Genomic DNA, 71,655 nt, shown 5'->3' with positions numbered 1-71,655 from the left:
AAGTTGCAGCAGGGGAGGTTTAGAACAGACATTATGAAAAATTTCTTCACTGAAAGAGTGGTCAGGCATTAGAACAGGCTGCCCAGGGAAGTGGTGGAATCACCACTTCTGGAAGAGTTCAAAAGGCATGTGTATGTGGCACTTGGGGATGTGGTTTATTGGTGAACATGGTGGTGCTGGGTTAATGATTGGACTCGATCTTAGAGGTCTTTTCTAACCTTAGGGATTTTATTGATTTTAATGTAGATCTGTGTTTTACTTCTGTTAACCACCCTTGACTGCTTGGAGACCGTGCTGTTGTCTCTTTCAGAAGAAAAATCAGGTGTTCCTGTCTCTTCTCTCAGGAAGGCTTTAGAGGAGGGCATTGTTGTGACCTCAGGGTGTTGTGTGGTGCTGCTTGGGTTTGCATGGTCCAGTCTGCTCCTTTGCACTTCAAGTTGTCCCAATTTTAAGCTATTTAAATAATAATTATGACTATTCTTCTGCAAGGTCAAGTGCGAAGCAAGAATGTTGTACAGGCAACAGTAGTGCTGAGTGGTGCTTCATAGGTCAGGTGGACTCAAGTACCCAAAATTGGCCACTTGTAGCAAGGTACAGTTTGTTTTTTTTCTTGCACTGGATGAAGCAACACACAAGGTTCTGTCTCTAATCATCAGGTCAATTCCCACGAAAGAAAGTCTGATCAAACCCTTAATTCATCTTCAATTGATTAGGTAGCACTGACATGTTGAGAAAACACTTATAAAGACCACTTCAACCTTAATAAATTCCAGAGAAAAAAAGAACAGTTCTTAATTTTCCAGTTGGCTACATAGAATTTGTTAAAGCCATATTCTGTGAAAATTGGCTCACCCTAGAGAGCTTCAGGTCTATCATGTTGTGCCTTAACAAAGGGCCTCAGTAAAGCAGCAGATGAGTATCAAAGACTTGAATAGCTGAGTGTGGTAGGTGGTTTAAAAATTACTTATTAAAGGAATTGTTATTGCCCTTGTGAGTGATCCAGGTCCTTTAGAGCTTTCAGTGCTCCCCAGAAAGGAGACCTTGGTATCAGCAGCAGGAAATAATAATTGATTCAGGCAGGAGGGGTGTGTTCTGAATCAGAAAATTACTTTAACTCAGGTTTGTTCAGGGTCTTAAGAGAAATTCAGTCCTTTAGTTTTCCCTGTTGGCACCTAACCACCCAAAAATGCAATGGGGGTTGTGCAAAGGGCCTGGTCCTTGTCAAGGATGTGAGGACCCCCATATGTCTGAGTCTATTCACAACTTCCAAGGAGTTCGATCTGTCTGGGTTGGGACTGCTTGGGGCACAGTAGAAGGCACAGATGTACTTGTGGACACTCATTTACAAATAAAAGCCCTTTCCACTGACTTCAGGGAACAGTCTCATTCCTTAATGGAGCAATTACCTTTCCAGCAATGGGAAGGTGTGTTTCCTCAGTGTTTTCTCTTGTGGCTGTTTTGCTATAAATCTGCTTTACATTGCTATTGACTAAGCTGATACCCACTTAGAGGGGACTATTGCACAGCAAGGGTGTGTGGAAGGAGAGGGGGGAGCCCCATGTGTGGGGAGGATGTATCCACCTTCCAGCAATGCTCTTGATTCCAATGCTATACAGAGCTGTGGTATTTGTAGAGCAATCCTTTCAATATTTGTTAAAGCTATCTACAGTATTGGGTAGGGCTTCCTGTTCTGTTGGAATAGAGTTACTGAATGTATGCACAGAGATGTTTCCAATAGGATTATTTTATAAAGCAGAAAATAAACAAAACACTATTCAGCTTGAAAAATATACTGGGCTTTTTTTTTTCTTGACTTCCTACTGAATATAAAAATTAAAGCTCTTCTTAAAGAAAGAGAAGGTTGTTTTTTTTTTCCCTTGCAAGGCCAAGTTTGATCTCAGTGCCACTTTTTCACTGATTTCAAGGAGCACTGGGTTCTAATTTGCAACCACAAACTTTCTGCTACATGAGCTGAAGTAATTAAAATCTAAACAGGTTATTTCTGGCTGGGGTCTATGGACTTCTGATACTGTAACATCTTTTAATCAGCTGTACTTGAGCTTTGCTCCTCTTTAGGACTTGGGGGAATGGGAATTCAGTAAAGAGGAAAATGCAAAATCTTAAAAAAATAAATTAAAAGCTTGGTTTTGAGGGTAGATATTCTCTTCTCTTTCCCATATTCTTTGCCATCAGTGTTGCTCTTGGTGAAAGCGGGTGAATGAAGTCTGTGAGGAGTGGGGAGGATCCATCAGAGTGGATAAGGAAACTGAATCTGATTTACTTTCCAATTCACCTGTGATGACTTGAAAATGAATCCAAGTGAAAAAGTTAAGGTAAACCAAGTTAGTCTTGATCTAGTGGTTTAAAATCAATGATGAGGAGTGCAGGCAAGTACCTGAGGATATCTCTGTCTTAATGTCAAAGTGTCACTTCTGTCTTCCAAAGGTGTGTGGGAACACATGATGTGAGATGAGCTTTTTCCAGATCCTGGATTTTCATCTTTCCCTACCTTGAGCTTGTCCTCAAGGACAAGTTAGAAGCACTGGAGCATTTTGCCTAAACTGCAAGAATCACAATAATGAAAACTTCAGTTCAAATCACTGCATAACTCCAGGACTATTGGACTTTTTTTTTCATTAAGAGCAAGTAAATTTCTAGCTCTTGTGGAGAGAAACCTTGAGCTAAGTATAGCCTAAAGCATTTAAACAGACGGCAGATGAAAATAATGCAATGGTTGCAGCTTTTTTAATAATGACTTTTAGGGCTTAATTCATGACTTTAAAGCTCTTGGGGTTGGAAGTCTGAGGCCTCCTGAGGTCTGAGGCACATCAATAACAGTAATAGCCTCTCCATGGATTGATGAGCTCAGCTGAGAAATGAAGGAAACCAGCTGTGTTCAGTAATGATGGCAGATACATCACAACTTCTGAGGGGTGCCCTGTCTGCAGGTACCTGGGAAACTTGGACCTGAAGAGTTCAGCAAGGTGTCCCCACCTGATGTACAGGGACTGCAATTCTCAGTTGAGCCAGAGACTTCTGCATGTCCAGCATGTGCATGTCCTTAAGGAAAACAGGTATCAAGGATGGTTTCTAGGCTCTTTGTGGCGTCCCCCACTCCTGCCGTGGTCTTTTGTCCAAATGAAAACTCGAGGTGGTCTTGAGTTGTGCCTTTGACCCCCTCATCACAGCCATCACCTGGGGGCTAATACAGCTTTTGCATATCAAAGGGCTCTTCTGGAGATGCACAAAAGTCAAACCTCTGAACACAGATGATTAATGGTAGGGGTAGTAGCTGCAAATCCATGAATTTTGCTCTTAAAAAAGGTAGTAAGGCAATATATCCTGGCTGTCAGGGTAGTGGTAATTTGGGCAGGACTACTACTGCTAGACTGGAAAGCTGTTCCTTTCCAGCAAATAGCCATATGAGATTCCAACTCCCTCCTCATCTGAATGGAAGAAAAAAACCCAACCCACCCTGTTTAGCAGGCAAGTCAGCTCTCCTGCAGTCTGATAAATGCTCCAGGCTTGATAGTCTTGCTTCCCCCACAGCAGCACTAGTAGCCATTTGCCAGCTGCTTGCTCTGACCTACAGTCACCGGTGTCTGTCAACACTGTTTTTCAGAGGTGGCAGTGTGAGATCTACAACAATCAAGTAATCTGCAGCATTGCCTGAAGATCTATTAGGCAAACTGAGCGAGGCAAGAGCCGGAGCTGGAAATTGCCTTATGATTCTAGTCTTAACTGCAAGAGGTGTTTAAAAAGAAAAAAACAACAACAAAAAAAAGACTTCTAAGTCATAAAAACCCACATTCATAAACCAGGCTGCCTAGAAACAGCTTATATGAGAGCATCTATTTGTACTCATGTTGATTTGATTCAATTTAAAATATAGGAGGGAAACAGAGCTGTTGAGTGGGCTTTTATGTGCTTTGTGCATAGGAGCAGGACAACTGTGTGTACCTCTGTGGTTTCCCAGGTGAGATCTGTTTGGTGAGGGCTTGGCTGGATGCTGCATAAAGCAATGCTGTGGCTGGAGGGCTCTGGCCAGCTGCTGCTGTGGCTGGGTTGAGGCTCTACCAGGAACGGGAGGGAGTCTGGGGGCTTCGAAGCAGCAGGGGCTGTTGCATCCCAGTTAACAGGAATTCAAGGACCTGGATGAGTCTTGTGCAGCTCCTAGATGCTGCGTCTAATGGCTCTTGGCAGTGCTGGTCCTATACACAAGGGTGAGCTGGCCCATATGTGCAGCAGAGGTGTCTGTTTGGACCTCTGGGAGGTAACATCGGTACTAACATCTGCACTTTGTCCAGACAAAACTTTTGACTGGGTAAAGACCTGGCTGGGGAGAGAAGTTTGAGCTGTGCTGAGTGTGTAGGTTTTTTTTCACATCCCATAAATATTCTGCAGCAAATAGCTGTGGCTATAAAACAAAAATGTATATGATTTCGTTATCAGCAAAACACTCGTGCTGTCACTTGAATTCTCAATCAGAAACTTTGCCAAACCAGCAATTTTTTTCATTGTTTCAGCTGAGAAAGTTTCTTGGAAACAAAAATCATGCTCCAGAATTAACAAATGCTGATCTGAAAGTTCCCTTTCAAGGGGATGGTTTGCTGGGCAGGAATTCAAGTTCTCTTGTTTGTCTGAGGCAGCTTGTTCTCTTCTGGAGCACTGTGTGTACCCCTGTGCTGCTGTGAGGCAGCACCTGTGCCATTGGGGGTGGCTTCCACCAGGGTCTGGGACACAAACTGCCAACAGAAGTGGGATGGCAATACGTGTCTCAGTGTCCAGCTCTGCCAAGCAGCTGGTGCCCTCAGTGGTCTTGCTCTGGGCACAGCTGGCTGTTCATTCAGCATCTCCTGCAAGAAGGAGGCTCAGGTTCTCCTTTTCTTTGCCAGCAGCTTTGATACAGTCTAGGAAAGTGGATTTTTTTTCCACTTTCTTGCAATCTTTCTTTAGGTGGTGGTTGGGTCGAAAAGTCTCTAAGGACAGAGCAAGAAGGCAGCACAAACCTAATGTATGTTAGTGCAAAGAGTGCTGCTGCAATCCTGGTAGCCCATGTTTAGATTTAGTTTTTTTCCCAGCTATGTAGTGTGAAGAAGGCACTAGAAGCCCAGTGTGTTTTTGGAGCTCAGAAACTCTCTGAACCTTTTCTTTCTGAACCTCTGGATTCCTTGCACTGTCCTCATTAACACATCAGGCAGGGGTTGGCCAGCACAAAGTCAGTGGCCTCTTGGGTGCTGTGAGCTTAAGGCTGAAAAAGCTATTTTCTGTCTGAATATGGAGCTGGTGGCACAAGGCTGTCATAATAAGCCAGAGCTGCTGTGTGGAGAGAGGCATCTCCCAGCTGCTGCAAAACTAAGACAGGGGTTTGTGACTGCAAAGTCCCTGCTCTGAGTGCCTTGGCTGATCTCCTGGTTTTCCCTGGTCTCCCTGTGTTGTCCTTTCCATATGAGTTTGCAGGAAAATCTTGCTTGCTTCTCACTCCCAGATATGCTCAAGCTGCCCTGTTGGGATCCTGATATGCGAAACAAACCAGTGATGAACCTGAAGAGCTAATTTCCTACACCCTATTTAGTGCTGACACTTGAGGTCAGTGGCTGTCTTGTGTTAGATCCTTAATGAACTTAAGTTCATTTACCTCTGTCTTTAAGCCAGCCAGGAGTCTCTCTGTGCCTCTGTAATTAAAAGGTCTGCATCTCTAGCACACTTACTTTCCTTACTCGTTTTCTCAGCTTTCTTTGAGCCTTTTGCTCTGCGTGTCCCAAGGACCCTGGGTAAGACCAGTGGTCCCTGTAAAACACAACTGTCTGCTGTGCTGGGTCTTAGGCTGGCTGTCCCTCTCTTGTTCCCTGACTGTGGTCTTAATAATTAATTAGAAGTACCCTATTGAAATGCCAAACCTGCCTGCCCTGGAGTGGCCTTTTAACCCTTTCTGCTCCCTATCACCTGACAGCTCACCTGATGCTTGTGCAGCAGATACTCATGGTCAGCAAACCCCAAGCTGAACAGCCATCGCCATTCAATTCTTGGCTGATCAATCATAGAATATTCTAAGCTGGGAGGAACCCACAAGAGTCATCAAAGTCCAACTGGCCCTGCACAGGACCACCCCAAGAATCACTTCATGTGCCTGAGCGTGTTGTCCAAACACTTCTTGAACTCTGGCAGTCTTGGTGCTGTGCTGTGCTTTGTGAGTGTGCCAGCAGTTTCCTTGAGAGCAAGTGCAGATTTATTTTATTTGTGTTGTCCTCATTTTTCCTCTTTTCCGTTGTATTGCTTCTTAACCTGTAGCCTACAGCAGTAGGTTAAGAAAACAACTCAACTTGGTGGGATGCAGCAGAGCCTCTGGAAAACACACTGCATGGAGGTGGGAAGCTGATGTCTATTTTGTGGAGTAATCTGCATCTTGTGCTTTGGAGTGTGCTTGGCACTGGCTGTTTGTGTTAATTGGGCAGCACTGCTGGAGCCCTAAAAAGCCTCGAAGACACAAACCAGCCTCACAGCTTTCCACCGTTCCCGTGTTGTCTCCCTGAATTAAACAGCAGAAGCCTGTAGTGGTGATTTTACATGAGTTGTATTCCCATGTCCCATTGCAAAGCCTTTAACACTGCATGGCAAGTCACTGCACTGAATAAGGGCTGGTCCTTGGTGTGACAAAGAGGGTGTACTCCACCTCTCCAACCAGGCAAACTCACTAATGAAACGTATGGGTATGGAGGCCGGGGGACATGGTGGGGTTGGAAGGCTTCCTGGAGCTTCAACTGCTGCTTGGGATAACTTCTCCTGCTGTTACAGAGTCTTCCCTCCCTTAGGAAAGAACAGAAAAGCCAAAGTGACTATTAGTCTGTGTCTTGTTAGTGCTTCTCTGCCTTTTGCTGAGACTCTTCAGTGGCACTTTCTAGGACAATATTGCTCCATCTTAAGATCTGATCTAGCTGATATAGTCCAACCTTGATTCCTCCTTGTCCAGCTTTGACTCGGAAAAGCACCCTTTGGGTGCCCCACAATGGAAGATGAACCCTGGGCCTCTGCATGTGTAAGTTATTTTCCATCCTTTAATAGCTCTTTGGAACAGTAAAGTTGCTCAAGAAATGTCTTCATTAGTGTTGGCCTTTATCTGAAGGAAATACTAAATTACATCTCCCAACAGCAGATTTTAATTTTAAGACATACTGTATTTCAACCTATCAGGAGTGTTGTTTGGATATAAAACAAAAATTAATTCTGGTGAAACTTACTGAATAAGCATTAAATATTTTTGAGTTTATTAAATATATGATATAGGTTATTTTCAAGAAAGCCTTAATTTAAAAAGGAACTGCAAACTTTTAACCGCTTATCTACCAATCTCGGCCAATTACACTTTGTAGCCAGAATTAAAAAGCATTAAGTAAAATAACTGACCACACAAACAGGATGAACGTGCAGAAAAGGAAGAGCCTTGGCATATCCTTGCCTTAGATTTCAAAAAGCTTCTCATCTGATAAAATGGAGCTGGAGATACTCCTGGATTTTGACTCATCCAAAGCCTTTGAAGTCACTGGGGTTGGGGTGGGTTGTGAGAGCATCCATAATGTACTACCAGGGCCTGCCTCACTTGTCTGAAGCATTTGCACTGAAATTAGTGTTTGATCAAGGAAGAATTGTCTGTGTCAACACCAACCAGACCTTGTACCAGCCTGACAGCAATGCTAAACCAACGAGGCATTTTTCTGCTCTTGGGCTAAGCCTGTGGAATTGGTTCGACTTGAGGTCACTCAGTAATACCTTCTTCCAACTTAATTGCCAAGACTTCTGGAAAGATTCCCACATGCACTTCTCAAATCCATAAAACCCTTCCTGAAAACCCTCTGCCTAGTTTAAAGTACTGTGAAGCATTTTAAGGACAGACAAAAATCTTTTACTTTCAAATACTACAGGGGTTTAAATCCTCTTCCCACTCATTCCTTGGGCTGTATTTTCTGCAAAGCAATTATCAGCCTTTACTAATTTTTATCAGCATTATTAAATGCTTGTAGTCTTAAGTAGGTCTTACATTTACCTGATTAGTGATTACTCAATGTTTGAGCCCTCTCACAGTTTTGAACTCTGATCCTGTTGTACACTTGGAATATGTCTGTGTTTGATGGCAGCTTCATACCAGGGATGATGGTGCTGCAGAGGTGCCAGCACATCAGCAGAGCTATTTCAGAGTGCCAGGGAGACCCAGCCCTCCTGGGTGGTGTCACAGCTTCCTTCAAGACTCAGCATGGCTCTCCAGAGCCTGGGACAAGGCACACACAGTCAGGGTAGACAAGTGACCCCCTTCTGTTGAAAAGTGTGTGTGGCTCCTGCTCTCTGAACTGATTCTGTCACAAGTGTTTAGCCAGGCTTCTCATCAGCATGGTGTGCTGAGTCATAAAAATGTAATTCATCATATATTAGAAAGAATAAGCAATTACCCCTTGTCAATTAAGCCTTCAATCAGTGCGTATAAACAGCTGGTGATGCAGAACAGCCTTTACTTAAAATCAGAGAACCTTTTAGGAGAGTTTGCTCATTTCCATATATTTACCAAAATTTCTTCCTATAAAAATATCACATCTTTAAAAAAAAAAAATAAGTCTGTGGCTTAATCCTCTTGGTCTCCAGGGCAAACGATGTATTTTTAGGAGAAACTAATTAGCCAATATGTGGAAGGGGGGGATTTTAAAGCTGCTCTGAGAAGAGTGCTGTCACTTGAAATGCTCAGGAGGTGGTTGCTGGCTATAATGCCTCTCTAGATGTGTGTGGCTCCGATGGACAAGGCTGGCTCCTGATCCACAAGTGTCAAGCACTTGCCTGATGCACGGGAACTATCCCCAGGCAGATCCCAGAGGGAGCAGCATCAGTGCTGCATGTGGGGTGATGCTCCTTGGCAAGCACCACTACTAAGCCATTATAAGGCCAAGCATAACAGGCATGGCAGTTAATTTTGACTTTAATCTTATTAAATAGTTCATAACAATTAATTTCAATACTTAACTAGCTTAAATAGAATGAACAACTTGTGTACTTTTTATGTTAATTGGCAATATTTTGCTGCTGACTGCTCCTGTGCTCTTAGTCTTCCTAACTCTTTCCCTTGACCTTAATTGATGATCTCCAGGCTTTCTGCTGTGACACAACTGAAATGGGTTATTTCTTTCTTCTGGCTCTTACTGCCTTTGATTAGAGAATATTTACCAAATAGTGGGAGAATGACAGCTGAGTCACTGATGATGCCACCTCAGAGGGCTGAGTGGTCTGGAGAGGAGTATGTCAGTCAGGCACCCACAAATCCCTTGGGGACAATGTCTGCATTTTCCCTTGATTGGCAATGCACAATTTTAGTTGCAGACAACCAGAATTTCCAAACATTAATGCTTTGAACCACCTGAGGCTAAGTACAGTCTGCAATTCCAAACAGAGGGAGGAAAACTGCAGATTTTTTCCATGACTGATATGCTTCATCTACCAAAAGAAGTTGAATATTTTTTGCTTTTCTAAATTGTCCCTGTTTTAGGCCAAAATGGACTTTACTGAGGAGTGGAACAAATTATACCATTTTGAGGGTATGTGCAATGGATGGCTTGGGACATGATTGGCTTTTGGGAAGAGGCAAAAACGAGTGAACAGCTCTTGGAGACGATTTTGTGAAGAAAATACCCTCAACCCTCACCCCCAGCATGGCAGTAATTCTTCTCCACCAGCACAACTGAGCAAGGATCATTATTTTCCTCTTCAGGGACAATGGGTAGAAGAGCAGCAAAAACCCTGTGCACTGTCTCCTGTCTGATTAAATTTTGGTCAGAGAACTTCCTACTGTCCGCAGCCTCTCTGCCTATCACTTGCAAAATAACAGAGCACAGTGATTTGTCCAGTCTGCGTTCCTCTTAATAGAGTACATCATATTAAAGGATCTAATGAGTACTGGGAGCACTTCTACATAACTCATCAGTATGCTTATGGAGTACATTTTCCCTCACCTTTCTCCAGGGTATCCGTAAAAGTACGGATACACAGTCTGTGCTCATCATTAAACCAGAGGTAGTAAGTATTATTGCTTCTCATGGGATTGTGAAAGTATGGGCTGTGTAAACTCATTTGCACCAGCCAGAGGTTAGAGGTCTATTTCTAAACTTTGTCTTATCACTGGAGTTAATATATGGTGATAGGTGCTGATAGCAGAATGATTGATTGACTGAGGTTAATTTGTGTGCTGACTGAGCGATATGGTAGGAAGGGAAGACATCCATCACAGGAATGTGTTCTATATATATATATGTATTGGGATCAGCTGCTCAGCTTATCAGGAGGAATAGAAATTTGAAGCTATGTCAAACAAAACTAGAATTATTTGTGTCTCTGTCACTGCTGCTCCTTGCCTTGGCTGGGTCAGCTTGTACAGAGTGTGGGACTTGCATGGGTTGGGATGCGAAGGGTCTGTGCCCAAAGGGTTTCCTGGAGTGGGATTTGTCTCATCCAAAGTGTGCAGAGCTGCTCTGTGCTGCTTGTGGTATAGGGGCTCACAGGGTCTCACCTGATCTACCTTTGCCATGCTCCTGCATAGTCAGTCACTCTGCACTAGCAGCATGCAGGATGACTCTCCAACAGCCCCAGTCCAGCTTTCCTCTGCTGCCAGAAGAAGATTATGGGTGTGGAAGCAGTGACTCCTCTTGCTGCAACATGAGTGCTCCTCATCAGTCAAGTCTGTGCAGCACTTGGGCAAAAAAATACCAAAAAAAACTGACTGAGGCTCCAATGATGCTGATACTGAACAACAGGCTGCATTTTGCTTTGCTGTGCCATTCTGGTAGGGAAACTGGGCAAAGCCTCATAATCCTTGGAGCTGTGATGGCATGTCCCTGGCAGCTGGGAGATGCTGGTGGTGTCTTTTCCTTCTGCTCTTCCCTCCAAGAATTTCCAGGTCATGAACAGAAATTCTTAAAGCCACCTACTGTCTTGCAGAGAAAATTCATTACTCCTACCTGGCCTATGAGTGAGCCCTACAGGAGCAATTGATGCCATGATCCTCCATCCTGGGGTGTTGCTGGAGAGCTCGGCAGGACCAGTCGTTTGCTTGGGGCATCTCTGCAGCAAAGCTCACAGTGAGCTCAGCTCTCAGAGAGGGAACAGAACGGCTCCTGGGTGGGAGAAGCATGGACCACGCCAGCCAAAGCTGTTTGTTCTCCATGGGAAGCAATGTTAACAGAAATTGGAATTTACAAGACCCTGCTACACAGTTATTTAAGTGTATATTAGTCTCTTCCCTTCTCTGCCTCTTTTATGGGTTGGCGCAGTCCCTGCTCTGCTCGGCTCCAGAGGAACCAGATGACCACCACCATCTGTAATAACTCTAGCAGCAATAACAGGAGCTGCTGCAGTTTAGCAATTGTTAACTATGTTCTTTATTGAATTTTGTTATAGCTGTGCAATTAAGCTCAGCTTAGAACGTTACACCTAATGTGTTTATTAAGAAATCTAGTGAACCAAAACAAACATATCCATACCTGATCTGACAAACTTGTTTTCCACCAAAGTTAATTAAAGAGGAGGATTCCTCCTGACTTAAACATCTTCTTGCCTTGCACCTTAAAAACGGCTAATTTTGAGCTAATTGGATTGTTAACCATTCTCAACAGAGAGCAATTCTGACTGCAGGGGTTTCCCAAATGTGTGGGGACATAGTGGGCACCATGGAGGTTAAGCAGGACCAAGCCTGGTGCAGGGCAGGGGATATTTTGATGCATAGATTGGGCAGCGAGGGGGAGGCTGGTTCTCTGAAACCAGGAGCTGAGACTTCTGAAGAAATCCCTGGGGGATTTTGGCTTGGGTGAACTCAGTGCTAACCTGGAGGTTATTGTTTTCTTGTGAACTACTTTGCCTTCATCTTGGGGGAATTTTGCAGTCTGTGCAGGACCGTTCAATTTAGCAGGCAGGCTGGGTTTTGATGGCAATGACGCTTTCAGGTGGATGATATTGCAGGTACTGTGGGAAACTGTTGTGTCAAGGTGGAGCCAGTTTCACAGTGTTCAGCAAATTCTGCAAGCTCTTTAAAAGTTCATATCTTTAGAGAAGGAGGTTTGCAATATCTGTATTAAGGTACAGGGGAAGGCTTCCAGGCAAGTGTGTTCCTTCCTACTTTGTTTTTTATTATTTTTTTTTTTTTAACTACATCACTGTTTTAATAAAATATAAGGCTTCTAGGAAGAAGTACTGTGTCTCACTTATAGACCAGAGAATATTGATTTCCTTAAATCCTCCAAAGGGCAGATATACCCAAAAAGGTAGTGAGTGGAGGCAGGGTTGAACACCAGTACCTGAGCTGCACTGGCTTCCCCAGTGCTGTCGAATGGGCACAGGAGAAATGAGGACTGTCTCTCGAGGGGGCTCAACCAAAAGTAAAAGGGGGAAAACACCCTTAAGCAGCTTTTTTGGCACTGCTTTTGTGGTGGTTCCTGTGGGCCTGTGGTGGCTGAGCCCTGGGAGGTTGCCCAGGCTGTGTTGCCCTGTGGCTCAGCAGCACGAGCATCCTCTCCCTATGCCAGCACTGCAGCCTGTCCTCCCCCTGCATGGGGGCACGGGGGCCTGAGGGCAGCAAACCACTGATTGCAAGCAGGTTATAAAGAAAACTGGAGTTGTAATTGTGGGTGTTTTTTCAGTGATCCCATAAGCTTTCCCGTGGCTGTGTGCTCTCTGCAGAACTGTGAGGGTCCATCTGGACTGGGCACTGGAGAGGGCACCTGGGAGAGCAGGGAGCAGCTGTGCAAGCTGCCCGTGTGTCAGAAACAAAGCCCTCTTTTCTTTTCTTTTAAAGAGGGCTTTTGGTGAAAGCTATTGCAGTTTTTCCAGGTATTTCTTTATAGGGATGAACAGAAATAAAAAAATACTGATTACTAAGCTTACGTATTGTCTTTTCTCATGATTATAATTTCAATTAAATATCAACTCTTAGGACAAAGTGCTCATATTTTCCCCAAAAGCTCATAGCAGGACCAGAATAACTAAGAGAAATAGTAAGAGACTGGATTATAAACTGTACTAGTTTGCTTGTGTATTTTTGAAATCTTGTATTTAACCTTCCGCAAATATAATTTAATTGTCTTCTATAAATTTCTGGACATCTCCATGTATGGCTAATCTTCTCAGAGAGCTTCTGAGACAGTGACTCTAATGTTTGCAAGCAAACTTTGTTTTCAACAGACTAGTAAAGAGACACTGTCAACTCTGTCCATTTGTACAGCTTAATACTGCAATCTCTTTAAAAGCCACTATTGTGTCTGCTGCCTGTTAAGTCAGGGTGATTTTTTTTTTAATAGTGAGAAAACTGTTTACTTATGTTTGAATGTCATCTAAGATTAAAAACTTTATTCAATTACCTTCTGAATGATACCTCGGCATGATCTGATGACACACAACTAGCAATGCAAACTGATTTGATTTTGTCTTGACTGAGATATTCATCACAGGAGGTGAAAAAACAAAATATTCTTCAGCAGTAAATTAATATTCTTCTCTCTCTCATAAAAGATCAAATGCTTGTGGTATTCATATATTTTAAGCTTGTTAAGATTCAAATTGTTGATGGTCTTGTAAAGTTTTCTATTGCCCTCTGTGAGGAGTAGCTGTTTATTCATTATTTCTGTAATGAAAAGTGAGGTCTGGCTCATCAACATTGATTTCCGTTTCACAATGTCTGAACCTCTGGTTTCTGGGAGGGCAGAGCCGTGAGTCACTGCATGGCTGAGCCTCTTTAAAACAGTTAAACCTTAAATTACATCAGGACTGGACCTTCTTCTGTCTCCTATTAGAAAGCCAACTTTTAATTTTACATGCTGTTGCTCTTTGCAGGTGCTTCCCAGGCTGATTTAGCACCTCCTTGCCCCGCTCCCAACCTCCTCCCTGCTCTTTTCACTGTACCCAAAGGCTGCATGACTAGCCACAGAAAGTAAAATTAAACCAAATTATTTTCAGCATCCCTGACTGAGCAATGCCCTGGAAATCCTGGTTTGACTGTACAGGTCACATCTTGGCTGTATTGTTCCTGTTTGGTTCCTGCAGCAGTGTATGGAGATATTAAAGCACAAAACATTTTGGGAGGGTAGAAGACCCTGCTAAGGCTGCTTGTGCAGGACTCGTCCCTTCTGTAATATCTCTGATCGTTTGTGTGCTGCTGGCTGTTCCTGCAAATAGCTGCTGAACCTGAGATCAGGATGCTTTTGATTAGGGCATGCTGGGATGGAGACAGAATGTGCCTGCCTGATGTTTCCAAAATAGGAAACCTTCCTAGCACTGCCACATTATGGCCTTGAGATGGGAAAATTATGCATTGGCTTCTCAGGAATTTTCATATTGTTTTTTCTCTACAGCACTTGAGTCACTTCCATTTAATAACCTTACTTGGGGTGGGTTTGGGGGAAGTTTGTGCAATGCAATGCAGCTCGATTTGAATTTTATAGCAGTTTAGTACCACTTGGTGTGCGCAGCCTTTCCGGATTTTATTTCTTTAATAGCCATACAGACATTTTCATGCTGACAAAGTGTCTGCCACTTTGCCAATATGGGGAGAATTGCGCTTGCGGTCTTGGAGCTGAGGAGTCACTGTGCCTGGGGAAAACTCAGGGTGGGAATTTGCTTCTGCAAGGCAATGAGAAGGTGCCTTTGTGGAAAGGTCTCCCAAATGGCAACACAGCCAGCTGCAGTCCAGACCAATGTCATTCCTGTTTGGTATTGGACTTGTCTGGCATGGCCCAGGGAAGTTGTGCTTTGGGCTTTGCCACAATAGATTGGGTTTGATTGGTGCCGGGACTATATTGATTAATAGACATAAATAAACACTGAGTTTCCCTCACTGATGGCAGGAGAATGGTCCTGGTCCTCTCCTTTGCCAAGAGTGTATTTTTCTAAACTACACATCAGTGCTGCTGGTCCTCACGGGGCAGGTGATTTGCCACACATCCGTCTTTGGTGCCTCAGCAATATCCATACTGTAAAGTTGGTGATGGTTTATCTGGACCTCCTCTTTGCCACTACAGAGCAAACCTCACATTCTATATTTGCAATGATGTGACTGAGCTTGCAGAGGAGAGACAGAGGGTGGACTGAAACTATGTGAAGAAACAAAGCTGTGCTGCAGCTGTGGAGACAAATGGAAGAAACTGGATGGTTTAAAATGTAAAATTTCCACAGAACTTTCCTAAAACTAAGGACATACACCACTGTCCTTATCTACTTCAAAGGACAATAAATTGCTACATTCTCTAAAAAAAAAAAAAAGCTCATTCTGCATGTAGGTTTATTAAGTACCTGAGATGTGGGAATTGAATTTTACCAACCATAGAAACCCAGCAGTGGCTTAAATTTTTAAGGTTAGTCTAAGATAAAAGATGGGAGGGTGAGAACATAGCGTGGAAAAAATGTTTTGTTGGCAGTCTGTTCCAAGTGGGATACAGCTATCAGATAGGGAATGCTGAGCTGGGACTTGTGCGTATCACCAGGAAGGATGTGTTGGCTATTTGTTTTCAGCCAAACACAACCTGAGGGGAATTTTGGTTGGTGGGTTTTTTGGTTTTGGTTGTTTTGGGGGTTTCTTTTTGTGGTTTTCAGAGTTTTTTGGTGGGGTTTTCTTTTGTGGTTTTGGGAGGTTTTTGGTGTGGGTTTTTCTGTGGGTTTGGGAGGTTTTTTTGTGGGTTTTTTGTGGTTTGTTTTGTTTTGTGGGTTTTTTGGGGTTGTTGGTTTTGTTTGTTTGTTTGAGGGGCGAGGTTGTGTGTGTATGCGTGTGGTTTGGGGTTTTTTAAACAATATTACTGACCTCGAGGTGGTAGTTTTATAGCCATTGATGGAAAGGACATGTGCATGTCTGAATAATGGCTGTCATTCAAGCTTTCCAAAATGTGAGCAATGAAGAGGTGTGTTTATCCCTAGTGGGCACCTCATTCCTCTCTTTAATGTGATGTGAAGGTTTCTACATGGAAATTCCTGATTTGGTGTATTTTAGGACTCATTTTCTCTTGTTCATGGCTACCTTGTGTGTACTCTGAGATGGGCTGATCTCTGCCTTTCCATGGTGAGCTCTCATGTCAGACCACAGAGGTTCATTAATGCCTAAATGCAGGAGTGAATTTCGAGTTGGTTTTTTTTTTTTTCTTTTTAGTCCTACTTTATTAATTCAGTCCTGGAGGTCACTCTCTGCCCCCTGTGCAGCAAAGCCCAGCCTTATTGGAGCTGGTGTCTCCCACCCATGTTGCCATCAGAGTTTGCAGTTGTCCTGTCTGAGCCACGATAAAACCAACAGTGCCAGGGAAGGTTGTCCTTGAGCTCAGTCCCTGAGATCTGATCCTCCTTCAGGACTGATATCCCCTCTGGTCACCTCCTTGGTGAGTTCCTCACCTGCTATTAATTCTTGTAGTACCTCTTTTTTTTTTTCTGGTTCCAACAAGCAATTTCCCCTGCAGTTTTATTTCCAAGTTTCTTACAGATGTCCAAATAGATTAGACCAACCACATTTTTCCTGTTGAAAACCAGTTATCTTTCTAAAAAAAGATATTGGATTCAGTCTGGCATGAGGTTCTCTTTGTACACCCATGATACATTTTATACAGCTTTCCATTAAATACCATATCTTTTAATTATTGTTCCCCTCATAACTTGTTCAGGAAATCTTGCACACTATTGCAGTCAGATTAATGGGCTTCTCTTAAACATAGTTTTATATTTGCTGTTTCCTAGCACACACTGCCATTTATGCCTTGATAGATTTATTTTTTTTAATTATCATTATCCTAGGGAATTACGCAATTCTCCTAACTTGACTGCGTTAAGCTCTGGCTTTTACTTCCACTTCAGATGGGTGTGATTTTCCTTTCTATTAACTCATTCGTATTAGTCATCCTACTTGTGTCCCAGCACTCAAAATCCACTTTTTTGAGTGCAAATTGAAGTTAAGTATTCATTTAGTTTTGGAACCATACCAAGTTATATTTATTTTTTATTCCATTCCTGCCATGCAAGAGTTCCCCCTCACTCCCCTCAGTGATGCTGCATTGAAGAGACCTCAGTCTGAAATGGTGGCCTTATGTGAGAAGCAGGGCATGCAGTGACTCTTTCCTGGTATAATCCTCCAGTTCTTGGTGATTTGCTTTGAACCTGCCAGGAGGAGCCCTGTGCCTTTTTGCCATCTGTTTTATATGCTGAACAGCGTCTTGATGCTTGCTCTAGTTTGTTTGGGCAGCAGTGTTTCTATTACCCTGGGGCTGGCTCTGGATCCTGCCAAAGTCATCTAGATCCTGAACGCTCTTGCTCAGTGTTGTTGTATTGTCACACACATCCCTTGGTTGTTTCTCACCTGCCATACTCAATTCCATATTCAATTCTCTCAAAAAGCTGAAGTTTCGTTAACTCCATCACTGCCTTGAACACTCTGCTTGCAACATCCCTGGGGTGTTTCTTCACTTCCCCTCCCTGTGCTCAGGGATCTTAGCCCTACTTTGGGTGGGGAAAAGCAGCTCTCTGGGAATCCTCCTTGGAGTCACCTTGTTTGAGATGCGGGAAATTCCCAGGTCTGTTGTGACATTAGTATCACTCTACATCTGGCATTTATTTTCTTCCTTGTATTTTGATGCCCTGCATTATTATCCATGCAGGGCTCTAAGGCCTTTGCAAGCAGCCCCTCTGCCCACATCCATTGACCAGACCAAATGGATGAGTGACACAGTGTAGTAAAATATATTCTTTGGGTGAATAGTTCTCAACAGATTCCTTAGGCACCTGTACCATACACACATCATGCTTCCATACTCCTTCCTACAAACCATCCCTTCAATGATGAGGAGGGAAACACCAGATGGGAGTGATAAGTTCAGAAGAGTAAGAGAATGGAAGTGTCCCTGAGGAAGGCTGGTGAATAGGATGTGCTCAGGGAAGGGGGCCTGTGTCTGAGCTGGGGAGGAGGGAGAGATGACTTCAGCTGGGGAAAGGGAGAGAAAACAGAGTCCTCCTGCTGGTGCTTTCTGTAGGTTGCTGTCATGGGAGGTAAAGAAGAGCTTTAGAAAATCCCAGCACCCACTGGACTACTGAGAGCAGGACATTTTCTGATTGACCAGAGTTTCCCAGTCCTTATGCTTGGCCAGAAAACAAGTTTCTGTTAAATGAGGCGCTGGCACTGTGCCTCAGAGCAGAGCAAGAAATGCCTTGGGGTTTCACCAGGGAGAAGAGGAGGGAGAAAAAAGACATTCTTCCTGATCTGATATTCAGTGCAGCTTGTTCCGTGTTTCTTAACACCGCCTTAACACACTCTGAGAGATGCCATTCCCTCCACACTGCTGTTATTTGCTTTATAGTTATCATTTATTTCTATTTATGCTATCTAAACTGCTCCTGCCCTGGGCACAAGTACAAGACACATTTTAGAAAGGGAGGAGGATAATCTAAACCGTCTGAGCTTTTTCTGAGCAGGGACTGGCCTTGAGGTGACAGTGGAGGTTTGCTGGGTCAGGCCAGCCACGGAAGTGGGATGGATCCAGAGGCAGGAGCTGAACCCTGGGGCTGCAGCCACCCCCTGTGCTCTCCCCGGTCCTGATGGAAATGCAAAGACCTTCACGACCTCTCCTTGATATGACCCTTTTCTTCTGGGATTTGCTTCTGTATATGGATTCACAGCTCTTGCTCCCCATGAAGTGTGAGCCTCCAAAGGCTCTCTCCCTGGTGCCAGGGAGGAAATTTGCTGGTGAAGGGCAGGGATGCAACCTCTAACGATGCAATTATTGACCAAGGTGTCGGGCATTGCAAAAACTCTTCAGAGGCTTGACCCCACTGAGAAAGAGTCCAAAATTTCCTGTCAGATGCATCTGAACACACTGGGAAAGGGCTGGGGGCTGAGCCTGGGGAGAGAGTTTATCTCCAGGAAAGACCTTTTCCTGCATGAAGGAGAATCTGCTGTTGCTACATCTTTCTCTTTGAATGGTTTTAGCAGATGCTTTTCAGACCCAATCTAGACACAGGATTCTGTTTACTAGAAAAACTTATTTTTCTTAACAACAGTTTAAAAAAAATGGTCTTGACTAATGTAGTTTGCTGCTCACAATGGCAAGAGGTTAGTGTTATTTAAGACAAAAATTTCAATTTTGTGTAAGGCTGAAATCTGCCCTGAAAGCAATGTGTTTGCCATTTTTTTTCCTTTCATATTGGAAAACATGAGAATGCAGCCTGAAAAAGGCCAAGATCTCATTGTACTTCCAGGCTTTTTCTGTGATCAGAAGCAAGTCCTTTCAGCTTAGGCAGGGAACTGCTTTATATCTAAGCCCAATTTACGTCGAGGTGGTTGTACAGTGCCCCAAAACATGTTTTTGTTGGTACTTTCAAATAATTAATTGATGGGTTTGTTGATGTTATTTCATATGTTAAAATTTGTTAGGTTAAGGGAGAGCAACCAGTTTCACAGCAGTGTTAATTAGGAGAACAGGAAAGAAAATTGCAACACGTGTAAAGTCATGTTAGCAGCCTCCTGGGGATGGATCTGTTCTCAGTAACAGCAGTATGTGTGGGGCACTTGGAGCATTGAAGAGCCAAAATAACCACAACTGTCAGTCTTTCTGTGCTCAACAGAATGATAGTAAAATATATGATTGCAAAATGTTATCTTGGAACTGCTTTTTAGTTTGTTCACAACAGTTTGTCTGCATGAGGAGGGTTTTCCTATTATAGCTGGTGAGGCTATGATGAAAAGACACTTTTTATTTTAAGTAAATAAAAAAAAAGTGGCTCTAATCTAGCTCAGGGTTTTTTTTTGTTTTGTTTTGTTTTATTTTTTTGGTACAGGAAAAAATTCTAAATTCTCTGCTTGCTGGACCTGCTGAATTGAGGATTCTGGGGAAGTTGTGCACGAGGAGGGTGGGTATACAAATTGCCTTGAAGAGGTTCTTTGGGTAGAATAACATTAAAACAAGTCCCTAAGCAAAATATTACTTAAAAACATGCAAATAAAAAATGCAGAGGGTTGCAAACTGGCTGCTACCCTGTGATGTTAGTGGTAGGCTGGAATAGCACTGTGGGTTGTAATGCTTCCCGAAGATTCCCCTCTGTACCTACCTGCCTGGAAACATTGTTATCTTCTTACTGCTCTAAATGCAGGGATAATTCATCTGTGTGTTTTTCTTTCCTTTTTTTATTTTTTTTTTCCATCTCTCAAACTTCGCTAACCCTGCAAATTAAAAAGGGGCCCATGAGTAATTAGGCTTTTCTTTTTCCTTTGTTAAGCGAATAAGTGATGGTGACAGCTGAAAAATGCAAGTGGTTTTTCTATCCGAGTCTACAGACCTTGAAGGTCCCCAAGTGTAGGAGAAAATGTTCTGAGATACAGATTTTCTTGGATTCCCCATGGAATATTTTTCTCTGGCTTTTCAATTGTCTCTGTCTACACAGGTTATAAATCTAGTTCAGTAGAAGCAAGACAATTTTTAATGGAATTTTTTGTTAAAACTAATTAAACATCTGCCTCCCTCATCACCACAAACAGACAGAAGATTAACTATAAAATAATGGCCAACTTGGAATTTGAACAAGGAGTTTTGGAAGACTTAATAACTTGCATTCACCTTTTACTTTATCAGTTACTGTGTTTTCTGGCTGTTACAGGAAACTACTGGCAACTTAGGTGTCCTTGGTCATTTGCAAATGGTCTATAGAACAGACTTTACACTGGCAAGCATTCAAGGAATGGAAACTAATTGATTAAGACCACCAGCTCCAAGAGTGATTCCTAATTCCTTAATCATGTCTTCATCATCTGCAGTTTGCAGATGAATCTTGACTTCACGGATCACAGTTCTGTCAAAAATCACACCATCTGTTATGGAAATGCTGGGAGGCACTTGACAATTTTGGATCAGACACCTTTATTTCCTTCTGACATTTTGATGCAGGCAAGGCACCTAATTAGGTTTCGAGAGCAATCGCCATTCCTGTGGATAACATCTTCCCACAGGAGGTGTTCACAGGGCCCTCTGCCTCATGAGGCTCTTAGTATGGACAACAAGAAGCTGTTGGGTTTCACTGCACCTTCTTGGCTGTTCCTGCTGTTTGCTCCAAAACCCACATCTGTTACTTATCTTTGATGCTCTTGAGTCAAAACTTGATGTTGAGTCTTCAAAGCAGGCTGAGCTGGAAATGAGTAGCCTTCTCTGACAGATGGTCCAGATCCAACACTGACCCTGTCCATACGTCTTTTTGTCCCTGTCCTTGTCTGCTTTCACACTTCTCATGCCCACTTGCTCCTCGGGAAGGGATGGAATCTGAACTGGTCTACATTTGCTTGTTTTCCCAACTAGCACCATGCTTGTCCCTTCCCCTGCTTTGAGCCATCTGCAGAAGCTGTTCCTCCAGAACCTGGCACCTGGGGTTATGGTTTGTGGCTGGATGTGAAATGCTGACTGAGTAGTGTCATCAACAGGACCTCTGTCCTGACACTGCCAGACAAGGGAAGGGTAACTCCAGCCCCTGAGAAGTTCTTGGGCTCTTGCAGATAGTGGGAATGCCTTTGGAGCACAGTTAAGTTTCTTCAGCCAGACTCCGTTCACCTTTTTTGTTTTCAATTGTTCAAAATTTTCATTCCTTTTATTCTGTCCTGGTTTCAGTTGTGAAAGTCTTTCAAGTGATTTTGGCAAGAAGTCCATGCGTGCACTGGCTCGATATTCTCCCGTGTTTAACGTTTCGATGTAGCTTTTTTTATTTCCATTTCCTTCTTTCTTTTTCTCTTTTGGCATCTCAACCTTCATTTGTTAAAGAAAGAAACCTTTAAAACCAAATAATATTTCTTGTCTATAATGACATGAATAAATGAATATGAGCTCTATGATTAATGTGCCTTTATAGTGTATCATCCTAGAATGGGGGAAAAATGCTTTGTACTTGTTTTCCAGAGAGCATGCAGCGAGCTGGAGACAGCATCCAGTATTTGGGGAGAAGGTAACAGAAATAAAAGCCACGAGGATCCTGTGAATGCTGAAGGTTTTTATGAAAAAAGAAAAATAATTTAATGAGCCTTGGGTTTTTCCCTCTCATTTGACATAGCTGTCATCTTCCGAACTAAAATTGTGGTTCCGAGTCAGGGGTCTAAGTCCTGCTGCTTCAACACCATCATTGCCTGCTCCCACTGTGCTGGTGGATGGGTACCTGATGGCAGTGATGTCCACAGTCATTTTGGTAGAGAAGTGAGGCAGTGAATTAATGTGGAAATAATTTTCCCATCCCATTGGTACATCTGAGTGGCCCTGTAAGCACCAAGAGGATGCTCTGGGGATACGAGGAGTGTCTCCTCCCATGACAGTTCAACTGCCCCAAGTACTTAGGCTGGTGCTTGCCCTCCAAAGGACTGATGTTTGTTAGCAAGCAAAAACAAACCAGAAAGGGGCACTTTGACACTGACAGAAACCAATAATGTGGTGCCAAACCAGAGTAGATCCAAACCCTACAAAAACAAAGGCTGGAGCCAAGATCAATGTCTCTGACATTCAGCTGCTTTTAGCACAGAAATCACATAAGATATTCACTTAGTAGGAGGAAACAAGGTTAAAATGGTTAGCTGAGAGAATAATTAGGCAATCTCCACTTTTTTTTTTCTTTCTTGTTGGTATTAAACAAAAGCAAATTCAATTTTCTGGCTGTGCGGGCTATTTTCCACTGTTCATGCCTGAGTGAGGGTGTGGGATCGAATATCTCTGATTTGGAGAGTCTCACAGTGCCTGTGGCAGGCAGGAGGGAGCCTCAGCAGGGGTTGGAGCACTGAGGTGCTGCTGGAGGGTTCCACTGGGGCTGCCCTTGGGGCAGGAAGGAGGAGGCTGCCTTGGAGTGGCAGACCACGGGGTTGCTTTATCTTTAGCTGTTATTTGTCCATAGAGGATATTTCAGGCTGCTGGGGCGCTGGGGGACTGGACCTGCTCTTACACCAAACTCTCTTTTTGGAAGAGGACATGGAAGTGTAATTTCTTAATAAGTTTGTTCCTCTGTTGTATAAATGCCTCCCACTTTTCAGAGTTGCCTTCTGTACTGCAGAAGGCAGCTAAGTATGAACTATAGATGTGAGAACCAAAACCAGTGCAATTCACTGAGCTCTGTCTGTAGACCGTGAGCTTGAAACTGGGTGGATTTCCCCCTCCTCCCCCTATCAAATCTAAGCTATTATGACATTTCAGGAGGCTTTTAAATAAAGCATGGTGTGGCATATTTTACATCATACCATTCACTTGTTATCCTGAGGGATGGTGTAGCTTTTGTACTCATTTCCTCGGCGTTGTCTGTGATGGATATAACTGTCTTTGTCTTGGTGAGGTCTTTGAATCTAGCAAGCCTTTACATCTAATGCAATCTGAATAATCAACAGAAGCAGATAATGAAATGCCAGTGTTGAGAGGAAAATTCCCAAAGCTTAATGTCCCAGTGCAGAGCATGATGTACCAACAGCTTTGTAACCTGCTAATTTAATAACGGAGCCAACTGAGCCATACACATAAAGTGTATTCCAATGGGCTAGAAATCAACCTTTAACAGCCAGTCGACTTTGTCTCTCAAAGTCTGTGAGTTTAGGTTGGTGGGTTTTCTGTAAGATTTAAAGGTTTTGGGTTAATTAGGTGAAGGGGAGCTGGATGAAGCTGGTTTGCCTAGGAAAACTCAGGAGTTTTGATTGGGTGAGGTTTTTTGGGTTTTGATTGTTTGTTTTTAAGGGCTGTTTTACCCACTGCCCAGTAGCATAGATCAGGTTGGACCCCTGATAAACATCCTGTAGCCTTAAACATCAGCTTCTATGAGCATTCAGGAAGGCATATAGTAATATATGGCAAGAGGCACATCTCTGGTTTAATAAAATCCTGTTGTTTTGCCTAACAGCACTTCACATAACTGCAAGTTGAAGTTTACACTGTTACCCAGATCCTCAATTTTCTTTCTTTTTTTTTTTCCTTTTTTTTTTCATAAAAACCAATCTACAAAAAGAGCTGTTAAATATTTCCAGTTCCTTTGGCATAGACAGCATTAAAAACCAGCAGCTGGATAAATATTTTAGCACTTTCTGGGGAGAAAACAGACATGAAGAAAACACTAACAAGCAAGGACAGCCTTTCTGGGAATTTGGTGAAATCCAGGGCAAATTTTGTGTCAGTTACTTTACCAAAGGTCCCAGCAGTTCCCTTGCTCTATCTTTACCCTGCTACAAGTGGGTACCACGTAACAGGATTTGCATTTGCTATTTGCAGTCATGGAGCCAAATCCAACTTGATTTGAACATTTTTCTGGGTTCTCCACTTTTTGTAATTCTGCTGTTAACTCATATGTCACTTGTACAAGTGACCACAGATGAGGGATGGGAGAAAACTGCTTCTCTAAATTGGCTGGGGGCAGGTGAGTGAACAGATTTCACTATGTTTATGTGGGTTTCCTTAGTTCATTTGAGTTTCTAATATGTTTAAATTAATGCATGACAGCATTAGTTTAACATTGACTGCTGACCTGTGTAATAACCACTAGTACAGTCTCCAGTTGTTTTTCAGTATTTTCTTCTGCTCTGCTCTTCTATTGGCAACTAATCTCTTTTATGCTCCATATAAAAACATCCTTCTTCAAAATAACGTGTTTCCTTTGGAGGCATTTCAGACACATTTAAGAACAAACTTGCTCCAGTGACTTATTGCAAGCCCAGAGGAGTTCTCTAACGCCACAGCATCTTTTCTCTCTTTTTAGCAGCTGTTTTCTCATTTTTCCTCCCTATGAATGACAGCCTTTGTGAGACAGGCCCTCATGAGAGCTGTCATGTGATTAACCCTCCCACTGCTGTGGACAGCTTGTGCCCATCACATTTTTTAAGCTCTCCCACACCTTACGCTGCCTTTTCAGCCCCACACCAGCTCCTCTCACTCATGTTTTCCTACTTGCTCCCAGGCAACCTGGGTCACCTCCTCACATAGTTTAGGTCTGGATTTGGTCCATCAAATCCAGGGGATTGGTTGCTTTGAGCAGCTGAGGATTTGGTGCCAGGCCAACCACAAGATGTAAAACACTGGCTGTGCATAAGGGGCCTTTAACATTTGCTGTCTCCTGGGCTGTGTTCTGGCACGTGCTTCTGAAAGATGGGAATGCTTTGCAAAATTCTGGATACCAGTGCTAGATGCTGTAAATATCCCTTCCAGAAGAGCCTGGGAGACTGAAGAGCCATGTCTCTGTTTTTGGGAATGGGGCACAAGGTTCATAACTGCTATTAAACATCACCCCATAATTACCTGTTCAGGAGTCCAGGGTTTGCTGGAGAAATAATTGTTTTGGCTTTGTTAACAAACACTGCCAGCAGCATTCCTGTACACAAGAGGGCCCTGCTGGTGAAAGTGGTGATTTTTGGTTACTGGATGCCCATGTACTCTAAGCTGTGTCCTGCTGACACGAGGAGAGCATGAAAGACCACCTAATGAGACCAGGGGTGCTGCTGACTGCAGTAAAGGTGGGTCTGTTCTTCTGCTGCTCACATTAGCTGAAAATGGGTGAGATCACAATAAAGACAAGTTTAATCAGATTGAGAAAAGTGGTAATAACCTAGTTTTGGGCAGGTTCTGGGCTCTTTTATAGTTTTTTCTGCAGTTACTGCCTTATGAGAGAAAGGATGGGGGAGAGAAAAACAGATGTCCCAGATACAGCCAGCATTTCTGATAACTTGACTCCTAAAATAATCTTGCTTTATAGAAATTGATTTTGTTCTTTTTCTTTTACAAAGAACAACAGAGAGAGAGTTCTCATTTCCACAAATCCTCTCCAAAGGAACAGTACTATATAAATCAAATTCTGGTTCAGGAGGTTGATTTTTTTTTTTAATCTTTAATATTTAATTTAAGCCATCAGTTTGGACTGACACCTATTCCTCTTGAAATGGCATGGGGTTTTTATTTTCTATGAGAAACTGGTATTTTCTCTCTTAATAGACCCTTTATATCATGCTAGGGAAAGAGGAAGAAGCGACAATATTCCCCCAAGCAGTATCACACTCATGACACCTTGTTTTCTCTGCTATGGATTCAGATTAAAATAAGGTCCATCAAGTTTTTTCTTCTCCTAAAGCCCTGGCACGTTAGGAAGATTTACAGTCCATCAGAATAAAAGCAAGGGCTGGAGTGTGTGCAACTGCCTTTGATGCCATTTTTCGTAACTCTTGGTGACCATTGCATCAGTTGGAGCCATCACTGATTTGTGCCCCATTTGGGGCTTCTGAGTTGATGCTTGGAAAAGGGAGGGAGGATGTGGGCCCTGAGGTCCTGGGACCCCCCGTGCCCCTGCCACATAGCATCTTTCATGTTTCAGAGAGAAAGTCCCCAGAGCCAGAAGAGCTTTTGAGCAAATACTCTATTAATATTTTTTTCTGAAGGTTTTTTTATATAAAACAAAGTGTGTTTTAAGATCCAGCAGTAGGTGTTAAAGTGAATGTGTTTCTCTTCCAGGAGTTTGTTCAATGTGCAAATAAAATCAACCCTCACGCACAGAAAACATGGAAGGTTTCAATTTAAAATTCATTGGCTTTTCTAGAGAAGCATGTGGGGGGTTTTTTGCACGTGTAGTAATGTACTGAGGGAGATCCTCGTCTGCATAAAACATCAGAGAGCAAATCCCAATTATGGATTCATAGACTAGCAAAGAATATATGTTATTCTTGATTTGTCCTTGTGATAAGATTTATAAAGAACAGTGTTAGTCTATGTTAAAACGAATGGCTCCAACTGGTATTAATAAAACCAATAAACGTAATGGTAAAAGTGATAATATCAGCCCACAATATGATCTGAACACTATGAAGCAACACACAAATTGGTAGCTGATGTCCAGAGGAGAGGACTGCATTTCCTATTTGCACTTGAGGGATATATGAGCTCATTTGGGTCTGCAGGAGAGTCCTCATGCATGACTCAGAGAAAGAGCAATGAGAATTATGGTGCTATTGCCCCACTCATTGAAATACCCGTAAACACTAAAGCCTCTGCTTCTGAATTTGACTCATTCATTGCTAGACCTGTTGGCACTCTCCAGTGTGATATGCAAGGACTTGAAATGTGTGCCTCAAGAGCCCTCCGTCTAATTTCATTGCAGACTGCCACAAAATGTAAAAGCAAAGCCCCACATTAGTTGTGTGTCATCATATCAGCTCTGCTGTGATAATGTAAAAGTGCTCAAGAAGATGATGTATTTGCCCTGAGAAAAAGCCGCTTGGAGAAGATGCTAAAATGTATTACCTGACAGACAAGCACCATCCAACCAGTGAGTGTGAATGTGCTGCACTGAAAGCTTCACCCTGAGGAAATGCCTTCGTGTGGAGCTGTGACTCTGAGGTCACAGCCGTGGCTTCAGCAAGGTGCTACAGAGCTGGGCAAAGCCATCCCTGGTGTCGGTGCAGATCTCCTCTCTGATGCTGACAGCCATGAACTTTTGCCTCTTGTAAGGCTAAAGCAGGATAATTCAACTGAACACTATGATCAAAATGAAGTGATGAAATGATCAAAGTACTGATGAGTTGTGACATTGACTTTCTGTGCCTCAGTTTCTCTCATATTGGTATCCTGGTACACTATGATTAGGCATGGTATTTTCTGAGTCTGTTTATAATGCTACTGTGGTAAGTATAGATAAGGGTTACTTTCTGTGATTTAAAAACCTGCTCTGCTGCTAGCATAAGGACTGAGTCCAGAATTATGGTCTCTGATCCCCCATTAATGTTAAAAATCCCATCATTCTGAGCTCTTCTTTGTATGAATCCTTCTGCTGCCTTTGGGTGCCTACGCCTGTCAGCAGAGGCACAGGACAGCAATCAGCAGGTTAGTCCTGCAGTGACAGAAGGTCCCAGGTGTTTGTGTGGATGTCAACAGGTTTTGGATGCATTTGTCCCAGTCCTCTGCATGGCTGCCCAATGCTGGGGTACAGGGCAGGATGTTCCATGGCCCTCCTGGCCACTGGCCTGTGACCGGGAAAATGCAGCCGTGGTGAAAACCTCACCACTTAAAAGGCAGAAAGTAAGAAACTCTTGGAAACACTGCAGATGGTATGGGGTGAATGGAGGCTTGAAGACCTCTGTGATATCAGAAATACCAAACTAGCCTGTCTGGTGTCTGCTTGGTGTGAGAACCCAGACCTGTGAGGATGGCTTGGGAGCAGAGTACTATCATTCCACCAAAATATGCCATATAAACCTGCTCAGCAACTAGGCAAGGTTGTGGGGAAAGGGGGAAAGTTTATTCTCTGTGCCTATGTGGCTATTTCAAAAATTCACTTCTCTGAAGAAGTTTTTTTAGTCTAAATTTATTCTCCATCAATTTACATCTATTTGTTCTTGTGCCAATATTCTTCCTCAGCTTAAATAGCTCTTCTCTCTCCCCTGTGTTTACCCCCTTGATGTATTTATAGAAAATAATCACAGCCCCTCTCAGGCTTCATTTTGCAAAGCTAAATGAAGCAGCTTGTCCAGTATCCTCTTACAACACTGGCTCATCCCAGTTAGTTCTTGTTCTGAATTGGGCATTGCTGAGCACTGGAGACTGTGCAGGGCAGGGTATTCCCAGCAAGGTTGTGCTCATCCTTCCCAATGATGTTCATCTGTGCCCTGTAAATGTGCCAACACCCCTCTACAGTACAGAGCTACTCATCATTTCCCTTTGCTTGTCTCTGATCACAGTGTGTCAAATGCTCATAAACATCCCGTGGTAGACTAATGCTTTGCTTTTCCCCTTCCTCCCAATTGATGAGCTCCCAGGTGCTCACAGATATTCTTGCTGGTCCTTCAGTACAGAATCAATGTCTTTGTGTTTGACCCATCCCTTGGCCTCTCATTCTGTGCAGTATTCAGGTTTTCTCTAAGAATGTTTCCCAGCTTTCTGTCTAATGCCACTGAAGGCATTAGTGCCTTTCTGCTCTGTCCAGGGGTAATTAATGTAAAGCATAATGGAAATGCATCCCAATCATGGAGGAATTCCTCTAGTAACCTCCCCCAGCCTGCTCATCCTCCTTTGGAAATGGTATGTCAGCATCCTACTGGGTGGGTGGGGAAGTAGCTAGCGGTTGTGAATTAATCCAAATAATTTCCAGTGAACTTAATTTTCCGTGTCAGCTGTTTTGCTGAAGTCCTGATAGGTTATATGTGCTGCTTTAAAAAATGAGGATTTTTATCAGAGAAAGATAATGGTGTCTCTGAGTGTGATTTATCTTGGTGCATTTTCTCCTGCCACCATTTGCTTCCAGAGCCCTTTCCTTCAATACGTATTAAAAAGCCTTGCTTGTGAAATCACACTGAAGAACCCGTAGCTGTCCAGATTGCTTGTCTATACTTCTAAAAAAATTGGAATATCATATTTTCTTATTCTATCTGATTGCACGGATTTATTAAATAAATCCTTGCCTTGTAGCTATCTTACATCCAGATTTTCAAACCTGTGCAGGGAGGACGCTGGTTCTTTCTTTGATGAAATCTCTTGAAAACAAACCAACAAATGAATCCCAGTCACCATGCATTTAATAACAGATGCAGGCATACAAAACATACTTGGAGACTCTCATTTTTCAAGCTCTGTATAGGTAGCATGGCTTCAGGCTGCAGCACTGTCTCTCAGTCCATTTACACACCCTGCCACCTGCAAAGACTTGTTCAGATATACAAAGCATTTGGCAAAGAATGGCTGCAGAAAGATTTGCAATGAGCCCTGTTATCTCTAACAGGTTTGTCATTAAAGTGGAATATCCTGTACAGACACTCCAACTTCTATCATTCCTCAGAAATGGCAAGCTAAGGTGGTAGTAACTGAACTAGTATGATAGATGGCTGTGTTATAATTGAATTAGTTGGGAAGCATTGACCTTTTTGATGTATAATGTCTCTGAATGTGAACAACAAATACAAACTAATGCTTTTATGACTTTGCTGGGTGAGTTTAGCCATCAAATGACTCGTGATAAATAAGACATTGCACGCTCTAGTCAATGGAAAACATGTTTGCAGCTCCTGTGCTTGTATTTCTGTACTCTGTGAAATCAGCTCTGTTGGCACACGTTACTCAGGTGTGGCTTTTATATTATGAGCTGGACCCAAATGTGAATTCAAGTCCTCAGAGGACCTTATACTTGCTGGATAATGATAAGCCCAGCAGCTACTGCGTGGTGTTAATTGTTTGCTCCCTTACTGCGTGGCCAGATTAGCTGACAACGACCTGAGGAGATTTCTGCTGTTTCTGCAGCACCTCTCCTTGTCAAAATAGTTGTAGATCAATAGCTGTTACCTCCACAAGCCATAGTGAAAGTGAAGTTGGATGGGAAATGCAATTAGAAGAGAGGAAGCTATTTTCAAAGAATTCATGTGGTTTGTTCTTGAGTTTCTACACCCTGGTCCTTCTAGCTCCAGAGCAGAAAATGAAATTTTCCTGCTTTTTATTCAGTTTGGGTTTGATAGAAAAATCACTATTGCTCTAACCTGGGACATTTTATTAGTGTTTATCTGACCGTGATGAATTCACATATTGCTACTTGCCACTGGAGCCAAAATAAATGATCTCCAGTGGACAGGGTGCGTGGGGTACTGATGGATGTCTGATCTGCCTCTTCAAATCCAGCCCAGGTAAGGAAAGCTTGTCTTGAAAAACATCTGTTCACTTTCTCATGCAAAGTGAACTGATGGTCTCAGCCTACACACTGACACCTCCAAAGCAGCATGTCCTTGGTGCAGGAAGATTGCCCACTACCCCTTGTGCCTACGTGTAAGTGTAGGTAATTCCTGGTGGCTTTGGTTTTCTCCACCTTGCTCTCTGTTTTGTGCAGTTTTCCGGTACTTTCTTGCACTCAAGGATCTCCAAACCCATTTCCAGATCTGAGACTCACCCACAGCCTGAATAAGAGCCTGCAGCTATAGCAGCTTCTCACAGTTACTATTGATTTAGGTAAAAGCATAAATGTTGCATTCTTCCAGTTTGTGTGTCTGTCTCTCGCCTCAGGCTCTTTCTTTTCCTCTGTGGGATCAATTACCTTCTGATCCTTGGATGCAGAGTCTGGCATGCCCTGCTGGAGCACAGAAGTAGGGGCACTGCCATGACAATTTGGATCAAAAGAATCCCTCCAATGCAAGACCTTGTCACCAGGAGGGCAGCAGCAGACATTTTAGGGAGCACTGCAGAAATGCATAGTCATGGCTTAATTTTCATCTAAGAAAACAGCACATAGTACAGCCTCCAAAGTGAGGTCAGAGTAAGCCATTAAAGAGCAAAAACAGACCAACCAGTTTCCAGCAGAAATTAAACTTGTCTCATCACTGCTTTTGTACATCACTGCCCCCCTCTCTATCTTTGGATACCTCCCAAAACTCATCTATGCTTCTGATGCTTATCAGTCCAAGTCTAGATAGTATCAATGTCTATAAGAGACTTTAAAAACCTTTTTAGCTCTTGATCTTTGGTAATACTTGGTGGTAGTGAAGTTTACAGTACTGGTACTGAAAGAAAAAGGTCTCCTATACCGCTTTCTCTGCGTAAGTGTTGGATGCAATGCAGATGTTTTAAAATTTTGTCCTGCAAATTCAGGAGCAAGTTCTGGCTGGGTTTGATACAAGTGTTCAATTGTGGCAAAGGGAGAAACCATCTCAAAAAGCATCTCAAGGGCAGCTCAGATAGGGGTGAGAAGGAAAAGCGGTGTGAGCCCTGTTCTCTCCCTATGCATGTAGGTGGGCAGCAACAGCTGCATCTCCCAGCTTCAGCTGGGAGCTGAAAACAGGGTGCATGGCATCATTGCCTGTGAGGTGTAGCTTACAGGGCATGTACATCCTTTTGGTCCACAGAAGTTGTATATCCTCGACCTTGAAAACTACTGGTTCTTGGTATCTTCTTGCACTGAGCGATCCTGCTCAGCTCCAGCCCAGCTGTGAATAGATGCAGCTTCTCAGCATGAGGCACATGCTGCAGTGCTGTGTCTTCCCTGGGGTGCTGCTCCTTGGACTTGCCTCTGTACCTTCAGGCAAGACTTTCCTGAGTCCTCCTGGATTTGATGCACACAAGCAGGTCAGATATGGCAGATCTTGTGGGTTCTCCCTGGTACAGAGCAGAAGAGCAATCGCTTCTAGTATTCTATCTTTCCCAGGTGCTAAACAAATTATGTCAAAACTGCCATGTAAAATGTGGTTCTACATGGTCCCCATTGCTAAAGCAATTACAGAAGAGCTGGGCTGCATCATGTGCATAATCCCCCAGACATCACAGGGAAAGAGTAAGGACTTAGAATAACTCACACAGGGAGCAAACCTTGCAAACCTAATTAAATGCAATAGAGATATAGAAGGAAGAGAAATTCTTTTTCTATACGACCTGCCCATGGTCAATGGGAGAAAAGATTAAATGCTAGAAAGGTTTCAATCTATTTGTTGTGGTTAAAGAGCCTTGTACAGGATGTGTCACAAGCAGTTCACTGTCTTCATAATGTAATTTAAGTTACTGTGATCCATATGGGTCATTCATCTGCTGTTTTTCCCAGCATGGGGAAGCATGACTTTCTGGCTTATAAACACATCTTGTTATCATGCAATACCTCATGTGAATGATCAAGTGACACAGAGGGAATACAAGAGAGTGGGAATACATGAAGACACTGTTCCCTTACTCTCTAGTGGCAGTCAGATGGTGTCACACCGTCTGCTCTAGCCTTACCAGCTACTGGAGAAATCCCAGGACTGCTGAGATCAATAAGCTTTTTGCTGACAATTTCAAATGGAGGGAGTGATTTAACCCCAACCAGGCCCAAAGACACAACCTGATGTGTTCTGCTGCCTGGATTTTTGAATTGCAGCCAGTGAATTTAGCACCAGATTGAGGCACAAGGTGGCCTGGAGAAGCCAGCAAGGAGTGACTTATCCATAGAGACATTCTGAACTACTCTCCACTCTGGGAGCACAAAAACATACATCGCTTCAAACGATTTTAAAGCAGAAAAACTCAGCTCAGAGGGAAGGATAATAGGAGCAGTAAACAATTTAGAGATTTGAGATGAAAAATGTGAAAGAGCTCCTTTAGAGCTTCCATAAATCCCCTCCCACAGGCCTGGTATGTGGGAGGTCGGGAGAAGGTCCCCTCCCAGGGAAGCTGACCTTGGCCTCCACACAGCAGTTGCTGTTGCAAAAGTTCCTTTTTGACTCTTCACTTTGCATGGGCCCAGACAGAACATATTGCTCCATCCCTGAAAGCCTTGGAGCATCTGGTTAGTACATGATCCTTATTCCCACAGTGAAGATCCGGGAAATGGATATAAGTAAAAACAGGGCTGATGAAGCCAAGGTTAAGTGGAGGTGCATTCCTGCCCACCATCAGACATGAACAAGCTGGACTTCGGACTGTTACCACAATGAGGTACTGTTTCCTGGAGCAAAACTGACAGAGGAGGTGGGAAACTAGAGCTTAGAACAAGCAAGACAGAAACACTGAGAGAGAAAAAGGCAAAAAGGTGCAACATTTGATCAGCTGGAGAAGGAGTCAGAATTAAGCCTCTCCATCACAGCGATGGTTGCTTTCCTCCGACCCATCTGGCAGAAATGAGAACTTGTTCTTTCACTCAACAGTGATTTGCAAAGACTCTTCCTTCGTTTTCCAGACTGCAATGCTGAAATTAGGATGAATAGCTCCATCCCGTAGGACACTTCCAGGCATTTCTCTGCAAGACACACTGGATTGATGCTGTGGGGGATACAAACCTTAGAGGATTCTGGGCTGCAGATGTTGCAGCCAAGTGTCCAGAGCTGTTTAAAGGTGGGGGGATATTCTGCATTACATATGTTTCACTTGTAACCCAACAAGGGGATCAAGCACCAGACAAACCACCAAAGGCAATGATAGTTTCTTCATTCCTGCATTTTTTTCAGTGGAGACTGCAGGCTTTTCTGGAAGGTACTTTTTAATCAAATGTTAACTGCTGAGCTAAACACAGCGGTTATTGAATGAAATGCTATGGGCTACGTTATTCTGCAGACTGATGAGCTAATAGTCTCTGCTGGCCTTAAAATCTGGATGGACATTTTAAGGGGATTCTATAAAAAGGCCATCCCAATAAATAATTACTCAGGGCGGTAAAAGCTAAGGCATTTGTGAATTCCTTGGTGACCACAAGAAACTTGAAGAATGTTCAACATATTACCTAAGTGCCAGTGAGCACAATCGGACATTCATCGATACGGCTGGAAAGTCTCCTCTGGCTTCAGTGGACATTTGGTCAGGTCACAGTTGTGGAAATGTCATGAGGGCTAAAGCCAGCAGGGGGGCAGAGCTGTGCCACCCTCCATCCCAGAGCACCGCTGGATGGAAGATATCTTCCTTCGGATTTTAACTGTCATGGGAAGGTTATTTTGATTTTCCTTTAGAAAACCTTGATGGGCTTGGGGACTTGGGGATGAGCCAGTAACCAACAGAGAGACAGATTGCACAGAAAATTCACCTGAACGTGCAAGAAATCAGCACGTACTTTGCACAGCTTGGAAATACTTTCACCTCTCTGGAACTCGGTATGGAAGGTGACACCTTCCCAAGAGCTCACACAGAACAAATATGTCTCCAGCCCTGACCTGAGACCCTACACAGCCCATTGTTGAGCTGTGCTCGTGGAAGTCTTGCAAAGTAGCAGGTGCTTACCTGTCACGCTGCCGTCTCACTTCACCTGTGAGATCGAGAGGAAGCAGTGCCTGAACAGCCGGAGTGACGGCTGAGCGCAGAGAAACGTGAGCCCACTGGCTCCATCTGCCCAGCCTTCCAGCACTCTGCAAGAAGCTCACTCCCTCCTGGGGGCTGCAGTCAAAAAGCAGACCCTGATTACTTTTTTCCCCTCACTTTTGACCTAAAATCCCCCGCACCTGTGCTTTTGTGCGTGTTCAATCCAGAAAGGGAGCTTGTCTGTGCTGCTACCTGAGAAGTGTCTGAATCTTGCCCCTTTTGCTCATGGCTAGCAGAGCATTCACAAAGGCCCAAACTGAAAATGAAGGCTCATTTAGGAAAACATTGGTCATGAATATAAAGAATAAAATTGTCCTGGTTTTGAGTCAGTTGGCTAAACAAACTTAAATGTCATGTTTCTTCTCTCTGATGGATTAGCCTGTGGCCACTATAACCAACAGTGTTTTTCTACATGGTCTTAAAAGTGCATTTTACAAATGCTCAAAAATGCAGTATGGTGGTGGGGGGGTGTATTTCTCATAAGCATTTGTGCCAGCAAAAGCCAGTTGTTCCCACGCCCACTGGAAAGAAATTCAATATAGCAAAGGGAAACTCATTAAAAAATTTAGACCAATATTCAGAAAAATATTTTATCTTATCCATCCCACTCCACAGTTACTTTTCGTTTTGTTTGTAAATACTTTTGGGGAAAAAATATCACTTCTGCCTAGAACTGCTGTCAAGTGTACTGCTTTGAAGAATTTGGCATATTCTCCAGTCAGCACATCTGGTATGGGTGGATGCTCTTCAACAGACTGATTTTTTTTTTTATGGTTGTTGTTATATTTCAAGTGATCCTGTGCCAAAACCCGTTTAGCTGAACAAGAAGTTTGCCCATTATCAATCACTCACTGATAACTGCTGCCAACTCAAAGATGCATCTTTCCAGGCACAGCCTATGTGCACACTGGCTGCAGGAACCAGCTTCAGCAATATTGAGACCCTACTGAGATTTCAGAGGAAGTGCAAATAAGGAGTACTTGATAAAAATAGCAACCTGCAGGCTCTGTACTGCTAAATGCTATTTAACTACGCAGAAAGTTTTGGTGTTTGTCTTTAAGCTGGGAGAGAATCTAATGTTTCACCCAGGCTGTGACAGAGGGGAAGAAAGCAGCGCCCTGGCTTGTCCAGCTGTTCTCTCAGAGGCTGCCTTGCTCCTCCAAATCCTGGTTAAACACTTCAGGGAGCACAACAGACTCAGAGAGTCTTGTCTGTTTGGAGTGTAACTACCTGTACTCCCAGCACGGGCTTTGCTTTGAGCTTTAGATTTTCTCTTTCTCTTAAAAGCAAACCCAGAAGAGACTTGCTATTGGCACCTTCAAAATGTAAACCAGTTTCTGTTCTACAAGTGATATTGATGGAGAATTAGTTTTACTAAATTTTAATATCATTAGAACTGCTACCAGCTGTTTAAGAAATGTCTGTGCCAAAGAAGGTGCTAGGTATGGTTATGTCCCAGTTAAAATGAAATTTATTTTCTTTTACCTCTTAGCAAAAAAGATTCACCAGGAAATGGTTGGGGGTTCCTGAGGGCAGCTAAAACACCAAGTTAGCTGAAAGGTTTTTTGGTATGTTGAGCTCTTGCTTTTCTAACGGCAGAAATTTACCCAGAGGTTTCGATAGGGAAGGTGAAGAACAGACTTGGTGCATAAAGACTTTTCAGTGCTTTAAAAGGAGCCCTTGGAGCAGTCCCTTTGCTGTCAATGGGACAAGCAGTTTAGTTTAAGTTATGAACACTCACAAAAGTCTTTGTAAGGTAGAGTGTGTAGCAGCTGTGTGGTGCTGCAGCCACATGGTGTGAGATAAGGCACAGTGAGAGCCCTCGGCTCAGGCTTGCTGAGGTTTGTGCCCGTTTGTTGGATTGCTCTAGAGGGGTTGCAACAGAAAGAAAATTTTGCAAGAGACTTTGGATAAGACACGAGTGGAAAAAACCTGCCCTCCGTGGGGAGTTATCCACATGGAGAGTGAACGAGAAAGTTTCAGAGAAATACCTGGAGAGTGTTGCAGTGATGAAAATCAGATTTTCTTTCCTAGACCTTACCCTGAATATTAGCTTCTCCTTCAGAATCTACCAACTTCAGCATTTTGAGCCCTGTCGAGTTACTCCTGTGCACAAACAAACAGCACTGTTGCTGCTGTGAGAGGGGACAGTGGCAACATGTTCATTTTTGTGTAGCTGGAATTAGCATCACACATGAATGGAGAACATGCTCTGGCTTGGCAAACAAATTGGGTGGAAATATCTTTATATTAGGGCTGTGTTACATTGGGAAGAGACTATGTGGAGCAGGGCAGCATTTCTGCAGCACCGTGATGCCAGACAAGATAGGAAAGGTAGTGTGCATAGTCCTGAACAGCCCTGGCTTAAGGAGACATCTCCTTTGTCCAATCAGTCACCTGATTAATGTGGAAGGAGTCGCTGAAGCAGAGGCAAAGGAAGATGGGAGCCCTGGGGGGAAGGTGGAAGCTATGGGGGAGCCAGACAAGGTAAATGTGCCAGCTGCTGGAGGAAAGAGGAGATGAAAGGGAAAACAAGAGTGAAGAACAAAGCAGAGATGTCAAGGAAAGGTGGGGAGGGGAAACGGGAGATGACGGCACTAAAATTAGATGGGGAACCGGGACAGGGAGAGCTGATCTGGTGCTCTCCCCTCAGACGAAATTCCCACTGAAGCTGCTGTCAAATCTGGCCTGGGGAGGGAGGAGAACTGGAAAAGGGAAAAGATGGGGTATCACTGCAGGACCCCAAGCTGCTCAGAGAGGATTTCTCTGGCCCCAAGAGGAGCCAGCCCTGCTGTCCCCAGGCACTATTTCAACCCCCACATACCCTGAGCATCATCTTCACCCTGGGAGACACCACCCAGTGTGAAATCAATGTCTTGTGTTTATGAATCTGCACTGCGTTTAACTGTTTCAAACCAATTTTTGCAGGTGATTCCTAATTATATGCTACTAGTCACAGCCCACAAAAAGCTAATGAAACCCTTGCCATCAATTAAATGTAATTTCTGCATGTTGAGGTGGAAGCGAGGAAGGCAAAAGATGAAGTCAAACTTTCCCCTGGCTACAGCTATGGGAGCCAACTCTGGAAACCTCTCAGAACCTGAACGAAACCAAGATCAGCTAGATCTGAACTAGGGCTAAGAAATGTTTCTATTTGTTCTCTGGTGTGTGCAATTCTGAAGGGTACAGAGAGCTCTTCTGCCCATTCTGACGACCTGAAGGTATCTGTTATAGGAAGTGGTGTAGGGTTGAAAGAATCCAGCCATGCAATTTGCAACTAAATGGTTACTTATAGTATAAAAAAATCTGACAAAAAGCATGGAGAATGGGGCCCAAGGACACTGCCTCTTTCAGTGTTGTTAAGTAGTGGTAAGAGTAAAAGCAGTATAAATGTGTTTTTCTTTCATTTGCAAAGATGTATGTTTATCTTCTCCTTTTGTCCTAGTTGCTATATGCACTGTCTTTAGAGATGCTATATATACACTGAATAACACACAATATTCTTCAAAGTCAGTGGAAGAACTTGCACATCAGTTGGTTTCAGACAAAAACACCCTCCTGACCCCTTGTTTCTTCCAGGAAAGGAGGGAGGTCTGTTCTCAAGGTTGTCAGAGTAAGTAACAAAGGTAGTTTTATGCCAGTTTGTCCATAGTGGTCTGATGGCCATGGTGTGTTTGGGAATACAACCCTTCAAATTAGTTCATCTAAGAAAGAAAAGCTGATAGTCCACTCCCCATGAGAGGAAAAGTCAAGCCTTTGATATCTTGCTGCTTTATTCACCCAGCAACACCTCTATTAAAAACTCTCTGCAGTATTTCTGGAATGCATGACAAGCAGGGCAGCAGCAAGGGAAGGAGCAGTGCTCTGATGTAAGGTGGGCTCTTGCCTGCTCAGGCTGGGAGTGTGTGTGTCTTGGTGCTGCACGTGCATCACAGCACACACTGTGCAGCCCACACAGCCCCTTGTGCTGTCATCCTGCACCACCAGACCCCATTCCTGCGAGGACCACCCCCACCTGCCTGAGGGGAGTCCAGATACCACGGGCAGCTGTGCAGCACATGGACTGTGCATTGGTGGCTTTTGCACCCTGAGGGTGGTGGGTGTGCAAGGGCGGGCACTGGGGTTCCATTATAGAATCGTTTAGGTTGGAAAAGACCTCTAAGATCATCAAGTCCAACTGTTAACCCAGCATTGCCAAGTCCACTACTAAACTATGTCCCTCAGTACCACATGAAGTACCTCCGGGGATGGTGACTCTACCCCTTCCCTGGGCAGCCTGTTCCAGCCTTCACCTTTCAGTGAAGAAATTTTTCCTAATATCCAGCCTAAACCTCCTTCACCTTTCAGTGAAGAAATTTTTGCCAGAATTTAATCTAAACTTCTCCTGGTGCAACTTGAGGCCGTTTCCTCTTGTCCTGTCACTTGTTACCTGGGAGAAGAGACCGACCCCCCACCTGGCTACAACCTCCTTTCAGGTAGTTGTAAAGAGCGATAAGGTCCCCTTGTCCCTCCTTTTCTCCGGGCTGAATACCCCCAGCTCCCTCAGCTGCTGATCAGACTGATGCTCTCGATGTCCCCTGCTGGGAAGAGGCTCCTTTGCCACTGGACACCCCCTTCCCTGCACGCCCTTGCACCAGCCTGCGGGCGCTCTCCCCTCTTCCCGGACCGGGGTGCAGGGAAATGGCAGTGAAGGGGGAGCCGGGCGCTGCCCCCCGCCCCGCGGAGCGCCGGAACTCACACTAATAAACACAATAATAATGATAACTGTTTAAGACAGCGGGGGCAAGGACCCCCCCGGCCCCCGCCGCGCCCCGTCCCTGCGGGCCAGGGACCGGCGCTGCCGCAGCGCCCGGGGCTGGTCGGGGCAGCCCCGCCGCGGCTGCGGGCGCGGGGGGCGGTGCGGGGAGGATCGGCCTGTGCAGCCCCCTCCCTCCCTCTCTCCCGTCTCCCCTCCTTCTCTTCGCTCTCTCCTCCCCTCCCTCCCCTCGGTCCCTCCTCCCATGCCAACCTGCTGCCGCCTTTGTCAGCGCAGCTCGGCGCTATGGCATCCTGCCGGGGCTTCAGGCTCGGGCTCTTCCTCCTCTTCCTCCTCCTCCTCCTGGCCGGGAAGCGGCTGCTGCAGCGGCAGAGCCAACCGTGACGGCCGCGCTGCCCCGGCCAGAAGCAGGCGGAGCCCCCAGGTGAGCCCCAGGTGAGGGAGGGGTGGGCTGGCAGAAAGGGGCGACGTGGACAAGCGCCCCCCGCTCCCCAGCCCCAGGGATGCTTTGGGCACCAGACGTGCTGGGAAGCGGGTTCAGCACCGGCTCCCCCCTGCCGGGTTGGGAGAAGGAGGGGTAAGTGCAGGTAAGAGACCTCCCGCAGCCCCTGTGGTCCCCACTGGTGCCCCGGGGTCCCACCTCTTCGTCAGGCTCCCCGGGAAAGGGGGGACTCCAAAATCTTAAAACTCTATCTGTGACTTTGGCAGCTCCCCTTCAGTCCAACACAACTGGACGTGCCTGAGGGCACCTGGAGGGGAGCAAGTGGGTGACCGCTGGGCTGGGCCCCAGGGCCCCCAAGCCTCAAGCAGGGAGCCTGGAGGAATGGGGAGCGCCAGGGATGGAAAGCTGGAACCACCAGGGCGAGGGAGCAGTCAGGTCCAGAGTGACAGTGAGGTTGTTATAGGTTTGCTATGCAAAAATCCAGGTTGCCCACAAATGGGATAAATTGCTCACATTTAATTCAATTAGACCTTTTTATGTCTGTCTGTCAGTGTTTGCAATGGTGTCTCCTTATGCAGAAATTTCTGGGAAAATGTGACTTGGATGTGGTCTAATAATGTATTGGGAGGACAGTATTTGTGTGTCTGCATGGGCCAAGAGTTGGCAAAGAATAACCAAGAGTGTATGATGCAGTAATAATTCAAGTAATTTACTGCACAGTTTTAGAATGATTGTTTGCACTTTTCCAGATCATAGAAATACCTTAACCTGGATTGCATAACTGAACCATGCAAATAATCAGCTTAATGTTACTGTGCAAGAAAAATCAATTGCAAACCTGGTTTGACTTGAGCCCTGATATGTCTCTGAGGGTTTGGTGCCTTTATCCACAAGTTCCCTGTTAATTTATGCACTCAGATCCTTTAAAAACTGCTGAATTCTGGGCGGCTGGGTTGGCTGAAGTGTTGTGCAGAGTCCTTTAACAGCAGAGCCTGCCTCTGTTAAGGAGCTGGGTTTGTAAAGCGCGGTTTTCTAGGGCTCATTCACATAAGATAAGAGCCAGAAAATAGCAACTTCTTCCAGCGCTAATCCCAGCGACCCCCCGGTGAACGGCGGGTGAGGTTGGCGGTGGGATGCTCGGGAGTGTGCAAAGTGTGCGTCGTTCCTGTGCAGAACAGCAGCGAGCCACTGGCGAGAGCGGGTGCACAAACACCACTGAGCTCCCGGGCTGCAGGCGTTCGTTGCATTCGGTTCTGAAGGAGTGAATAAAAACCACACCAGCAAGGCAGGGAGCCAGAACCAACTCCTACCTGCCCCAGGGACCGGAGCCCACCCTGCTCCTGCACGGAGCGGTCCGGAGGAGCCAACCTGTGTCAGGCTCTTCGGGAGGACTTTGCAATGAAAGGTGGAGAGAAACAATTGCCATCGCGCGGCCAGGGCTCTGAAGTGCGCTTTTTAGTTTTCTTTTTAATGAGCAGTAGAAGGCTGGAGGGGGGAGGAGGAGGAATAAGGTGTGCGGAGACGGGCATTGTTTCCCTGAGTGCTGACTCCCGTGTGTGTGCACGATGGAAGCCAGATGGGGCTCGAGGTTCCTTCATCAGAAATTTCTTAATGTTTTGACAGAGAAATGGATTCGCGAGTATGGGAGAAAACAAAAACTGAATTCCATCTCAATGGGTTACATGTTTCATGCGAGGCGAGCGTTGCCTGCCTTGTTTTATAGTATCTGGTGTTGGGAAGACAGGCTGAATGATTTATGAGCTCAAGTTAATAGTAAAACAGCATATCACAGGCTCTGTATTAATGTTCTCCTGTGCTGAAGTAGCTGGCTCTTTCTGAGGGAATTTATGCGAGGATCGCTGGCTCTGTCTGCCATCACCGTAATGGCATTCTGGGGTGGCCCGTTAGTCACCGTGGGGGGAAGCAAAACAAGGATGCTGCTTCCCTCTCGGCTAGCAAATCAAAGGGAGAGGGGAAATGATGGCTCCAGCAGTCACATCTGTGTATTAGCTGCACCTGCTGTGGATATTGGGAAATGGGGAGAGCAAATGTCAGAGGCACAAAGAACAGGGAAGGAAATGAAGGAGGAAATAAGAGAGGAAGATAATGTGGTCTGTCTGCCAGTGGCCATGATTCAGACTCGTGCAAGGCACCTTGGCACCCTGCAGCTGCTCAGCGAAGTCGAGTGGTGGGACTTTATCTTGAATCCTGTGCTGGGGTTTGTCTGCCCCACTGTGCACTGCCCTTAGCCCATTTGATGGGGCGGGGTTTGGGCTGAAGGTGTCATGGGGAAAGCAGCCAGGGCAGCTGGGGAGCAGTACCAATTTCATGAATTCCTGTGGGTGGTGAATTTATAGGGTAGTCAGGAGGTGAGGGGACCACCCCCCCCCCAGTACTGATTTGGGAGGTGGTGAGAAGAGAAAGTGCATTCTGGCTTTTCTACAGGGAAGCAAGCTGCATGAAAGAGTCTGCCGGTTCCCCTGGTCTGGAGAACCACAGGGGAGAGGTTTTACAGAGGCTTGATTCCTAAAGACACCAGAAAATAGAACACTATATTCCCTTTGTGCAGCAGAAAGCTCCGCTGGGGATGGAGCTTGCAATCGTAATATTCTTGGACTTATCCTCCAGAGGCTGAAGATAGTGGGTTAATGGTAAGATGAGAACTCAGTTCATTGCTCTTGGTGCAGGGCAAAAAGACATTGATTTGTGGTAAGTCTGGAGCTCATCTGTGTGCAAGGAGAGTCAGACCCCATCGACTGGCCATGCAACATGATGCTGTACAAGTCCATGCTGGGATATAATTGTGCTATTAGAGCAGCAAATGTCGAATATTGAGAAGCTGAGTCAAAGTAACCCTCCCAGTGTTAATATAACAAAACCATTAAGGATGAAATGTTAAGTGGCTCCTTTGGTCAGAGATGGTCTTGCTGACTATAAATAAGATGGATCCTGTCCCTGTGTCTGGTTAGCTCCATGTCTCTGGAGACCAAAGTCAGTTTGAGGGGGGATGTTGGAGGCTGTGTGTGGCTGCTGGTAGTGAGGGTAAGGCATGAGGACCTCAGTGGAATTGAGGCCATCTGAGGAGACCCTGTGCTGCTGCTCTTGCTGAGGGTGCTTTCATTCACCTTGCTGCTTTTGACTGATTCGTGACCCTGTACCCTCCTTAAAAGATCTTTCTGTGCTTATTTCAGAGCTCTGCATTTATGTGCCACGTCCAGGTCTATTCTGGTCCTGCTTTGAGAGATAATGAATGAATGTGGACATAACAGCTGAGAGTGCATGGCCAAGTGCTTGGCACTTGGGATGTGGCAGCTCCTGGGGTGACTTGCCAAAAGGCACCTGTCTCTGTTGCAGGCTGTTAGGAGACTTGACAACAGACAGAGGAGCTTAATGTGCCACAAAAAATTTTGGCACGAGGTTTTTACATCCCTGGCCCAGGAAACAAGATTTCAAGGCCCTTATATATTATGGAGTGGTACATCCTATTCTTCACAGCCTGAATCTGTTGATGATGCTCCACTAGCAATGTTTCTTGTGCTCTGGCACAAGGGAGCACTCATTTCCATGCACAGGCTGAAGCCCAGAGGTACCTTTCACACCTAAAGATCTCTCACACCAGAAAGCTGTTTGTGAACAGCCAAGGGTTGAAGAGGAAATTATTCTAACTCATAGCTAGCTTTCTTTTCCTCAAGGCCTACATCTGATTTTGCAACCTGCCTTTTCATTTCCCACCTCCTGTAGCTGAGGCTCAGTTGAGCAAACTGGCCGAATTCCCAGCTCTCTCCTAGTCACCCCTGTCTCAAAGCCTGTGTCACCTCCCTATATTCTCACTTCTTTATAGCTGACTGCCACCTCCCAGGCTTCAGTCTGGGAGCACAGGGTCTGGACTTAGCTAAACCAAGTCTAGTAGAGCTCTTCTGCTTGGGATCTGTGCTTCACATCTGCTTGGGTGTGGTCTGGGGTCCTCAATCAAAGGCTCCTTTTTGGTGCTAAATAAAAACAGTGTGAGACTGGGGGTATGCAGGAGGGCTTCCACTCAACTTAATGAATATGTCAGCACTCAGCAACTTTGAAAATTAGGCTGCACCTAAGTTTTACCAGATGCATAGGGTTTAGAAACCTGAATTGAAGTTAAAACCTCTAATGCTAAGAATGCCTTGATACAAAGAAAAAAATTCAAGAAACCGTATCTAGGATGTCCTCACTGGGATGAGAGAGTAAAGACAGAAGGGTGGGGAACAAAATGGTTTGACAGTTTACAAAAATACATTATCACAAACTGGCTACTTGTGTGTTTTTGCAGGAGTGTGAATGAGGAGAAGGCAGGGCGCTGGCAGGCCAGTACAGGGAGCGTAGAGTGTGCATCAGGCTCTGAAAATGCACATCCAGGTGAGGGTTTTTGCAAGAAGCTGTGAAGTTACAAATGGGAGGAGATAGTTGCTTTTGCTGGTGTTCAGCCTGGAGGTGACAAAAAGACATATTTTCACTCTTGTCCCAAGTGGCAGATTTATAACATGCAGAAAATTGACTTGTGATGCCAGTCCCCTGGCAGCTGGGAATGTCTCTGAGTCCCACATGTGAAGTTTACTCTGTGAGGGATTGGTGGCCTTGGTGGCACGTAGCATGATTTGGACCTTGGAAGCATCATTGTCTAATGGTGACACATCAGAGAAATACAAAGGCAGGCTGTGGAAAAGGCTGTGCCTTGGAGCACACACTGCTCATAGAGAGAAAAGGGATACAACCACCCTCCTTCAGCCTTTAGCATTACTTTTTGGAGCTGAGCACAGAACAGTAAAACGTTTTTTGTCTTTTGTCAGCTGGCAGAAGAGTTGTGCTGCTATGCATAATACAGGAGCTTTAAAAGCAAACATGCATGTAGCGGAGGTGTTGGAAAATCCCTGTAGCCATTGGTTTCCAAGAGTCATGTTTACAATCACAGAAACACATTTATGTTGCTGCTGCTCAGCTTCTGATCACATGCAGTAGAAGGATGCCTCTTAAATAAACATCTAAGTCTATATGGAGGCTTGTTTCATGCTCTTATGGGCAACTGGGTGGTTTTCTTTCGTCTCTCTGGAAGATGCTACTGTGGTGTTTGCTGTGAAAGCTGAAGTACTCTGGCTTGTGACACTGATAGTGATTGCCAGTATGTAATGTCAGGGCAAGATGAAAGGCTACAAGAGACAAAACAGAAAAAGGACCCCTGTATTCCTGGAGCAGTGCTCAGGAGTCCTGAGGTTTTTGGCTGGGAGGTGACTTTTTAAATGAGTAATAATAAACCTTGAAAGGTTGACTTCTGTGCTTTGCCATTTGGGTGGATATTCTGCGCTTGATGGAGATGGAGAGGCTAATTCCAGGTGTCATCTAAGGGTGGGAGTAAATGGGAGAATATACTATACCTTTTTGGGGAAGGGAAAATATTTTTGTCATTCCTATCAGTAAGAATAACAGACTGAGTGACCAAACATTAATTGGCAGACTGCATCATCCCATGCTGTCTTTCCTAGTACCCAACTGCAGAGACACCGACAAGGATATTCACAATAGACAGATGAAAAATCATCACCATCCTTTCCTAATCCATAATAGCTATAGGTTGGTTTCAACTCTGAAAGTGCAGGGGTTTATATCCTTCCCAAGATGTTTGCTAGTGTTAGCTGTGCTTGTCCGAGCTATTCCTATTATCCACATAAATGTGCAGCTTTTGCTCTCCACCTCTGCCCTGTTGTTTTGGGATGGTGAATGGAGATGCACTCTCAGGTTTCTCTGGAGCACATTACTGAAGAGGATGTTCTCTGTTCTTGCTATTTCTCAGTCTTCAAATCCACCCAGATTGGCAGCCAGCCTTCTAGCATCTGCTGGATTGGTTTCAAGGTTCAGTGGGATTTTTTTTTTGTTTAGCTCTTTCTGTTCCTTGCTAAATTTTGCACTTTAGAGCTGAAATTGGGGCTCACACAGACTTTTAATGTGGGACCTGGCAACTTTTCCATTCCTGAATCATAACTTTGGAAAAAGTATTTCTGGGAAAAAATGTCAAGGTATCCAAAGGAGATAATTCAGAGTAGAGGAGAAAATAATGATTTAAAATAATCAAGATGGTAATTACATGCTCAGATAACTTCTAAAAACATGTCAGAAGTTTATTGTCAGAAAATCTTCCTGAGAGCCATTTGCATTCAGATATGAAAACAGCTGGAGTTGTCATGGTGCAGTAGATCACCTCTGGTTAGGCCAGGGCTAGAACTATTGCCAAGCAATTTGATGTCTGTGCTTTGAACCTCTCACACATTGGTAAGAAACTGTGTGAAAGCCCTGTAGCAAGCAGGTTGGGATTGTCTGTCTGCCCTTAGTTCAGCCCATCCAAAACTTCTGCTGTTTATTCACTTATTCGCTTTAGTAGATATGGACATAAATGAGCCTCCTTGGATAAAACCCTGACTCCATTTGAGTATTGATTTCATCGATGCAAGGATTACAGCCTGGAGTTCAGAACAAGAGGATGGGTTATAAAAGCAAGCCCTGGACTGCATGGCTAGGGAGCCAGGCCCCATCTGGGGCTGAATTACAAGGTCCTGGGTATTATCTGTGGGTGACTTACAATCTTTTTTGTGTTGCTGTAGAAGTGGAACGCAGTTTCCAGGCTAAACAACAAAATACACGTAAGCCATGGAGTCCAACCAGGAATCCTCACTCTTTCTGGTGAAGATACTGGAGGAGCTGGACACAAAGCAGAATACTGTTTCTTACCAGGATCTCTGCAAGTCCCTGTGTGCAAGGTTTGATTTATCCCAGTTGGCCAAGCTCAGAAGCGTGCTGTTTTACACTGCTTGCCTGGATCCTAATTTCCCAGCGACTTTGTTCAAAGACAAAATGAGATGCACTGTAAACAATCAGCAATCAAAGAAAATCATGGTTGCAGCAGATATAGTAACAATATTCAACCTCATACAAATGAATGGGGGAGTGGCCAAGGAGAAGCTTCCAGTTGCAAGGCATAAAGTGAAGAAGAAAGAGTCCTTTGAGTCCTGTAGGTCTGACACGGAAATCTGCAATGTGGCAGATTGTGTGCCCGACTGCGTGCCCAACTGCGAGCTGAACGACCAGGAGTTTAGCCGGGGCTTTCCAGTCAGAAGGTCTTCAAAATGCAGAAAGATGGACTGCAAAGATTGCCAACAGTTTGTCCCCTCATCAGAACCCAACTTTTTGCTTGGTGTTAGTAAGGACATGAAGGGCCGGGCTGCCTCTCTGGACAGGCTGCAGGCACTGGCGTCCTACTCCATCGCCACGTCCCCACCATGTGAGATGCAGAGTACATATTTCCCCATGAACATTGAAAATGAATCTATTTCAGACCAGGATTCCTTGCCTATAAGTGCAGGCATAAAGGAAACTTTCATTTCAAATGATGAGCCTTTCATGATGCAGTCGTGTGTCCAGAAAAGAAATATATTCAAAGAAGATTTTCATAATCTGATTACAATATCTCCCAACTTAATACCATCCAACAAAACGCCAGAAGATGGACACAGAGAGCCTCAAAACAGGAAAGAAAGCTCTAAGCAGACTTTCTTTAACCACAGCTTTGAAATGCCATACAGCAGCCAGTACCTGAATCCAGTTTATTCTCCTATACCAGACAAAAGGCGAGTGAAGCATGAAAGTTTAGATGATCTTCAAGCTTCAACATATTTTGGACCAACTACTGTTCTTGGACCCCAGGACACCAAAAAGTGGACTGGAAAGCCAACCAAGCAGACTGCCTGGCCAGCTAAAAGCTGGAGTTTAAATACTGAGGAGGTCCCTGACTTTGAACGATCATTTTTTAATAGGAAACAGTCTGAAGAGAAACCACGATACCAGACCTCCAGCAACCCATCTCCAAACTTTCCTTCAGTTGACAGACATCAGTCCTACCTAAATGCGAAGGATCAGCAACCAATTATGCAGGCAAACTACGCTGTGAAACCCAATGGGCATAAACCCAAGGAGATTCCTTCCATTCTAGATGTGGAGAAACACGAGCCAGTCAAAAAGTTTAAGGATAAAAGCATTAATTGTACTTCTGTCCAGATCTTAAGCATTGACAGGACCATGAGTGTTGGGACACAAACGGAGCAGCAAGTTCTGGACCACAAGAAATGCAAGGATTTGTGTGCAGCTGGCCAAGCCAAGTACAGTGAACGGCACTCTCTTAAGCAGTCGGATGATGACTCTGAAATTGTGAGTGATGACATCAGTGACATTTTCCGGTTTCTGGATGACATGAGTATCAGCGGCTCCACGGGAGTGATGCAGTCTTCATGCTACAACAGCACTGGTTCCTTGTCTCAGGTGCATAAATCAGACTGTGAGAGCTCACCTGAGCACAATTTGACTAAGATCTCCAATGGGAGTGCCTGTAACAAATTGGATAAAGTGGTCCGGGCAGACATCAGTAACACAGACGATGAACTGAAAACGAGTGTCTGCAAATTGGTCTTGAGGATTGGCGAAATAGAGAAGAAACTGGAATCTCTCTCAGGTGTCCGAGAAGAAATCTCTCAAGTCCTGGGAAAATTAAGCAAGCTGGATCAAAAAATCCAGCAGCCAGAGAAGGTCAGCGTACAAATAGATCTCAATTCTTTGACAAGTGATGCTGCGTCAGATGAGAGTAACTCCCCACAGATATTTCAGTGCCACAATACTCCTCATGGAGGCAAACTGGAGAACAATCCAGAATGGTGCTGTTCAGACGCCAGTGGAAGTAATAGTGAGAGTCTTCGAGTAAAAGCCTTAAAAAAAAGTTTGTTTACTAGGAGGTCATCGAGATCCTTAACAGAAGAAAACAGTGCAACTGAATCCAAAATAGCAAGTATTTCAAACTCTCCCCGAGACTGGAGAGCTATTACTTACACCAACAAAGTTGGCATTACAGAGGAGGAAATGAAAGAGAGAGATGGAGGAGAAAATAAGGATTGGCACAGGAAACCTAAAGAGGTAATTTCAACTTTAACTCACATAATAAGCACTTAAAAAAAATCTAGTTATGAATGTATTCCATAGTCATCACAAGCCTTGGGGTGTGACAATACTTTGCCCTGCCATGTTATGTCTGTCTTTGTTGTTACCATAATTGAGTGATTTTACACCTATATGTACTTGCTTGGCAGCTGCAAAATGACCAAGTTACTCCTTAAAAGCTTTGATTTTTTTGGAGAGGGAAGGGGGTAATGTGGGTGACATGTTTGGAGGATGATGGTATTCATCATCAGTGACAATATAAGAGGCCTGATAATTATCTTGGTGAAAAGGGTGTGGGGAAAATTAATGTTCTCTAGTGGTTGTTTTAGAAGGGATATTTTGAAATTGAATTGTGATGGCTTTTGTCAGAGAAGTATGTACATATTTAAAAGTCAACAAAATGGATTCATGAATTCAAATACCTCAAGAAAAGAATGCTTGTATGTGTGCTGTGAGATGCTCATTGTAGTTATGTTCTCTCTATCTGACTTTGATGGTCATTTAAATGAATCTTAAGCCTTCCCTTGTGGAACTGCAGCATAGCTGTGGTTTTGGTTTTGTTGGTCAGAAAAACTCTGCCCATCCTCCCCACAACTGCCCACTGTCCCTGTGCTTGTTCCTGTTTCATGAACAGTGAGGAGGGTTGGGGGTCCTGCAGCACCCTTGTCATTTGGGACAACACAATGGGCATACTGTACTTCCTTATGATGGAAAATGAGGGCAGAGAAGGGTTGAGGGTTGAAAAGGGAGAGGAGGAGGTTTGATGGAAAGAAGTGCAGTTAGGCGAACAAGAAACCATAAACCATGGGCTCTTACTAGACTGCAGAAGGGGAAGGTTACCTTAGTAAGCCCAAACCATGGGTTTTCTGTACATTGCTTTTCTCAGGATGTAATTTGATACTGAAAGTCCCTTCCTCACTCCTGCAGTGGACTGTGGCTGACACTGGATGGTACCATGGATGGTGCAGTGTCAAGGGTGTGCTAGCTGGGGCCCTCCCTCAAAACTCCTTCATGTTAAGATTTGATCTGGAAACAGAAACCTGGAAGCCTGCATGTGTCTCACAGCCTTTGCAGATCAGCTTGGCTTCTCTGGATGTCAGGGCCATTTTCAGAATAGTTTTATGATCTGTAAACAGTATAAACCTTAAATTTCCTCTTCTGTGTCAGCATTGTGTTCACATTATACTGGATGTGGAATTATGTTTGTAAAATACCACTTGGTCTGGTTGTGAGAAGAAGGTGGGCAAATGGATTAAGGCCATCCAAAACCTTTGTCCTAGCTGGTAAATTTTTTATCATGTGGTTATTCTGAAAGGAATATCTCTGTCCTTTGTGTTTAACTCCCTCATAGTCCTGTTTTTTCTCTCAAATTCTTTTGAACCCTATTGCAGGCAGACAGGCAATACGAAATCCCACAGCCACATAGACTCTCTAAACAACCAAAAGATGCTTTCTTGATTGAGCAAGTCTTTAGTCCTCATCCCTACCCTGCATCACTCAAGTCACACATGAAAAGCAACCCACTGTACACGGACATGAGGCTGACGGAGCTGGCTGAAGTGAAACGCGCCCAGCCGTCCTGGACCATAGAGGAATACACGAGGAATTCAGGGGATAAAGGCAAGATTGCAGCGTTGGATCTACAAGTGAGTCCCATTTGTTTGATTTGAATAGCTTGATTGCAAAGGGATGTTGCCACAATACGCATCTAAGAAGGGATTTGGATAGCTCAGGAAGGAGCTATGCAGTGTTGAGCCTCTAATCATGCTGATCCCTATCCATCCTGGCCAGGGACAATTGAAGAATGTGGATGTGTCATTGCTGAATGGTGATCCTTGACAGGTTGATGCTCCCAGCTAAGTCTGCAATGGAGAGATGTCTGCTAAGCCACTGTGGTTTTAGTAGCTCTAAAGAAGAGTTGGGGTATAAAGGACCACAGAGGTGATTTGGCCCCTAACTGCAGCAAGGCAGAGTGGTGCAGAAGCTGGAATCACTGCTGTTTCTTCTTTGTTCTGTCTGAATTATTCACAGAAAATTGAAGTGTTAGGGTTTTTTCCATTTTACTAGGAATATGAGATATAAAATACTTGTAGAAGATGTTCAGTACTATGACTAGTTTTGAAACCCGTCACCATTGCAGCTTTGAAGTGGCTGTTGGAAACCAGCCAGTCAACTAAAGCTGTGCCTTGTTTGTATTTTGGTTCAGCTTGTAAGTGTACAGGATCTTGTGCAACAAGCACAGCAGAGCAACTTACTGGGAGACAAACTCAAATTTTGGATTCAAATTTTCCCAAACTGTTTTGTATTTGAAATCACAAACCTGATATAAAATGAGCACCCACATTGGATACCCTGTCTAGTCTAATAAACACAGGACATCTTCTAGGAAGGAAGATATCTGAGCAGAGGTTTAAAGAGGAAGCCTGAGGAATGACATCCAAATGTGTACAGACCAAATAAATGTTGCATTATTTGGTCTTGAAACCCAAAATGCGTCACATAATGAAATCCACTCTGATGCACAGATCACTGTGTATCACTTTGACAGTAGAATGTAGAACCAGTGGGGAATCTGGTGCTGACCTGAGGCATTTTGGGCTCCTTGCATGTGTGTGTGTCCTAGAGCAGAGCAGGCTGCCCCAGTTAGCTACAGGCTCGGCAGCAGTTGGGGTGCACTGACCCACAGCTCAGGGTGTGCCAGCCCTGCAGTCGTTCTGTGTCCAGCAGTCTGTGGGGTGCAGGCACACTCAGGTAGGGAGCCTGCTTGTCTCCACAGCTTGTCTGCCAGGGAAAGTGGCATGCAAGAGCCTTAGACTTGCTGCTCCACGCCAGCTCTCAATGGCTCAGTGCTGAGGTACCTAACCCAGCTCCAAACCCACCAGACTAAGCCCTAGGAAAGCATCAGGATACTGTGAGAAAGACTTGGATAGACCAAGTCTCAGGACCCGTGCCGTGCCTCAGGACCTCAAGTTGGCTGGTTTGGAGTTAAAACCATTACCCACACAGTGCTGTAGTGCAGCTCCTATGAGTGTTTGTGCAGGAATTTCTGCACAAAAAATTTGCCTTCTTGCTCAGCTCATGCAAACTTCCCTGTCCTCACCAGCCCCTGCTCCTTGCTGTGGTTAAAGTGCCCTCAGAGAGAAACCAAGCATCACAGGGACCAGGCTGCATCTTGCCTCAGCTGCCTGCTGCTTTTTGGGTCTTAAAAGCTTTAGAGGGCTTATTAAATTCCTAACCCTGGTATTGCACACTGCTTGCTAGAGTGGGAGTAGGCTGGCAGAAGTTCCTCCGCTGCAGACAGTCACAAAGCATCCCTTACCTGCTGCACGAGGCAGTAAGGGAGGTGATATCTGGGAGCAAAGCTCCCTTGGGAGAAGTGTTCTCCATCTGCTCCTCATAGGGCTGTTTCGTTCTGTGTGAGCAGCCCTGCATGACTATGAGCAAACCAGAGAAAGCTGCTTATTGCCATCATTTATCTTTAGGATAAAGGTGATAGAACTTTACTGGTTTGATTCTCTCCCTCCAAAGAGACTGTCAGAATTGCATCTACCCCGCAAAGCCCATGTCTAGACTTTGTAATAGAGCTTACTGGCAAACTTAAAAAATAGACACAGACTGATGAGTGGGTTTTTTTCCCAGTGATTAAGTTTATTAGAGCTGAAAGTAAATACATTATGCCTTAATGAACATTCCTACGTCTGGCAATGAAATGGGAAAGGAAGCTGATTAACAGTAATGGGCCTTTTTAATAATGCACCTTCCTTCTGAAGCAGTGAAAAAAGGTCAATGCCAAGGCAGAGGGGTCCAAAACTGCAATTTCCTTGAAGCATAGTATGGCTATTTTGGGGGGTTTTCTACCTTTGTTTACTTAAAATTTCTCCTGGAGCTTGACAGTCTGCTGGGTTTTTCTCCTAAAAAAGAAATTGCAAAACTAGTCAGGCCAAAGCTTGTCCCAGGTGTGGGCTCTGTGTGAGATTCATTGCTTTGCTCTGTGTATGATGATCCACTGGGATGAAACAGTGTCAGGCTGTTTTCTGATGCCTTCAGAGATGAGATTGCTGATTTTTTTCAGAAGGCTGGAACAGGTCATTCAGACCCCAAATGGTGCAATCCCAGATGTGGCTGATGGTCTCTGTTTCAGCATACTAACACTGTCATAGCGGCCTCCATTAAATGATAATAAAACCGTTGCTCAGTTTTCATTGTTTATTTCTGGGGTAGCTACAAAATCACTTCTTGTAATAGTTCTGTACATAAAGCAAACACTGCTATCAGGCAAAGCAAAGTTTCAGCCAGTAGCTCATGGCCACAAAATCTGAATTAGTCAATTAAAGGCTTACTCAAATCCCTCTCAAGTCAGCTGGAGTTTCTTTGCAGGGTCCAAAAAGCTTTGGATGAGGACTGTTAGGTGCACAGAAATGGTGTGTGTTAGGATATTCTCATTGTAAAATTTTTATGTGGAATCTTTTTCATTTTTAAAAAAGAAATAGCCTTTTGGAACCCCAGACACAGGAGACAGCTTTGAGGAAATGCTGTCATTTTTCAAAATGTTCTTTTTGCTTTATTTCTTTCTTCTGGTAAATGCAATATAATACCTAGTGTTTGAGTTTCCCCAATTTTCCCCCCATTTTCCTCTAACACAAAGGTTAAAGGGGAAAAAACGAGCAAGGTGAAAATGCAAAGCTTGAAGAGCTCATAAATACTTAGGAATAAAAAACTAAAATAAATAAATAAATAATTTACATGGAGATACTGATAAGTGCAGGCTGCCTTTCATTTTTGTGACCTATTGAGATTCCCTTCACTTTTTTTTTTTTTTTGTCAGCTACATGGAATGGGAGGGCAAAGTCTTCGTGGAAACTCCCTTGGAATCCCACTCTGTGAGGTGCTTAGCACCCACTGCCTGTGGTTGAAGGGCTGGAATGAAGGGCTGGTGTCCCCAGGCATTGCCATTCCAGAGGGGGTTCTGCAAATTGCCCCTCCAGCAGGACTGGGTGCTGGATGGGGCTGGGCAGTCACACCCTGCAAGCAAGTCACGGTAGCAAAATTAGGGTTATCTTTACAAAACATAGTGCATGAGGAGCATATGTTAAGAACCCTTCCCGTCAGCTGAGCTTTAATAATTTACAAATTATTAACAGTAACAGGCCGGTACTTGCTGACATCTCTGCTGTCTAGCAGATTAAAGAGATTTTATTTAAATGCCATCCAAGATGACGAAGTTTCCGGCAAATCAGAGGTGTGTGAGGGATTTTGCAGCAGAATCTTACTGTTGCAGGAGTTTATTTTTTGCAGTATTTTGTTGCCACTTTTGTCAGCTTTGTGGAATTGGGACCAGGAGTTGAAGGGATGTGAGAAGTGGCAAAAACCCACTTTATCCTGATAGCAGATCCAGATGCAGTTGGGAGGCCTTCAGGAACATCTGCTTTGTTTATTTTATTAATGACAGATCCCAGACAATTAACAACTGTTTCCTTTTAATTTTTAGACTCAAGAATCTTTAAACCCAAACAACTTAGAATACTGGATGGAAGACATTTATACTCCTGGCTATGATTCCTTATTAAAACGGAAAGAAGCTGAGTTCAGAAGAGCAAAGGTTTGCAAGATCGCTGCCCTGATCACAGCAGCAGCTTGTACTGTTATTCTGGTCATTGTAGTTCCCATTTGCACAATGAAATCCTGAACCTGTGGACGGACCCGTGACTCCCAGCCACGTGTGTCTCAGATAGCTCACGCTGTGTGTCAACTGGCTGATGGCAAAACTGTAAGGAATTTGCTAAGGAACAATGTTCTGAGGATATACTGATGGAGAGTGCTGTAAATGAAGGCAAAACACAAAACAGATAGAGAAACATTTTTGGAAAAGTCTTATTTTAAATAACAGACTGTGTGGTGAAGTTAATGGGAACTTGGTTCAATTTTTATGCATTTTTAAAAGTGCAATATTTTTTTTTCCTAAAGAAATGATATTATGTTTTACAGAATCAGAGACTGATGAGAATCCAGGCGAAAGAGGAAGGTTATCTGAGCTATGTTGCATTTAATGGAGGTGTGGGTACGTGGAGGTAGCACTGTATAGAAGGGAATGTTCTATATGCATTACACCGGGGAGCTAGGAAAGTCTTAAAGCTCTCTACAATGTAGAAAACTCTGAATGTATTGTATTTATTTTATAGTATTTATGTATTTCATGATCATTTGATTGAAAGCAGACTGTGTAGCTGTGAACAGAGTTCATTCCTATGTTCAGATTAAAAAGGGCTCTTTGTATTTGGTCTTGCCCTAAGACCCACTCTATCATCACTGAGTACTTAGATAAGTGCAATGTGCTGCAGACCAAAAAGATTATGTTTTAAAGCAATCACAAGAGGTTTCAGTTGCTTCTGTTGAATAACATTTGCATAGAGCTGGCAAGCTTGCCTTGCCAAAAGGGTATTCTTTACCTCTGCAGACAGTGAAATTGTCTCAATTTCACTCCTGCCAGCAAGCAAAGCTGGCAAATCAAAGCAACGCTCTGTTAAAGTTCTTGGAAATGTAATCTGAACAGTTATAATTTTTTTCTCAAAGTCTTTGTGCCTTTTTTTAGACTGTAGATTAAATAGTAGTTTTATTTTTTACTATTTTAAGCCCATAACATAATTCACAGCATAATGGGTACTAATGGAGGTTCTTTTCCCACAAGCCTTCTATACAGTTCCGAGTGCTCCTCAAGCAGCAGGGCTGGTGGTTACTGAGCACTTATATTAAGGGCACAATTTTTCAGCACTAGTAGAAACTTGCTGTTGATGCAATGCATTCGGCACGGGGAGATCTTTTGCTTCCCTCTTGCTAATGTATTTAAGGAGAATGGTTGACTCTACCGGACAGCAAGAAGTCTGTATCTCATTGGAAATGTCCATTTGATACTTTACCCCAAATGCAAATAGCAGGTTCGATGGAATTCTCAAGCTAGGACAGAAATTGCCTGTCATGGTTAGTGAAAGCAAATACCCAGACAGTATTACTCTTCTGTCAAGTATAGATGGGAGGGGGAAAAAAAGTATTTTCAGGAAATAATGTGATCTTGCTGGTCCTCTAAGGGAAAGGAAATTCTTTTAGTGAATGCTCTTTATATGTAGGATAATTTGGTTTCTTCAGAAGCAGCCTCCCTACACGATGACACAGCAGCTAGGAGAGCTTCAGATGCTCCTTTCTCCGGCTCTCTGGGATGTGCTGCACTCACTGTTTGTTTCTGGCTGGTTTAAAAAAAGTATTGAGGAAAGGGTGTGTGGGAGGCGAAGGCTTTGTTGTGACTTTAGATGTGTGTCAGTTCTTTCCTGCAGCTGGAGAGCTGTTTATGCGCTGCTCAAGTGCTGTTTTATTTAGGGATAGGTGATCCCTGGAACTGTTGATCTATCAGAAAAATAAGTGTAAGCACAGGGTCAGGTGTCCCATCAGCAAATAGAGAACAAGAGTAAGCCCTAGACAAAATCTGTGCCTGCCTGGCCTGAATCCTGACCCAAATTCTGTGGCTTTGGCCCATTCTTATTACCAAGATAATTTCTCTTTCCTCCCAGATGCTGCAGGATGGAGTCACAGCAGGGAGGGAGCAATTCACACTGTCTATTTTAGGCTGCCTTTGGTTATGGTATGATTCAGAGTACCTGAGTACAGGAGCTCAGGATCCATACGTAGTAAATATAGACAGGTAGAGAAACCCCTGGGGACAACTCAGAGCTGCCAGCAAGATATCTAATATTAGACATGTGAAAATGCTCTGGGGGGGACTGCAGTTTACCTTATGCACAATTTAGGTTGATTGTATATATAAAAGAAACCTTTTCCTGGTTCCAGGTAATGTCATAAAGCCCTTTGACACCCCTCCTTGGCCAGTGACAGCAGCACAGGGTGCTGTTGGAAGGAGCAGTGTGGCCCCGGGGGGAAGGTGACACAGTGTCAGTCCCCCTTCTGCCCATATGGGTGGTGAAAGCCCCTGGGAGGGGCAGGATGAGAAGGGATGGACACTGGGCAGATCCCCTGCCTTCACCAACCCCTCTTGCACTAGGCACAAGTGGTCTGACCCTGCTGCCCCCAGCCCCAAATCAGCAGTGCTTTCTCCAGGGCATCTCAGCAATCTGATTTTAGAAAATATCTGACTGTCTAAGGGGAGATACGAGAAAGGTGCAGAAGATGTTGCTGATCACAGGTTTTGTCCATGCAGGGATTTTTAATTTGTCTGTGCAACTCATCCAGCTGGCACCAGATGAGTCTTTGCATTAGAGATGTCCAGAATCCTGGGAAGGGTTTTGCAGGTTATGGAGCCATGGGTGACATGAAGCTGGCCCAACCCAAGCACTCAGCATCCCAAGCATCCATGCTGCTCCTAATTTATTGAGGTGCTTTTGCCCACCCTTACTTTGCACAAGCAGCCAGTGGCACCCACCTCCATTGGGGCAGTGGTTTCCTTACACACCAGACCATGGTTTGTCATGGATTCCCTCTTGGGGTTTGATTCGGCTCCTGCAGCCTCTGGGAACATTTCCATGGTGCCAGGAGCCTGAGGGAAGCTGGGGGAGCCCAGCTCCCTGCCTCCCTGCTCTGCAAATACCTCTGTGAGCTGTTCTCCTCCACTCCCTGGCTGCCTCTGCAGGCAGCTGCTTGGCACCATGGGATGTGCATCCCTAGCCATTCCCAGTGGGGTTTGATCTGGCACAGAGCCCTTCTTAAAATAGGCATGGAGATGGAGTGATGGGATGCTGCTGCTGGAGGAAAGCAGCTGGGGAAGGAGGGACCTTGTGGTTCTGAGTGTACAAACTGGGTGAAATCCTGACATATTAACCTGCAAGAATATTGTGATCAATCTTGTGAACCAGTTACCAACTAGAATACACTGTATACTATATGATAGACTTTTGTATAAAAAAAATTAAATTAAAGCTATAGGTACATTGTAATCCTTGGTGTGATTGAAAAAAGTGTCCTAGATTGTATTACTTAATTAAAATAATGATGAGCATATTGAACTGTTTTTCGTATTTATGCCTTATAAACTTGATATATTACACATGATAAAATGAAACTGCAAGAACTATAAGAAAAGATACTCCATTTTGGGGGCAAATCCCATTTGCTTTTTCTAAAAAAAGAGTTCTGCTTGAAATGAGCTTAATAAATCATGTGTGCAGAAGAGCAAGAGGAGGATATGTCCCCAAATGACTTTTTAGGATTTGTTTTTTTTAATGGGGCTTTGGTTAATGTACTATGTAATAATTTTATTTTATAATGTTACTGTACAATGTTGCCTTTTGGTTCATTTAAATATAACACCAAATAAACTTGAAAATTACAGCATCCTAAGTTTTAATGAAACAGTTATAATAATTTATTACTCCATTGCTTTTCCTCTTGTTTTTTTTCCCAGGGACATCAAGATAGCCATGGGATGCAAGTGTCTCAATGTTAGATAACTAAGCAGGCTATCCAGTTCTTGGCAGAATTGCTAATGGATTTCTCACTTGTGAAATAATAAGATGACAGAAGATAATGAAAAACAAGTTTGTTTGGTTTCTTTTAAAAGCTCCTTTGCATCACATTGTCTGGGCTTCTGAGAGATTAGCTCCTGACACTAATCATAATGCGTAATTTTATAGGTTATTTCACAACTGAATTTTGCCATATCAACTGTTTTAACAAGGTCATGACTAATATTTTGGTATCTGTTTCACTTACATGTTTGTGCAACCACTGTCTCTTTTAAGTCAGTACTATGTGTAAGTATTTATAATCACCTATGAACAGACAGCCAGTTTACTTAGGATGTCTGTATGAATTTAATTTGTTGCTTCTGACTTTTTAATTGCAAAATCTGGTTGTCTTAAAATGCCAAGTGTTGAAACACAGGTAGAGCTGAACCTACCACTGAAGGTATTCCAGCATCAAAGGTTACAGAGGGCAGCTGTGCAAGAGGATATATATAAACAATGAGCAATGACGTGAAAACGTAATAATGTGAGATCTTGATTTCCTCCTCTCTGCTGCATAAACACCTTCAATGTGTTGCTTTAGCAGTTTTGGTCAGGATGGGGAGTGCCGAGTGCTCTCCGCAGGGCCAGACCACCAGCTCCAACCTCAGGTGCTCACATGGTGTGAGTCAGGCTGCAAACCATCACAGGTCCCCTTGGGAGGGACTGTGAGTCACAGTTTAGGATTGGTTTCAGTTTTGGAGATGGTAGCCTGGGTTTGCATCAGTTTCAGGTTTTTCTCTTGTACCCATCAAATGCAGAAGCTCACAGGTAGAGGTGCTCTTTCGATTTTTACGTTACAGCATGAATCCAGGAACAGGAACATTCATAAAAATGCTAAGTGGGATCAAGCTCATGCCAAAAAATGCTAAGCACTCTGGCACAGCATTCCTCAGTCATGAAGCTGCCTATATCAGATATATAGATCTCATCTGGGTCATCACTGTGCTAGAAAATGGAGCAGCTGCCAGGTTTCTGTCTGCTGAATAAGTCACTGAGTCTCAAGGTAGAAGAAAGCTCCTACACTCCGTGCTGTGTTGGTGACCAAGACCCAGCCTCATGAGCTCTGTGCTGCTTTGAATGTATCTCTTACAGCTATCATTTGTACTGCTTGAATAAATTCTTTATTTCAGATCTAGATCTGGTGAATGGCTCTGCATGTTGCACAAATGAGTCACAAGCCAAATATTGGATCTCAGGGCTCTATACTGCCCTTTAAGGTGCTCCTGTGTTTCCATCCCATTGAATTTGCACATGGAAGAAGAGAAAGGAGGAGTACCCTGAGCATAGCAGAGTGCTCCTATTGAAAGGAAAGGTCAGTTGTGTTTGTGTGCACTTTGGGATAAGGCAAGCACTTGTAGAAGTAATTATGAAGATGAGGTACTTCCTTAATTTTATTTTTTCTTTGCTGTCTTTTCAGGAAAGAGCACTGAAGTGCTCCTGTGAAGTGCTGCTCTGTTAGTTCTACAACAAACTTTGGATGTCTTCTGAGACCATGGACCACTCAGTATGTTACATAAATCTATGATGTTCACTTAGACACTGGAGCAAAATCTTCAAACAAGGCAGAAGTGGGCTGTCAGCAGCCAAACTCCTCCCATCAGTAAGTTTCCTTCGGTTTTATTTATGTTCCTCAATATAGTACCCACTATGTGTAGGAGAGCCATGAAGCTCTTCCAAAAGCAACAGTACATCTAAACCTTCCCAACAGCAGCAAACTGAGATTTTCAAGGAACACTAGATCATGGTCCTGAATGAGCCCAGCACAAGAAAGCAACTGTGGTTGGCTTGTGTGTGGCACACAAAGCACTGCTGGTCCTGGTGGATGTGGGGAGATGTGAAAAGCTCTCTTCTGGACCAGGAAAGTTTTCTACAAGCCTTAATACAGTATAAGGTAGAGGAAATGGTGGGTGTCTGCAGACACAGCTTCTGCTGAGGCTGGAGGCTTTTGAAGTTAAGAGCTTTGTGGCAGCAATTTCCCATCCCCAATGCTGCTTCTCCCTGCCCTCCTGCACCCTGGATCTGTGGATTTTGGGATATTCCTCTGAGGCACTAAGCAGCTCTCTGGACATACAGTGCAGGCTCAGATTTTGCCTTTTCTCAAAGTTAACCAGGTTTCCTCAGAAAAAGAGGGAATTTTTGCCAGACATTGATGCTTTGGCTCAGCTAAAAAAAAAAAAAGCCCCTGAGGTCTGAGTTCTCCTTGTCCCGCTGGAAAGGCTGACAACACTTAAGGAAATGTGACCTGGCCCTTCCTCTCATCACCCCCAAAGCATCCTGGGACCACCCCGGATATGGCAGGGTTATGAAGACAAGTCCCATTTGGTTTCACATTGGGCTTTGTAGAAGTCACACTTCCCTGGCAGTCTCTACAATCAGGGGGTTGAAAACTGGTTTCATTTATTAAGGATGAAAATAAATGGGTGAACTCCTTGGGTGGGAACATGCAGTTCTGTTTGCTGGTGCTTTGAGAAAAATCCTGCTATTCATGACAAAATTGCTCTCTTTTCCCTGCTTATTTTGAGCTTGTATACAGTGTGCTGTGTTGTCCCCTAGCACATAGTGAGGCTCCAGCCTGTGTTCACAACAGCAGGTGTCCCCCTGGCAGGGGGGTGGGAAGGGAATTATGTACGATAAAAAGAGTGACTAGAGAAATGCTAGCTATTCCCTCTGTCCCTGGAAATAATGGGGAATATGGTCCCTGTTGAAAAGCTTTGCTGTAAATTCTGCTTTAGTGACAAACGAATCTCTGCTTGTATTGAAAAATCCTCCTGATCTGCCGTCCTGCCAGGCTGCCACGCTTCCAGCAATAACACAGATCTGCGTTGTGCTGTGTGTTTTTCCTCATGTGACGGTGAGGGAAGAGGAGAGAACCAAGGAGGCTGAGTCATTTATCTTCTTTCCTTGTCGTGGTAATGAAATATTGCTGTTGAACTTTACCCTGCTTTTCCTGTTACTAATTTTATTTTATTTTTTGGTCTTTTTTTTTTTGCAATGGTTACCATTTAAGAGGCTCATAAAGTTGCAGTAGTAAAATTTATTACTGCATAGCAAATGTGTGCATATGCATTAATACTGTTCAAGGCCAGTATCTTGTGGCTGCAAAATTAATATTACGGTGCAGTTTCTAGTTTGGCTAATGGCTGTTCAATAAAGCAGGGCTCATGCTTTGCTCACCTTATGGCTCTTAATCCCTTGAAACAGACCTCCATGGAAGAGTTTTCCAGGTAAAAATTAAAAAAGGGTACATGCACAACACAAAAATATGTATTTTTTATATATATTTTGTTTACATAATTACAGCCTTCAAAATTTTGGCCCTGTGAATTGGTTCAGCTGGGTTTCAGCACCTTTGCATAGCACATAGTTCCAAGGTTCAAAAGCAAATATCTGTGAATGCAGTGGATTAAAAATGTGGCTCTTGACTGTGACTCTGCTCTGAAGAGGCTGAACTGGATGTTGGTGTTACCCCGTGAATTACACCCTGCATTGTTTTGGAGTCAGTGAACAATAACTGTTCAGTAAACAATAAATTAATTGACATTATCTACATGTAGGCTTTCATTTTCTTACTATGCAAAAAAAATCACTTTCTGTGAGAAGGATGGACTAGTGTTTGTAGCCTTTTTACCAATTTAAAGAGAGTTGCTGATCTGGTATTCCAGGTTGAAGACCTAATAACATAATGACATAAGAAAACTGATGATGAGGACTTGCTCAGGTGCTGGTTGAAGAGAAGAGGTTGGAGGAATATTTTCAGGGTGCTGAGACAGGAATTGAGACGGTATCTGACAGCGCTTGTTTTCTTCTTCAAAGCTTTGTCTGACAGCCAGAAGAAAGCTCAGTGCTTGTGATCCTGATGTTTGGGATCTGGTAGTGCAATACCATATCCATATGGTAGTGTTAGAGGTAAAACACAATCCCTTTGGACTCAAAAGGAAAGTATGAAGTGTTGAGCAGCTGAGATGTACCTGAAATGTGCCTGCCTAGAGCTGAGCTCTAGGGCAAGCAAATGTCTGGTTAGCTCCAAGTCACACTGGTGAGCCCACTGGTCCCACAAAGTGGGCTCCAACCACAGCAGATGCTGGGCTCATGTCCAACAGTCACTTGGCAAAGTGATCAGTGACAGCAGCCTCAAAGATCTGATGGAAGACAAAAATATCCATTTGTGGATGGGAGCATCTGCACTGTCTTAGCCTTTAGAAGCAAGAGCCTTTTGGGGGAGGCAGTGACACTTTTTTCTCTCTGCTGGAAGAGGTGAGCTGACAAAAGTAAGGCATCCCTGGGCTGGAAAAAGCAGTGCAGTGGGAAAGATAATCTCATGTGAAAGCTCTCAAGACAGTGCTGTGTGTCTTCCATGTTTTGGGACTAGTCACTTGATCTCTGTAGGCTTTAGTTTTGTGCCAGTTATTCACTGTGTCTCTCTTCAGATGTTTTCTTGGAACAGAGCTTGTCCCTCGCTGTGGGGTCATGAGGTGCCCAGGAAAAGAGGGGTCAGGCACAGGCTCAGAAATCTTACAAGCATCATCTTGTTGCTCATGATGGCATTACCAGTATCATAAATAGTTAAAGGCAGATCAGTCATCACATTTGTAACTGGTGGTAATCAGTGATATGACACCAGGGAGATGTTCGGCTCAGCTTGTCAAAAGTGTTTCGATATTGTGAGAATGATGAATGTTACTGGGAAAGCTTTTTGGGGAAGATAACAGGAGAGAGAAAAGCAGGGGAAGCACAGTGCCCTGCTTAGAGCATGGGGAGCGTGGGGAGAGTGGGATTAGTGCTGGAGAAGACGGGCAGACAGCGAGCATCTGCTCTGGACCACCAGGATCAGAGCACAGCAGGACTGAGAAATTCTTGGACTAGTTATCAAGGAATTGGGAAACTCCAGGATACTGTACTCATGGGGGATTTTTACTACCCAGACATCTGCTGGGTAACAAATGCAGCTAATCACAATGATAATGTACAACCCTAATTCACTATAAATTCTCTCCCATATGTTTAGAATTGTACTTACAGTAGGAAAGGACGGATAGTTATTCATGAATCAAGGTGAACTGAGTTGCTGGTGCAGAGTCAGCCAGATGTGAAAAATAATGTGTGTCGGACTTGAACAGAATCCTTCTGAAAGCATGGCTGTATTTCAGGTATTTTAAGAAAGAAAACCAAGTTCTTATAATTACTGATTGCTTTTAAATGTGCCAATTGAACTACTCATTTCTTCATAACCTTTTTTGACCTTGAAGCACAAGTTCACAAGTGGAGTTGATGAAGAATTATCCTCCAGATGAAATACAAATTCAATTCTGGTCATAAGGAGGTGAAAAAGGGTTAAGAAAAAAGTAAGAAAGGAACCATGATAATGGTTGCTTAGCTCATTGGTAGCACATGAAAGAATGGTGTTTTATTGATATACTTCTATGGCCTTTCTTCTGTTGCAGGCAATAATTTTGCCCTCTAACTCACCATGGACCCAGAAGAGCACTGTGAGCTCAAATATATCTAATATTGAGGGGGGAAGGAGGTGGCTTGGCCACCAGAGTTCAGGGCTGAGCACAGTTAGTTACTGATGAATTATAGTGCCTTTTCCTCCTGTTAGCAGTGCCTGCTCCCTGGCTGTGCTTGCCCCTGCGCTGCCTCATCGGGGGTTTATTTTGGTAAGGAAACCGTATGCTGAGCTCTGGCTTTGGCCACGCAGGGCTTGGGGATTTGCATAATGGCATTACTGCTTATTCCTCAATTACAGTCTTTGAATATGCAAATCTGTTGATGCTGGTTACTGTAATCCCCCTGCCCTGGCTGGTCCCCAGCTGGGGAAGTCTTTGAGCCATTCACTGGCAATGAGGGCTTTCCTCCTTGGTTTCTTATTTCCAGCTGTGGGTAAAGGGGAAAACTCCTCAACCAGCTACCTGAAATAGAGGGAGAGCAAAATTCAGAAAAAGGAAATATCTTTTTTAAAAATGAGCTTGAATGCCTTATCCCCTGTCATTTTCCCTGCAGGAGCTTATGTTCATGCTGCTGGTGAGAGATGGTCAGCTTGCTCCATCCCACAAACTGCAGCAGGGTTTGTCTTTGCAGCAACTGTCCCCCACTCCTGTCTGCCCTGGCTGCTTCCCACTTGAAATTTGGTTTCAAAGCAAAAGAGCTGAGATGACAACCAGCAGTTTTGAAGGTTGTCTGTCTGCTTGCTTCTCTTTGTGGTGTGCTGGCTCCAGTGGAGCTGGGTCAGTGTAAAGCCAAAGAGGAATTCAGCAGAGGACTTGCTTGGGGGAGAGATGGGGAAACCTCAGCTCACAGCACCTGAGCACCTCTCCCAAAAGAAGGTTTGGTGAATTGCAATGATTAACCATCTGCTGATCTGTACATCCATGTCCAGAGCTGGAGCTCTTCTTACTAAAACATTACTTGAGTAACCTTCCCCATTTCTACTTCAAATTTCTTTTTCTAGTGGTATTTTCAACAATTCTTGTTTTTTTCCCTGTATCTTTTTAAATAAGGGGGAGAGGTTTTTTCAAAATTTTATTTTCAAATAAGAGAGAGTGCAACTGCTTTATTTTCAGGAAGAAATAGGTTAAACAGGAAAATCAATGCCTTTTCAGTGGCAAGGGTGAAATCCTGGAGCCATTAAAGTCCTACTTCCCAGGACTTGTGAAGAGACAGTATTTTACCCAAAACGCCCTGCAGTTCATCCTCACTCAGTCAGCAGAGACTGTCCTCAGATCCAGCCACCAGGAATTGTACTTTCCTTACAGCTTCAGTGCTCTCTGCTAACACCACGTGACCTTTTAGCATCCACAGAGGCTCATATTCTTCTTTCCTCAGCCATGGACCTGCCAACTCCATCTCCACAGGCAGCATTTGTTGAGAAAACCGGTTATTTTGTGTCTGAGTTGATCATGATGCCGTGAGAACGTCACTGTCACATAAGTCAGAATGTCCTGGGAGCGGGGTATCTAGACAGATTTGAGAGAAACACTTTTGCCTATGCATGGGAACGTGTCCCATGCCATTATGTGTTAAGGGATATGATTTATTTCAGAAAAAAAAAAAGAGAAAAAGAAAACCCAGGCAAATGTAGAACCAATGATTTACAGGAAACAAGACTGTCTGGAACATAAATACAGACAAGCAGCATATTTGTTGCTGATGGTGCTATGTTCCCTGGGAGAATAAAGCCATTTTGTAACTATTTGTCTGTGTCTTGAGATTGCACACATTTTGTCTCAGAGTTTTTCATTTCTAATGAGGTTTCCTGTGCTGAATATTTTTCTCAAATCAACAAAAATGGTTTGACATCCATTTGTAAAAGGCTTCATTGTAGTGTATTGTTACATCCTGTTCCCAAAACAGTTTCTTTTGTTCCCTGGATTTCCCCAGTACTCCTTTATCAGCCAGATGTGGGGGAAGACACCTGCAAATAAAGATGTATGTTGTATCAGGGCCTGCTACTGAAAATGTCCTGAGTGTTCCTGAACTCTGACTTGCTCGTTGTGCTCCTTTCCTGGCAGATTAGTACAATCTGAAACACTTGGAAAGAAATTGTTCTTCACGTGTTTTTGACCCTTTAACTGACTAATGCTTCTGGAGGTATTCATCTTGTTTTCACTGCAGGTATTTCTGCTGTACCATAGAAGTAATGAAAAAATAGCCAGAGAAAGGAATTTTAATCTTATTCTATGATAAACTAGTATATGAGAATTATTTTTCACTATGTACAAATGAGCTGTATCTTTTTTAGGTAAATTAGAATCATGGAAAGGAAAGAACCTCCTGGGAACTGAAGAGCTATGTTTAGGGCAAGTAAAGGACAGCATTGCATTTATTATTTTGTCATCATGTATCTCTAATCTGGAAGAGTTTCTCTACAAACCTTTAGGAATAAGAGGGTAATCTGGTGCCTGGACTTATTCAGTATTTGGCTTGTATGATGAAATCAATGGGAAGAGATGTGTTTATTATGCTCATGTTTGCAGGAAGCTGAGATGATACTGCTAAAACTCTTCAAGCATGTAAAGTGCCACAGCTAAAGAACTATTTATATTTCAGAAAAGGTGCAGATAAAATATAACCATTCAGAAACACTGCAAAGAAGGAACATACAACAATTTTTGTGTTGTGGTGCAATATTGTGATGTAGAGCAAGAACCAGTCCAGCAAAGAATAGGACTTGAGAGATGTTACTTCATGGCCAAAGTGTCCCACCTCTCTTCTTGTCCTGACCCAGCTTTCTTGTAGTAAAAACCAGTAGTTACTGTGATACTTGAAATGCAAGGATTTCCCTACACATTGTCAGCCTATGAAGCTGTCCAGCCTTTCTGTCTGAATGTTGTTTTATTCAAGTTTCCCCCAGTAACAGTGGGTTATCTTTCCTGCTCTTATCAGTTTGCCATACATTGTAACTGGTGGAGGAGAATAAAATTCTGCAAGCATAAGTTCTGCTGCAGTGATCTGATTTACTTAAATATGTGATCAAACGAAAATGCAGCTTCTGAAGAACAATTTAGAACAAGAGCAGAATCTGGCAACTTGTTAGATGCCCTCAATGACTATAGTCTTACCAGAGACTTTGATCACAGCTTCCTTCGCCTCTTTTCATGTCGCTTACGAAGTTACTCTATGTAAAAATGTAGTGTGTGATTTACTTCAACCAAATTCATTCTGAAGGCAGGAAATGGTCAATCTCTGAGCTTGAGTCATGTGTAGATCTTGAATGATTGTGGAGCAATTCATGGGGAGAGGATGTCCCAAGTGCCTGACAGTAGGGCCACACGACTGGCTATAATGAAGTTGAAAGGTGACCTTCTGCATTCAGGTTTCATTATTTCAGAATTGGAGATGAATTTTCCCCAAAATTGTATTGTATAGGGAGTTCCTCTGCACTAACCTTCCCACCAGCCCTGTCTGCACACCTACATTTTGAGCCATTTGGAAGTCTCATGGGCCAGGAGCCATACCCTGAAGCAGGAAAATCTTCTCCAGGGGAGCTGTGGTGGTTACTGAAGCAATTCAGCCTTTATTTGGTCCATAAGAGGCTGTTCCCACCACTGCTGAAATGCAGATACTGCTCAGTTGCTGCTCTGCGACTGCTGTGTTACATTGCAGTATTTCAAGAGGAAAAGTGGAGAATGACTTTTCTGTTTGAAGCCATATGAGGGGATTCAGCCAGACAGCATGTAATTACCCTAGCTGGAGCCAGGCCAAGGGAGAGGATCTGTGGCTCTCCATCTGCAGGCTTATTTTCAGCACTTCAAATGAGAGATTGGGATGGAACATGTCGAAATTAATGAAACAAAGTTAGTTTCTCTCTGGACATCTCCTCCATCATGCTCACATTAGACACAAATAACTCACTGGTATGGTCTGCCCTGGGCTGCCCTTCAAAGGCTCATCTTACAAGCCCAAATGAAAGAGCAGCTGGAAACAAGGAGCCTTTCCTATTCATTCAGGTGAGTTGTGAAGTGGGTAATGAAAATGCTATTGTTTTCCAGTGTGACCAAAACAGGTTATTTGGGAAAATAGATTCTGCCTGTGACTCTTCCTCTTACAATAGAATCTGTGGCCCTAATCCAGTAAAGCACTTTAGTGTGTGCTTAACTGGAAATTTGTGAGCGGCCCTGCGAGGGATCAGCTCTCGTGCTGACGTTAAATGTGAGGAGTGGGAGTTGGCAGGTGGGCAGTGTGATTGCCCAGGGGCCCCGCTTTATTATCTGTGATTATATGGGCTTAGCATTTGGCTGGACCCGGGCCCGTTTGAACAAAGGAGCGGGATTAGCAGGCGTGCAAACAGGGAGCAAAGCCAGGGGGTTCCAGCAGTGCTGAACACAACTTTGTTACTCTGACAGAATGTATAAAAGTGAATGAAAGGGCTATATGATTGCTGTTGCCGTTCTGTTAATTAGGCTGAACTCATGCTTCATTAGTGCTACAATATGCTTCCATCTTCACAAAGCCCTATTGGGTGTATGGAGCCACTTTACTATTAGTAAAATGAAGCCTTATCAGAAAGCCCTGTAATTCATTTTGTAAGACAAGTCGTGACATATATTGTGTTGAAATTGCACTGAAGAGATAGATTACTTGCTTAACACTTGCTTTTCCTAATGAACAGGAAAAGATGTTTCCAAAACTAAGTTATTTATTGTAATGGGAGCTCTTCTGACCTCATACCTAATTACACCACATAGTCCTTTAGCAGTGTTTCAAGTAGTTCCTAAATATTAGAAATTGAACTAATCTGCTTTTGGTCTTGCACATTCTCTCAGTGACACTGTGAAAATACCATCAGGCATTTAGATCCTTGTTTCTTGCTGTCATTGTGGTGAAGATTTTTGCATGTAACCAGTACAGTATCCCTGCAGCAGGAATGCAGCAAAAGCACTAGCACAACCCACATTCCCACATTCCCTGCTTGCAGCAGTATAAAGCAGTACTGATTAAGCAACACAGTGAAAACTTGACACGGGAGCAAGAAACAACATGGACTGGGTTGTTCACTACCCTCAAGAAAATTCTGTGCTCCCCAACTCTGCTGTACCTTGGGCAGAACATGGTGTTTGTAGTAGTGTTATGACAGATGCTGACCTGGTGGTGATTTTTCTGTGGATTCACTGTGCTGGGAAGGGAGTTTAGATTAAACCAGGGCACAGATCCACGTTGGTGTCAACTGGAGAGCTGACTGAAGTCAGTCCTGCCTACCAGACATCCCCACTTTCTCAGTGATGTTGGTGCTTTTCTGTGACTGCCTTCAAAACCAGATTTCAGCACATTAGGATATGTTACAACTAACACACCAAAAAAAAATTCCCAAAGAGTTTTTGCTGACCTTAGCTTGACTCATCCATCTAGTGTGGCATATGGCAGCCTTCCACAGGTCGGGCAGCACCAGAGGAGTGTTCAGTCATGGGTGGAGAGGGAAAGAGCAAATGGGTGAGAAAGTGGGTGGAGGGAGGAGTGACTTAAGCAGATCTACCACCGAGGGCACAAAACTTAGTTGTGTTCACAAAGATGTGAATTTAAGAGAGAATAATTTCACAACCTGTGTAACTAATTGCTAGTGACTGTTGGGGATGCAGGGGCAGACTGTGTTACGTACTCAAGTTATTGTCTCTCACAATGACTCTCTTCCACAGGCTGAAGTCAAATGGCAAATGTTGGCTGCATTTCAGTACAGAGGACAAATATGGTCCCCCAGAAGGTCCTTGTTTGTTGGATCCCTTCTGGGACCCCCAGTGGCAGCACTGCACTCTGCCACAGCTAAAAGCATCTGTGTCTGGGACAGCAGGTCGTGCGTGGTAGAGTTAGATTCAACTCCACCCTAGCTCCCAGATCTTCCTACCTAAATTATCTCAATTTGCTATTACTGGTAAGCTCAGGGAAGGGTGATGTGCAGCAACATCTTTTTATTTTCATATTTCCTCCTTGTACCATTCTTTAGCTTTACTGTAAACTTCCATGCTTATTTATGTCTTCCTACAGTAAACGTAAAAATATTCCCCTCTCTCCATTTCCAGTACTATACCCTGCAGACCCGAGATGACCCTATATGAGAGAGTCATAACAGCACAGTCTAATGGAGAAGAAAAATGGCAATGAGGTAATGTACCAAAAACAACTGTCTGAAAGAGCATCTCTGAAATGCTTGACAATTCTGTTTGCTTTTCCAGCTCGGGCTACTTGTATTGTCATCCAACTCCAGGGCTAAGGGCGTTTCTTGGTGTAACCCCATGAAACCCATGGATTTTATCCCAGGGTGGCTGCAGTCACAGTGAGTGCCATGGATGATGGGCACAGCCTCACACTCATGTGCCAGCTGCTGTGTGATTGCACGTCCCCAGTGAAATCAGCACCAGCCCTGAGGTTCTGGGGGAGCTGTGTAGGGTCACACTAAATCAGATTTGCCACAGAGCTCTGAAATCAGCACTGTGGTATGAAATTTAGAACAAAGACAATTGGGAACCAGAACTGGTTTTGCAGAAGGATTGGTATTTACTGCTTAAATAGAAATATCTTATTCTTACAGGCGTGGAAAATGCTGTACTACGATAAATTTGGAAAGATCCTGTAAGATTTTGTTCCAAGATGGAATAATGCCTTTCTTAATGCCTTAGAGCCACCATCACCATAAGCCAAAGTTGTTGGTTTTCATCAGTTTAGTTTGAACCTGGATCAGATCCCTTGCTCTGCTTTGCCATGGAGCTGTAGACATGCTGGACTGAAAAGCAGTGATGGGACAGGATGAAGCAGAGCAGGACAGGAACGGCTGTTCTGGTGGCAGAAACAGCTTACATGGATTTAAGGTGATCACAGAGCTGTCATTCAAGATAGGTGATTGCTCATGTTCTCAACTGCTTGTGGTCAAGGACAAACAACTATGTGGTTGCTTCACCAAGTGGTTTCCTAAGCTCATTTTTGTGTAACTTACATATATAACCAAAAGTGAACAAAGAAAACTGATGTGTCAAATAACAAGAAATTGTGGGGTTAAGCATATATAGGCCATAATAACATCTAATTTTCCTTTCTTCTCACTGCATTTGTAAATGTGAATATAAAATAAATGGCCCACTGTCAGTGGTCTCCCACAGAATGACTTCAACAACAGTACAAGATGCAATCCACTTGCAAATGTCTAATCAGGTGATTCTGTGGGGGTTTTTTAAACAGCCTTTCGGAGGTGAAATTAACATTTTTAAAAAGTGGTTGATCAAAATTTAACATGTTGTGAAGCACAGACTCCCCTTCCACTTCCCCGTGCTTGTGAACTGAGTTTGCAGGGATGGTGGGTGTCATGCAGTACTGGATATATTTTGTTTCACCTGTCATATGCCTTAACTCATCACAATGTTTTGCATCTGGGTCAGCTGTATTTTTATCAAGCATTAACATGCATAAGGGTTTGCCAGTACTTAATGAAAATGCTACTGAAAACTGCATTCTTCCACCTCTTCATTGAAGCAGATTTTATTGTGTTTGAACTGTGTTTGAACTGAAGGTACACTCATGTGAAAATTGTTATATTCATAACCCACACCCAAGCAATAACAAAGAGCTCCGCTAATGAAAATCACTCAAAGGAAATCACTGCCCACCCGTTCTAAGAACAATTAGAAAGATTATTCCAGCATCCCTAATGCTGCCACACTGCTGTTGGACTGTTAAGCACCTTTTCCCTTTGGAAGACTAAGGTAAGGAATCTGACATATTGTGTAATAAACGCTG

General features: G+C 43.9%; 1 protein-coding gene across 1 annotated transcript; it reads left to right on the top strand.

Annotated features, from left to right (window-relative positions):
- Positions 1–39,760: 39,760 nt before the first annotated feature.
- Positions 39,761–58,294, top strand: MINAR1 (membrane integral NOTCH2 associated receptor 1). The gene is made up of 4 exons (XM_027688658.1): positions 39,761–39,910; positions 46,552–48,907; positions 50,323–50,577; positions 54,420–58,294. Exons 2-4 carry the CDS (start codon positions 46,598–46,600, stop codon positions 54,615–54,617), a joined length of 2,763 nt encoding a protein of 920 aa, XP_027544459.1. The 5' UTR covers positions 39,761–39,910; positions 46,552–46,597; the 3' UTR covers positions 54,618–58,294.
- Positions 58,295–71,655: the final 13,361 nt, after the last annotated feature.

This window comes from Neopelma chrysocephalum, unplaced genomic scaffold (assembly GCF_003984885.1).
Source record: "Neopelma chrysocephalum unplaced genomic scaffold, ASM398488v2 Primary Assembly neopelma1_75, whole genome shotgun sequence".
NCBI lineage: Eukaryota > Metazoa > Chordata > Aves > Passeriformes > Pipridae > Neopelma > Neopelma chrysocephalum.
Note: the sequence above shows the minus strand (reverse complement) of the source record. Positions and strands in the feature narration are given on the sequence as shown.

Coding starts and splice junctions, on each gene's coding strand:
- MINAR1 (XM_027688658.1), top strand. CDS start 46,598: ATGGAGTCCAACCAGGAATCCTCACTCTTTCTGGTGAAGATACTGGAG. Junction 48,908..50,322: donor GGCACAGGAAACCTAAAGAG/GTAATTTCAACT, acceptor ACCCTATTGCAG/GCAGACAGGCAATACGAAAT. Junction 50,578..54,419: donor TTGCAGCGTTGGATCTACAA/GTGAGTCCCATT, acceptor TTTAATTTTTAG/ACTCAAGAATCTTTAAACCC.